At 65.4% G+C, this 66,960-nt stretch overlaps 3 protein-coding genes across 6 annotated transcripts; 2 read left to right on the top strand and 1 right to left on the bottom strand.

The window, feature by feature from the left end:
* Positions 1-26,584: 26,584 nt before the first annotated feature.
* FGF19 (fibroblast growth factor 19) lies at positions 26,585-29,603 on the top strand. The gene is made up of 3 exons (XM_004618580.2): positions 26,585-26,822; positions 27,107-27,210; positions 29,289-29,603. Exons 1-3 carry the CDS (start codon positions 26,585-26,587, stop codon positions 29,601-29,603), a joined length of 657 nt encoding a protein of 218 aa, XP_004618637.1.
* A 7,728-nt stretch (positions 29,604-37,331) lies between these two features.
* LTO1 (LTO1 maturation factor of ABCE1) lies at positions 37,332-41,102 on the top strand. 3 transcript variants are annotated; one of them, XR_008630806.1, is made up of 6 exons: positions 37,332-37,465; positions 38,290-38,395; positions 39,204-39,274; positions 40,328-40,445; positions 40,532-40,701; positions 40,812-41,102. XR_008630806.1 is itself a non-coding variant. In XM_055144127.1 (5 exons), the coding sequence occupies exons 1-5, from the start codon at positions 37,416-37,418 to the stop codon at positions 40,598-40,600; spliced, it is 411 nt and encodes a 136-aa protein (XP_055000102.1). In that variant the 5' UTR covers positions 37,332-37,415; the 3' UTR covers positions 40,601-41,102. The 3 variants fall into 3 exon arrangements, 2 of the variants coding, with proteins under 2 accessions (XP_055000102.1, XP_055000101.1); XM_055144127.1 differs by having other exon boundaries at positions 40,331-40,445; positions 40,532-41,102; XM_055144126.1 differs by having other exon boundaries at positions 40,532-41,102.
* Positions 41,103-42,588: 1,486 nt separating this feature from the next.
* On the bottom strand, positions 42,589-47,826 carry CCND1 (cyclin D1). Of its 2 annotated transcripts, none has more exons than XM_055144122.1 (5): positions 47,455-47,826; positions 46,156-46,371; positions 45,634-45,793; positions 44,791-44,939; positions 42,589-44,520 (listed from the first exon to the last, which is right to left on the bottom strand). In XM_055144122.1, the coding sequence occupies exons 1-5, from the start codon at positions 47,650-47,652 to the stop codon at positions 44,317-44,319; spliced, it is 927 nt and encodes a 308-aa protein (XP_055000097.1). In that variant the 5' UTR covers positions 47,653-47,826; the 3' UTR covers positions 42,589-44,316. The 2 variants fall into 2 exon arrangements, with proteins under 2 accessions (XP_055000097.1, XP_055000098.1); XM_055144123.1 differs by having other exon boundaries at positions 42,589-44,466; positions 47,455-47,821.
* Positions 47,827-66,960: the final 19,134 nt, after the last annotated feature.

The following is a 66,960-nucleotide window of genomic DNA, read 5'->3' as shown; positions in this document are numbered from 1 at the left end:
CTCCTTCTCCTTCTTCTCCTTCTCCTTCTCCTTCTCCTCCTCCTCCTCCTCCTCCTCCTCCTTCTTCTTCTTCTTCTCCTTCTCCTACTCCTTCTCCTCCTCCTCCTCCTCCTCCTCCTCCTCCTCCTCCTCCTCCTCCTCCTCCTCCTCCTTCTTCTTCTTCTTCTTCTTCTTCTTCTTCTTCTTCTTCTTCTTCTTCTTCTTCTTCTTCTTCTTCTCCTCCTCCTCCTCCTCCTCCTCCTCCTCTCCTCCTCCTCCTCCTCCTCCTCTCCTCCTCCTCTCCTCCTTCTCCTCCTCCTCCTCCTTCTCCTCCTCCTCCTCCTCTCCTCCTCCTCCTCCTCCTCCTCTTCTCCTCCTCCTCTCCTCCTCCGATACCTATTACCAAGGATGGAGTATGCTGGATCAGCTGACCTGAGCCTCATCCCCCAACGCTGTCCACTCGCCTCACTCTTCGGGGACCCGGAAGTGTGCGCCTGGCTCTGGGATCGGCCACCCCCTTGCCTCCTTCACCTTCACCCCCACGAGCTCGGCGCAGCCCTCGGTCCTTACCGACCTGGGCACGCTGTGGCGGCCCCTGGCAGTCAGGCCCAGGCTGGCGGGCGCGCGTGGTCCTGGCCCGGTTCCTGGCCCAGCGGCAGCTGTGGCACCTGGAGGGACTGCTGTGGGATCAGGAGGGGCCCCGGCCGCCCGGTGGCCCCTCTGCTCATCAACTACCTCCCTGGCTGCACCAGGGCGACGCACAAGTGGGTGCCTGTGTCTGCAGTGGCGGGAAGGGCAGAACCCCGCTGTGTGCTGATGTTGGCGGCCAGGACAGGAAATCAGAGTAAAGAGCAGCCAGCCGGGCTCTCACGGGCTCTCACGGGCTCTCACGGGGGGTCTGACGCGGAGGCCCTGAGTCCCAGCGTCGGGAGAGACGGTCGCTGCAGTCTGGGCTGGTCCTGCGCCTGAGCCGGCTGGAGCCTGGGTGGAGCCCAGCCGGCTATGCCCCTGCTGGCTCCCCCCCACCCCCGTGCCAGCGCCCCATCCCCCCGCCCTGCCGCCAAGCCCAGGTGCTGCGGGACCAGGGGGCCGGGGGCCTGGCTGTGCCGGCTGCATGTCCCACTCTCGGCCACTCTCAGGAAGCGGCCCAGGACAACTGCTGGGGCTGGAGGGGTCTCACCCTCCCCAGCCTCCTGACACCCCACGCCCCGCCAGGGAGAGGCTCACAGCTTCCGCAGAGGTGTGGGGACTGTGCCGGGGCCCCAGACGCCCTCACACTTCCCAGGGAGCCCCCACACCCTTCCGGGGGCTGCGGACCCAGGAGCGAAGCCCCCAGCCTGACAGCAGAGCCCAGGCGGTGAGGGAGGGAAGGGGGCTGGGCGCCGGGACAGCCCCCGCCAGCCCCCCACCCCCCGTCCCGGGCTGGCCTCACAGAGAGGGACCTGGCAGAAAGTCAAGGGTCAAAACCCGGGTTTGGGGGTGCACCGGGGACTCACCAGCTCTGTGAGCTGCCGGGGACCAGCCAGGAAGGCAAGATAAGAAGGGTCTTTGGGGAGCCTGGGGTGGTAGCACAGTGGGGAGGGTGTTTTTCTTGCATGCCGACCCGGGTTCGATTCCCAGCATCCCATAGGGTCCCCTGAGCACCGCCAGGGGTAATTCCTGAGTGCAGAGCCAGGAGTAACCCCCGAGCATCGCCAGGTGTGACTCAAAAAGCAAAAAAAAAAAAAAAAAAAAGTGTCCGGGTCCCCATGTCCTGCAGGGCTGTGGGAAGTCACTCGTGTGCAGATGTGGGGCTCAGGGCGTCTGAGCTGTGACAGGCCCGGGACCCTGGGGGTCACCAGACCTGCAGCCATGTGTGCTCCGGGGGTCACCAGAACTCGCCACCCCGTCTTCCTGTGCCTCCCAGTTGTGACCTCTGTCTTGGAGAGGTGACAGGCCCTGCCCCAAAGGTCTCATCTCCTCCAGGACCTGACCCCTGACCCCTGACCTCTGACCTCTGGTATTTCCACATAACATCCAGGCCGCGTGGCCCTGCCAGCTCCCACTCATCCTGTGTCCTCGGCCTGCTCCGAGCCCTGCAGCCCCCCGGAGCGTGGCTGGTGCCCCCTCAGCCGGGCGTGTTCCTGCCCCAGATTTCAGTCCCGGATCCTGGAGGGACTCTTGGGGTCCAGCTCAGCCGCCTCAGCGTTCCTGCCCCGACACTTCTGGGTCTGTTAGCACCAAACGCTCAAGTTCACAGCAACTGTCTCCTCCGGCCCTGAGCCCCAGGGCTGCAGGCTCAGCCCCTTGTCCCCGTGCCCCTCCCCGTCCCCCAGCAGGGGGTGGGGACCCGGAAGCTGCACCCCCAGTTGCCGTCCTCTGTGAGACCTCTGGGGGGGGGCTTGAGCGCTGGGGTCCCCCTGGTGCTGCCACAGGCGCTGCCTTTTGGTGAGAAATGTGCATTTTCCGGCCGGGGGGCTCAGGAAACCTCATTCATGTGCAAACGTGGGGTTCAGGGTGCCTGGGGGAGCAGTGTCCCTCGGGGTGAGACACACTGGCCGGAGGTGGGCAGGGCTGGGGGCCTGGGGGCGTCTCCCCTGAGCTCTGTGGGGTGTGACTGAGCCCACCGGGTCCCCTGACCCCATCACGGTCACCAAAGGCTGGGTCTGCCCTGGTGCGGCCGTGGCTGTGGGGTGCAGACCCCCATTCAGCCCCCAGCTCCCTCCTCAGTGAGCGGGGCCCCAGGCTCTGCACGGCCAGCAGGGGACCCCTCCTGCCCCGAGGCCGGACCAGCTGCTCCCCTGAGACCTGAGTGCCCGGGGCAGCTGCCCGCCCTGCTCACGCCACACCCTGACGCTGTCCCTGCCCTGTGGTCAGCTGTGACCTGGGGACTCCCCAGCCGCTGTCCCATCCCGGGGACTCCTGCCACAGCCGGCTCCTGCCACGAGGAGACACAGGCGTCCCCATCTGTCATCCCCAGGCTTCGGGGGCTCACCTGGCTTTGGCGGGGGGGGGGGGGAGAGTTGGGGCTCGAGATTGAGCATTTCAGGCCGGAGCAGAACAGCTGGGAGGGCACTCGCCTTGCACACGCCCGGCCCGGTTCCAGCTCCCATACCCCACATGGTTTCCTGAGCCCCCCAGGAGTGACCCTAAGTGCAGAGCCCTGAGCATCACTGGGTGTGACCCAAAACACTGTCACTGTATCACTGTCATCCCGGTGCTCACCAATGTGCTCGAGCAGGCACCAGTAACGTCTCTATTGAGAGACTTGTTGTTACTGTTTTTGGCATATTGAATACACCACGGGGAGCTTGCCAGGCTCTGCCGTGTGGGCAGGATACTCTCGGTAGCTTGCCGGGCTCTCCGAGGGGGGCGGAGGAATTGAACCCGGTCGACTGCGTGCAAGGCAAACACCCTACCCGCTGTGCTATTGCTCCAGACCCAAAACACTAAAAAAGTTAAATTAAATACAAAGTAGGCGTCTCCTGCTGCTTCTGCTGAACCAGACTCCTTCCCAGGGGGCTGCAGAGTCGGCACCTGGGCTGGAGGACGGGCGCTGAGGCCCCAGAGGAAAAGGGACAGTGCAAGGAAGGGCGGGGGGGTGCTGGTGTCTGTGCAAGGGGGTCTGCACGGGGACAGGGCAGGGAATACAGTGGCCGGGTGGGGTGCAGTGGCCGGGTGGGTGCAGTGGAAGGGGCAGTGACCTGTATGCGGACGGGGTCAGGGGTGGCACATGCACTAGGGGAGGCCGTGGCGTGGGTGATGCTGAGGGCGGGTGAGGAGCCAGGATGACGCCAGGCAAGGGCCCATGCCAGGAGGCTGGGCACGAGCAGGGTTAGACTTTCCCCCCAGTGAGCCCTTTCTGCCCCTCAACCTGTGGCCCATGGCCAGGTCTGTGCCCAGGTCTGTGGCAGGGTGGGGTGCATTTTGCATCGACTGGGGGGCATTGCACTTTCAGAAGCCGCCAGCTGCTGCTGTATCGTCCATGGCATCCCTGTTCAGAGGCGACACACCGTTTAACAAGCGGGAGGCCACAGGAGCAGGCGGGTGGGCTCCATGGCAGGGCCGGTGACGGGCCCGTGGCGGGGGGCACAGTGGGAGTGAGTGGGTCTGTGCCACGCAGGGCCTGAAGGACCACCTGTGACTCCGTCCGCTGAGAACAGGCCCCTGAGGCCCAGGAGGGGGGTGGCCGGGAGGCGTCCCTCCAGGCGGCCCTGAGGGCCCTGCAGGCCTGAGCCAGGCCGTGGCCCTAAGCGAGGACCCCTTTCCGGTTTGGAGAAAGCCCCCACCCTCCTCACCCTGCTAGCTCATGAGGCCACAGACCCAAAGAAGAACGTTAGGAATTTCCCTGCAGGCGGGTCCGACCTCCCTCGCCCCACTGCCTGGCCTCTGCCAGTCCCTCACCCGGCCCGGCCTGGTGCCCAGAGCCCCGAGCCTGCCAGTGGTGTGCGGGGACCCCGACTGCCCTGTGGGGGCAGATTCCAGGCCCTGAGTCCCCCCCACCCACCCCGTGCCTTCAGCCACCCCGTCCAGGAGGCGTCCGCGCCCCTGCCCTGCACCTGGCGCGGGCTGGCAGGAGGTGGGCAGGGCTGCCCCGGGGTGCCAGGCTGAGCCTTGGGACAGGTCCTGCCAGGAGGGAAGCCAGGGATGGAGCCAACGTCCAGCGCGGAGGGCGCTGGCCTCGCGTGCGGCCACCCCGGGTGTGACCCCCGGCGCCCCGCAGAGCGCCCTGAGCACCACCAGGGTTGATCCCTGAGCACAGAGCCGGGAGTCAGCCCCGAGCACTGCTGGGTGTGGCCCCCAATCAAGGTAAGTTCATAATGAAAGGAGAGATGGCAACGGGCAGGGCCGAGCGCCCCGTTGCGCCGAGGGGGCCCGGCTCCCCCGTGCCAGCGAGGACAAATCACTTAATCCCCGTGTTCTCTGCCTCCAGCTGCGAGCCGCGCCGCCCGGAGCCGTAATTACAGCAGAGCAGATGAAAGCGCCATTGAAGAACAAAGCATGTGTCCGGGAGCAGCAGCCGGGGGGGGGGGGGGGGGGGGGTGCGTGGGGGGGGGGGCGTGGAGAGGGAGTGGCGAGGTCACAGGGCCCAGCGCCCACCAGGTGTCCCGAGGCCCCCCAGGCTGCCCGGGGCCGAGTCTCAGCCGCAGCACCCCCTTCTCACCCCTCTGGGCACCCCTGGTCAGCAGGCGGCCCCTGGCCCCAGTCAGGGGGATCCCGTGTCCCCACACGGGGCTTCCCCCTGTCTCTGCCCTTCTCTGCCCCCACCTCGGACGCCCCTCTTGTGGGATCCCTGCTCCTCCTTCAAGTGCTCCTCTGGTGCCCCGTCCCGGCTCCCCGAGGTCCCTGAGTCTACGCCTGTGTCCTCGTGTCCCCCTCGCGGTGCCTAGGTCAGGGTGCCCCAGCCCTCCCCTTTCTGGAGCACCCGGATACGCTCACGCCCCTCCTCAGGGGTAGGCCCGGCTCCTGGCCGTGGGGGAAATGACCCACGTGTCACCCCAGCCCCGCGTGCTCTCAGTGGCCACCCTGAGTGACCGCAAACCCTTCCTGGGTGTCCAGGTCCCCTCCCCTCAGAACGGCAGCCGTGGGGGTCGCCAGGCTTCTGAGGGGCAGAGGCCCCCATCCCCGGGGCCCTGGTAAGTCTGGCCTGTGCCGGACCCCCAGGTCGCCCCCAGAGCTGACCCCAGCCCGGCCAGGCAGCCCAAACTCGTGACGAGCAGCCTGGATGTGCTTGGGGGGCCTGGGGGGGCACCCAGAGAGGTGCCAGCAGGTTCCCAGGCAGCGGGCACAGCCGAGACCCCAGGGCACCGGGACCAACTCCGGCAGAGGACGGGGCGGGGCGGTGGGTCACTGAGAATGTTCTGGAGCTGGAGGCGCTGCTGCCCCCGGGCTCCATCTGTCCGCCCAGGGAGTAGGTACTGGCCGCAGCACCCAGGAGGTGGCCCTGGGGCCGGGATCCGTGCTGGAGCAGACGGGGCAGGCGTGGCCCCCGGGAAGGCCGGGCAGGGCTGGGGCTGTCTCTGGGTGCACAGCACAGCCAGCAGGCATTGCGAGATGGCAGAAGGACCCTTCCCCAAAGCCCCCCACTCCCACGAGCCCCCTCCGCAGTGCCCGCCCGTGAGGCCACTGTCCCTCCTGCCCTGGGCGTGGAAGTAAGGGGGGACGTGGGGCATAGACGGGGGAGCCAGAACTCTCCTCTCGGTGTCCACTCACTCACATGTTCCTCCATGCCTTCACTTGCTCCTTCCCTCTCTCGACCCCTCATTCACGCACTCATTCTTTCCTTCATTCATTCCTTCATTTTCACTCATTCATTTACTCCCCTGTTCACTCCCTCATTCACATGCTCATCCACTTTGAAGGATTTCTTCAATTCATTCACTCTTCTCTATTCATCCTCTCACTTGTTTCTCCATTCCTTCCCTCACTTTATTCACTGACTTGCTCACTGGCTCGTTCAGTCACGCGTGTGCTCGTGCCGTCGCTCACGGCTGTCACCCGTTCTCCCTCCTCAGTCCCTCACTCACCCGCTCACTCCTTTCTTCACTCACTCGCGCATTTCTCACTCACTCGTTCATCAGTTCATTCACTCGCCCACTCATCCCTCACTCATTTGTTCACTCCCATATCATTCATTCATTCATTCATTCACCTGCTCATTCTTTTTTTTTTTTCTTTTCTTTTTGGGTCACACCTGGCGATGCACAGGGGTTACTCCTGGCTCTGCACTCAGGAATTACCCCTGGCCGTGCTCAGGGGACCATATGGGATGCTGGGATTTGAACCCGGGTCGGCCGCGTGCAAAGCAAACGCCCTCCCCGCTGTGCTATCTCTCTAGCCCCTCACCTGTGCATTCTTGTCTCTGCTGGCCCCGATCCATTCACCGCCGGGAAGGGCAGTGGTGGGGTGGGGGGACAGCCGTCCGTCCTGCCCTCGCCCTGGGTACCAGCCCCTCCCTGCCAGCACCCCGATGCCCCCTGCTCTGGGAGTCCAGTCAGGCGTGGCTGTGTGGGCTGTAGAGGCCGGGGGAGGGTCCCCTCAGGCCCAGCCTCCCCTTTGCCCCACAGCACCCGGGGCCACCAGTGCCGCCTCTCTCATAGGACCCATGCCAGGCTTGACCTGGAAGCTGGACACAAGCCAGGCCAGACCCAGTGCTGCTCAGGACCCCCCAGGGACCCCCAGGCCCCCATGACACAAAGCTTCCCAAGGAAGTCACTGGACTTGTCCAGAGATCGCACCTGAGCCGAGGTCACGGCCGCCCAAACACCCGTGGGGCAGATGCCGGCCCAGAGCCTGGGGGTGGCCCGGGCAGTGCCCACCCACTCCCTCTCCCTCTGTCCCCCTGAACCCTGCCCTACAGACAGCTCCTCCCCCTGGCCCGACCCTCGCACAGCGCAGGTGCCTGGGGCGTGGAAGGGCAGGAGGCGCTGGAGTCCCAGGATACTGCCAGACCCCGGAGAGGGGCCGCCCCCCCCGCCCCTGCCCCCGCCCGGCTCAGAAACTGCTTATTTTTCCTAACCGCGGTGCCATGCACACGGGAGAGTGCTAATCCGGAATAAATCAGGCCACACGGTCGCTTTGGTGGTAATAGCCTCTGAAGTCGGGCTGGGTGAAGAAATACAAAGTTCCCCCCACACCCCCCACCCCTGCCCCGCAGCCCTGCACAGCGAGGCCCCTGCGAGCACCCTAGGGTCCGGGCGAAACCAGAGTGGAGAAGCGGAGCAGGGCCGCTCTCGGCCGGCTGCCTTTGAGCCCCAGCTGTGCCGGGTGTTTGTAGTGGGTGCGCAGCCTGCCAGATGTTCCCACTTCAAACGCTCGGGCTCAAGCCCCTCACCTGAGCCGCCTTTGTGCGTTTCAAAGGGGAAGCCAGGCCCACTTTCCCTGTAATCACCGGCCCGGCTGGCCTTTCATGGGCCATTAGGGCCCTCCCGATCATTACCCGCCGCGCAGCGCTCACCTGGAGGGTCCCCAGCAGCCAGCAACAGGTGAGCCCCCCACCCCCAGCCCCTGGCCCGGGAAGCAAGGACCCCCCCCACCCCGCTGCAGCGTGGACACTGGCGCTGCCCGGACACCCCTGCTGGCCGCTGCCCGAGCCAGGCCCAAGGTCTGATGTCGTCGCCACTGAGCCTGGGGGGGGCGGTGTTCAGCTTGGCCAGTGAGTGACAGGACACCCGGCAGTGTCCCCCTGCCCGGCCGTGTCCCCCTGCCCAGCCATGTCCCGCCAGGACCCCATCTGTGCCTTTACTGGCCCGGTTCTAGCGGGGAGAGTGAGGGTAGGCTGACGCAGGGCCAGGCCCCGCTGGGAAGCGGGAGGGGGTGGGGGTTTCGCAGAAATCCAACAAAGAGTGCAGGGGGGAGGCTGGGGGGGTTCGGAGATGGGGGGAGTGCGGCCCCTTCACACCTGCTCTGTCTCCGCTGTCCTGGGAACACTGACAACGCCTTTCTGATCTAGACTGGGTTGGGTATTTTTTCCTTTTTTAATTGAATGGACTGGAGTGATAGCACAACGGGTAGGGCGTTTGCCTTGCACGCGGCTGACCAGGGTTCAATTCCTCCGCCCCTCTCGGAGAGCCCGGCAAGCTACCGAGAGTATCCCCCCCGCACGGCAGAGCCTGGCAAGCTCCCCGTGGCGTATTCGATATGCCAAACACAGTAACAACAAGTCTCGCAATGGAGACGTTACTGGTGCCCGCTGGAGCGAATCCATGAACAAGGAGGACAGTGCTACAGAGCTACAATTGAATGGCTGTGAGATACATAGTTGCAAGTTGTTCCTGATGGGGATACAGTACACAGTCCCGCTACATTCCCGCAGTCCCTTCCCCAGGGCGATGTCCTCGATTCCCCCCTGCCCGCTGCTCCCACCCCCTAGCCTGCCTCAGTGGCAGTAGAAACAAAGGCCAGGACTGATCTCGATTGTTTTTGTTGGGGGGCCACAGCCAGCCGTGCTGGGGGGCCGCCCCAGTGCAGTGCTCAGGGACCTGGTGGTGCCAGCACGCTGGGCTCCCGCCCCTCTGTTCTTCCCCGCCTGTGTCTGCGGCAGTTTAAAACCCCAGACCTGGGGCTGGAGAGATAGCACAGCGGGGAGGGCGTTTGCCTCGCACGTGGCCGACCCGGGTTCGATCCCAGTCATCCCTTATGGTCCCCTGAGCACAGCCAGGAGTGATTCCTGAGTGCAGAGCCAGGAGTAAAAAAAAAAAAAAAAAAAAAAAAGCCAAACAACTTCAGACCTGACTTGATTTTTTTTTTTTTTTTTTTTTTTGCTTTTTGGGTCACACCTGGCTCTGCACAGGGGTTACTCCTGGCTCTGCACTCAGGAATTACCCCTGGCGGTGCTCAGGGGACCATATGGGATGTTGGGAATCGAACCTGGGTTGGCCACGTGCAAGGCAAACGCCCTACCCGCTGTGCTATCGCTCCAGCCCCTCAGACCTGACTTGAGCCTGAGCTGTCTCGCCTCTCGGCAGAGCACTGAGCTTTGAGGCTGGAGAGCACTGAGCTTTGAGGCTCTGAGCTTTGGGGCTGGAGGCAGGCTCAGTGCCCCGCCTGGCCGTGGGGAGCCGCCACCCTCCTCCTCCACTCCTCCCTGGGCCTCCACCTCTTCACCCTGGAACCGGGGTCATTCCTGCCACCTCCAGGTCCTCCGGTTCCTTGTCCGCGGGGTGGCATTGAGCTGTGGGGGTGTCTGTGGCGGGGGCCTGGCATCGCCCGCGGGGGTGGCGCTGGCGCCCGCAGAAGCCCCCCTGGAGCTGCGGAGGCACGTGAGCCCGGGGAGTGTGCGGGTCCTCCGGGGACCTCCTAGCTCCACGGGGGGCCCCGCCGGGCCCTCAGGGTGGCAGCGGCTTCCTGGGTGCAGGACGGGACAGAGAAGGAGGCGGACCAAGGGGTCCCAGCCTCAGCTGAGCAGTCCCCTGCAGAGGCCCCTCGAGCCCCCATCCCTGGTGGGCCTCAGGCGTTTCCTGAGACCACGAGGCTCTTGGAGACCCTGGGGACCCTCCATCAGCCCGCCCAGAGCCCAGACGCAGGGGCCCCTCCTGCTGGCTGCCCGGCACTTCCTGCTGCAGGGAGGTCACCACTGTCCCCCACCCGGACACGGGACCCCAGTCTCCCCCCACCCAGACACGGGACCCCAGAGTCCCCCACCCGGTCACGGGACCGCAGTCTCCCCCCACATGGACGTGGGATCCCACTGTCCCCCCAGTACAGAAGCAGGACCCTACTGTCCCCCCATAAGAACGTGGGACCCCAGTGTCCCCCTCATACAGACAGGGGACCCCAGTCTCTTCCTCATATGGACTCAGGGACCCCAGCCTCCCTTCTCATACGGACATGGGGGCCCCTGTCCCCTCCCAACTGGTGGCATCACCGAGGCCCTGACCGCAGGCCCTGACTCTGCCATGAGAGGTACGTGGGGTTCAGGGGCAGCGCAGGAAGCTCCCGGGGAGGGCAGGGGGGGCGTAGGAGCGCTCAGACTCGGGAACCACCCGTGGGCCCCTGCACAGCCCCAGGCACAACCCTGACATGGGCTGGAACAGCCCCTGAGCACTGCCAAGAGGGGCCTGAAAAAACAAAACTGAAAAAAAAAAAAGTCTAAACCCGAGTGCAGCTGCCGGAACTGTACCTGGCATACGTGGGACGCCGGGGATCGAACTCGTGACCGTGTAAGGAAAGCACTGAGTGGGCTGAGCGCCTCCCGACGCAGAAACAAGCTCTTAGAGTGCTGAGTAGGTGGGAGTTTGCCCTGCCTGCATCTGCTTCCCTGAGCAACACCAGGAGGGACCCTGAGCACTGAGCCAGGAGTCAGCCCTGAGCACTGCCGAGCGAGATCCAACATCCCTAACCCCCCCCCCCAGTGTATCTGTGTCTCTCGCAGTGTGGTCTACAGAGTTTCATCCTCTCCATCACCACTTCCCAGCCCAGGGCGGGTTCTTTGACCTGCCTCAGTTTCCCCATCATTTGTACCAGCAAGGGAGCACAGGTCTTATTCGTTTATTTTTAACACGGATTTCGATAACAATCGCATCCGGTGTAGCTGGGTACTCGGCTGGTGCAATTCAGCGCAGTGTGGATGCTCCTTTCACCGAGGGAGAACACTAGGCGGGGCCCGGGCTGTCAGATGCTGAAGAGGCTGTGACTCGGAATAGGTGGAACGTCTCTCCCTGGGGAACCAGGCTGCCCCTCGCTGGGCCGGGCGCTGGGCCGCCTTCCCCGGCTCCCACGCAGCGCCCGTGCCACGCGGTCACCGCTTCCGGGTTCCTGCGGCCCAGGATCCACGTGGTCACCGCTTCCGGGTTCCTGCGGCCCAGGATCCACGTGGTCACCGCTTCCGGGTTCCTACGGCCCAGGATCCACGTGGTCACCGCTTCCGGTTCCCGCCAGGGCCACGTGACCCCGCTTTGCCCCGTGGGCTGTGGGCAGAGGCCCGTGTCACACGGCACTGGGGGGGGGGTGCTGTCGGCGTGACCTTCCCACGTCGTGGGGTCCACGGCTGAACTGTGACACCGAGGAGGACAGTGTCCAGGGGGCTTGAAGCGAGAAGGACTCGGGCCCCCGTGGGACCGTGGGACCCAGGCTGTGTCCGCCGGGACTGGCCGGGTGGGGTTGCCTCCGCCGTCCCAGTGGGGCCTCCCAGAGCTTCGGGACAGGCCGAGAGAAGCCAGGGCTGACCCCAGTTCCAGCCCAGCACCCCGTGTGTTCCCCCAAGCCCCTCTAGGGGTGATTCCTGAGCACAAAGTCGGGAGTCAGGCCTGGGCTGGGGTCCAGTGCCCGACCCAGCAGAGAGGGGCTGGCCCCTGGGCCTGGCTTCTCCTGGCCTTTGATCCGGGGCAGGAGTGGACAGGTGGGGGCCTCCACTGCCTCAGGCAAGGCCCCCCAGACTCCCCCAGCACTGGGGTGTGCGAGGCAGTGGGGGGGTCCCTGGGGGGTAGGTGGAGTACCTGCCCAGGCTCCAGTCATCACTCCTGCAGGTGGAAGCTTCTGGAAGCTCAGTCCGCACCCACCTGCCGGCATGCTGCCTATTCTGCACCCCTCCCCGGGGACTACACTGCTCTCGACCGCCCCATGGGTGCCCGCGCCCCTCTGGTGTGCAGGTGGCGGGGGCTTCCTCAGACCCACAGGATGGGGGGGTTTCGCCCGAGCCAGCCCCAGGGTCCCTCCAGCCCCCACTGTCTTCTCTGGGCCACAGAGACCTGCCTGGGGGCCCCTCCCGGGACACCCGCCCTGGGCTGGGTGGCTGTGGCTGAGCTGGGGCAGGAGGCACCCAGGGGTGCAGGACCGAGAGCTGCCCCGGGCCCCTGAGCCACACATGCCACCTTGGCACCCTCCGGGCCGAGCGAGGAGGACGTGGGGGCGTGGGGGGCCTGGGCTGGCCTGCTCTGTCACCGTCCCCCGGGAACACCCGGGCACGGCAGGGGCTCAGCCCTGCTGCCTGCTGGCCACCCAGGGGTGCTCGGTGACCTGGTCCCTGGCCCCCCCCAGGACCCCTCCCAGACACCCCTGGAGGGTGGCCACCAGGAGAATATTTGCATCAAAGGGAGCCAGGGGGCCCCCGCGCCCCCAGCCGGGCCAGGCCCGTGGGTCGGGGGCCTGGGCAGCCCGGTCAGCTGGCGGCAAAGGTCAGGCTGTGAAAGGCTCATTCTTCTCCACACACAGGCCAGCAGCCCCGCTTCCTTCCCGCAGGGCCCGCGTCCACGGGCTGGCCAGGCCCCCCGCCCCCCCCCCGCACATCTAAAGACCCCCCCGGCTCCCCACAAAGACTGTGGCGGAAGTGGGGACCCCACCCTGTGGCCCCTCATGGAGTGGCGGGGACCCGCTGCAGGGGCCCTAATCTCCCCAGGGGTCTGCTGTGGGGGGCATGTGTGAACCGGGGCTCCAGCCCTGCTTCCTGGTGCTTCTGGGGGGAGAGACACCCCGTGAGGCTCGGGGGCATCAGATGTGCCCAGGGAACCCAGAGGGGGCGCACGGGCACCTCTGCCCGGGCCAGCTGCGTGCTTGGGGCAGGCCGCTCTGCACAGCCCGCTCCTTTGCTCTGGCTTTCCTCATCTGTGAAATGGGCACATGGGCTTGGCAAGGACGCAGGGCACAGTGCCCACCTGGAGGCTGGTCCTGGGGAGACGTGGGCCCCCACGGGCCTCTCTGGGTGCGGTCAGGTGCGGGGAGGGCTGGGCAGAGCCCTGGGAAACAGGTCTCGGACTAGGAGAGCTGCAGCCAGGCCTGTCTGACACCGCCTTTGTCAATCTCACAACGTTTATTGCAGCCCTTAGGGGCTGGAGGGGCCCCAGGCCCTTTGAAGAAGGCCCTGGTGGTGATTGATGGTAATGGGGAGCCGCCTGGGGGCAGGGAGGAAGCCCCCCAGGAGATAATTGAATTATTCTGGAAAACAAACTACTTTTAGCCCAAACAAATCACTTTCAAACCCAGCAGCAGGTAAGAGTCGGCTCAGCTCAGAGCCACAGGGAAGGGGGAACCCCACAGCCCTCCTGTGGTCACAAGCAGATATGGGGGTGCCAGGTAGGGGGCGGGGTGCCAGCACTGGGCTGTCTCTTTCACCCTGAGACTACCAGTATGGGGGTCTGGGGCACTCACAGTGATAGAGGTGGGGACCCCTGGGATGCTGAGGCTCAAGAATGCAAGTATGGGGGGTAAGAGCGATAGCACAGCGGGAAGGGCGTTTGCCTTACTTGCGGCTGACCTGGGTTCGATTCCCAGCATCCCATATGGTCTCGAAAGCACCGCCAGGAGTAATTCCTGAGTTCAGGGCTAAGAGTAATTCCTGAGCATCGCCGGGTGTGACCCCCAAAAAAAGCAAAAAAAAGAATACAAGTATGCACGCATGTGTACACATGTGCACCTGGGTACTTGTGTGCATGTATACATGTTTGTTCATGTTTGCACATGCATGTCTGTGTGCGCACACATGTGCGTGTGTGTGTGCATGTGTGTTCGAGGCGAGCCTGTGTGTGCAGGTTGGATAACGGGTGTGGTGCTCACGTGGGACACGCAGGTGTGTGTGTCTGAGTGTGTGTTCAGTGCACGGGGCTGGGGGTGAGTGTGTAAGTGCATGCGTGTGTCATGGACGAGCTGCTGCCCCATGGCCCACCAAGTGGGGGTGCCCCTCCCCTGCGTGGCTGCGCTCACGGGGCCTGGCCCGCCTCAGGAGGTGGGATGCGACCAGGAGCACTCCAGGAAAAGGGGACGCGGTCACTGAGGCCAGCGGGGAGAGGAGTCGGGGCCAGGCCCATGGGCACTGAGGAGACTGGGGGGAGCACGTATTCCGCAGGGGCCGCAGGGGCCCGGCTCAGCGTTGAGAGCAGGGGTGGGTGCTGCGGGGCCCGATTCCCAGCACAGTCTTTCCCGCCCGGAGCGCAGCCAACAGACACCCGTATGCATGCAGGGGTCCCTCCTGACGCCTTACACCCTGCGGGGTGTCCTCAGTGTCCCCCGCCCCCAGCACGCGTGTACCAACTCACCCGCCACGGCTGTACATGCTCCACCACACAACACTCCTAACACACACACGAGCACACTACAACACACGACATTCGTGCGTGCACACACACTAACACACATGCTTCACACCCAGCACCCCTGCGCATGCACATACACACTCCACCACACACACACACACACACATACACATATACACACACAGTCTACCACATGGCACCCCTGCACAAACATTCCCCACAGCCCACACATGCCTCCTGTACACACACACTAAGCACATGCTCCTTGTACACATGCTCATATGCATGTTTCACCACACAACACTATACTGTGCACACAAGTGCACACTCCCCACACCATGCGCCCATCCCTGCACACATATGCACACTTCCCCATGACACATGCCATTTGCACACACCATCATGCCGTGTACATGCATAACCACACCAAGGACACACTTCTACACACACACAACTCCAGCTCATACAGAACAATTCATTCTTTCACACGTGTCCTCACACCCAAAAAGCACACACCCACGGTCCCACTCCCACTTGCAGTCCCAGTCCCACTGGGTCCCACACACACTTGCACAGTCACTACTCCACTCCCAGTCCCACTCGCGTCCTGCAGGTGCAGCAGGTTGGCGCCTGCTCTCTGGGGAGCAGGACGGGGCTCCCGACACCCCGGGATTCGTGGTGGCGAGGTCACTCTGTCCTGAGCAGAGGCGAGGTGGCCAGGGGTGCCGCAGTCTGTGCTGGTCCCCTGGGCTCCCCGTCTCCCTGCAAACCCCACCCGCTGCCCCCCCCTCCCCTCGGACACCATCCCCCACCTCTGTCCCCTCTGCCCACCATCTACCTGCCCTCCTGTCCCCTCTGTCCTCACCCCACCCGCTGCCCCTCTGGTCTCTCCTTATGGCCCATTTGGTCCGCACTCGGGGTGACTAGGGTCATCCCCAGAAGCCTTCCAGCGGGCAGCCGGGTCTGAAGTCCTCCAAGTTCCCGTCCTCTGTGCGTGGACACACCGAACCAGGGGCCGAGAGGCCTCCATCATGGACGGCGGAACGAGCCGAAACGATGGGTGGACAAATGTTCGGAGGGATAATAAACCGGTGGGCAGCAGACGGCTGGACAGGTGTCAGTCTGCGCTGGCAGGAGGGGCTGGGCCTGCGCGTGGCCTCACGAGCGGTAATGCTGGCCTGGGGCAGGGGTCCCAGAAAGCTGGGTGCAGTTTGGCCTTGGGAGACGACTGAATGGAGCCCCTACTTGGAGGGGACCCCCCCCCACATGTGCACCAGGGGGTCAGCCAGGGTGGAAGGGTGGGGCCTGGGGTCCTGAGGCTGCAGGCCTAGCCAAAAAAAGGGGGGGAGGGGCTGGAGCAATAGTACAGCGGGGGGATGCTTGCCTTGCATGTGACTGACCTGGGTTCGATTCCCAGCATCCCATATGGTCCCCTGAGCACTGCCAGGAGTAATTCCTGAGTGCAGAGCCAGGAGTAACCCCTGTGCATTGCCAGGTGTGACCCAAAAAGCAAAAAAATAAAAAAGAAAGAAAGAAAGAAAGGCTGCCAGACTCGGTGAACTTCGAGGCTCCCTGAGCCTCAGTTTCCCCAGGCTCTTGAGTGGTGGCCAGTAGGAGAGGCGGTCAGGGCTGGCTATTTCCTGGGCAGCGGCCAGGTTGGCTGTCCCAGATTCAGCGCTAGGTCCCCCGCGGGCCGGGGACGCGGGTGCTTGGGGTGCCCATGTTGGGTGTGCCTTGCGCCCATCCTGAACCCGGGACTGGGGTCCAGCCTGGGGTCGCACCTGCCCAGCTCCCCCGGTGGAATGCGGCACCTCTGCTGAGACACCCCCCCCCAGCTCCAGCTGCCTCCCACCTCGGGCAATTTACGGGGTCACGAACCCCCTCCGGCTCCAGGGCGTGATTCCTGGCTCTGGTGCCAATTGGCCCCCAAAGTGCTTTACAGCCCGGAGCAGGTGGGGGCAGCCTTGAAGCCCCCGGTGACCCCACCATTTGGCCCCCAGGTGGGGGAGCCCCAGCCAGTTCTCTGGCAGTGAGGACAGTGGGTCACCTCGGTCACCTTCCGAGCACAGCCCTGTCCAGGAGAGAGCAGGAACCCCCCGCCCACCCCACTCGCCCGCCCGGGCTCTGAGCCACAGGCAAGGCTGAGCCTCGCAGAACAAAGTAAAGGAATAAACAAGGGCCAGAGCCAGCACAGCGGGGAGGGCGTTTGCCTTGCACGCGGCCGACCCAGGTTTGATCCCCAGCATCCCACATGGTCTCCTGAGCACCGCCAGGAGTAATTCCTGAGTGCATGAGCCAAGAGTGACCCCTGTGCATCACTCGGTGTGACCCAAAAAGAAAAAAAAAGAGACAAAAAGGAAGAAACTCGATGGTTGATGGTTCTGATGAGCCCAGGGCTGATTTTACTCCCCCGAGGGCAGGTACCCTGCAGGCTGCGGAGCTGAGCTGGGCTGCCCAGCGCTGACCCTCGTGTCCACGTGATCCTGACCGTCACATTCAGGGGGCTCTGACCCTCACACCCACCAGCTGAGCCTCACATTCGTGGGACCCTGACCCTCGCGTCCTTGGGGGGGTTTTGTTTGTTTGTTTGGTTTTGGGTCACACCTGCTGCTACTCAGGGCTGACCCTGGCTCTGCACTCGGGGATCACACCTGGTGGTGCTCAGGGGACCCCATGGGATGCCGGGGACCGAACCCAGGTTGACCGCGTGCAAGGCCAGGGCCACCCCCGGTGCTCACTCCGGGCCCCTCTCCACCTGTGAGCCCCTCCCCTCCCCTCCCCTCCCCCTCCCAGGCGGCTGCTGCGCTGGAGATGAATATTAACTTCCTGAGTTTGGGCTGGTCCCTTGGAGGTGATCAGGGGCGACTAATGGCTCCATGATCAGTGCTCACTTGTGGTGGTGCTCAGGGGCACAGACAGTGCCGGGCGGGACCTGAGCATCGTGCTCAGCCAGGTGAACCCCCTCTGGACCCAGGCACACATGTCCACTGGGGGCCACACCTGGCGGTGCTCAGGAGCCAACCCTGGCGCTGCCCCAGGAACCATGCGCGGGGCCAGGATCAGGCCAAGGTCGGCCGTGTGCCAGGCGTGTTCCCGGAGCCCTGTCCTGTCTCTCCAGCCCAGTCTTTATCTGGGGCGTCCTGAGCAGTGCTCAGGAGACCCAGGCCCCCCCGCCCCCCAAGTGTGACCGACGTGCTGGGGTGTCTGAGGTCACCGCAGCTGAGGCGCATTAGGGTGTTGGGGGACCATGAGGGTTAGGCAGGCATAGGACCAGAGTCAGTGGCACATTCAGCCCCCACCCCCCCTGGGGGCAGCAGCACTCTCTGGCTGTGGGGCTCACCACAGTGCCCCCTGGGGACCACACTTCCTGGTCGTGGCAGTGTGGCAATTGCGTATCTTTCCAGTTGTGGGGCTCACCGGGCATCGCACCCCTTCTCCCAGCACGGACACAGACCCGGCTGAGGTACGGCCAGAAACTGCAGGCAGCCACACGCGGGACGCCAGGGATTCAAACTCGGGACCAGACGCTTGCAAGGTGGGTCCTCTGAACTGCCACGCCGTTCCTCGGGCCTCCTGACGAGGAATCTTCAAGCCAAGACCCAGAGCCCTGAGCCAGGTGGAGACAGAATTTCTGAGCCTCCCCACCACTTCTCTCCCCTGCCTCCTCTCACTCCGACACGTGTCGTCTCCCCACTCTGACTAGTATTGCCCTGCTTTCATCCTTCCTTCCCTGTTGCGTTCATAGAACTTGTTCCTGGACTTACCGCTCACTCGATTTATCTTTGTTCTGGAACATTCCATCATGCCTGCAGCCCCCTCATTCACCATGCCTGCAGACGGGAGGCGGGGGGGCTTCCTGTGAAGCCCCGCCCACATTCGGCCCCACCAGTGGTGCCCGCACTGAGGGTGGGCACTGTGTCCCTTGCCAGCCCTGAGGACGGCTGCCAGGACCCCTCAGATGGGCAAGAAGGAAAAGAGCTGGAGTCACAGCTCAGGGGCCATGCGCCGGCCGGTAGGAGGCCCCGGGTTGGGTCCGAGAGATACCCAACAAACAAGAAAAAGTTTCCTGCCCACAGATACCCCCGACCCCTCCCGGGAGCACACGGGCTTCAGAGAAAACTAGGAAAACGAGAAGACAGCCTGGGAAGTCCCTCACCCGGCCGAGCAGAGCCAGGAGCCCCTGGACCCCAGCTCTGAGCTAGGTGCGGCCCCTCCCCCAGGCAGGGAAGATGGGCAGGAGGACTGGCAGGGCCTGGCCCGGAACCCGGCTCACAGCGGCATTTCCCTCTGGTCTCTCCTGCAGACACAGTGCCCGGGCGGGGACCCCCTGCCCCGGGCCTGGCCTCTGAGGAGGCCCCTTCTGGGTCACATGCACATACCGTGGGCCTTGGGCCCCCTTCCCCCAGACCGCACCCCACGCTCCTCCCCCTGCTCTGTGCCCCTCTGTGTCCCGGGCAGTGGCCTGGGGGGGACATCTAGGGCAGCAGGTGCTCAGCCCCTGGGAGCCCCGAAATCATCGTGCTTGTCCTCCTTGTCCCCTGCATCTGGGCTCCCCATGGTGCCACAGGAGTGGGGTGTGGGGGGGAGGGCTGCGGGAATGCACCGGGTGCGGTCAGGTCCCCACCTGCGAGGCCACTGTGGGGACACTGAGGCAGGAGCGCAGGCAAAGAGGACCAGGGGGCCACTTCTGCACCCCTCCTCTCAGGGGAGCCTGCCGCCCCAGCGGGGTCCTGTTGCTGTACCCCTAGAGCTGGGCCACTGTGCGCAGAGCCCCCCAACTGACCCACAAAGGTCCTGCGTCCACCTGCAAGGTGCCCGGACCCAGCCGGAAAGCGGCCACACGCCAGCAGCCTCCAGACCCCGCCCGGCTCTGCAGCGCAGCCTTTCCGCAGACGGGGACACTGAGGCCCGGGGAGCGCCCGGCCCCCCAGGGAGCAGCCTCCCCCAATTTGCTCCCGGCCATTAACAGCCAGGCCTCTGCGCCATACCGGGCGTCAAAGAATTAGCGCGGAGAGCCGCCACCTTTTGGGCGCTGACACCCCCATTCTTATTCAAGGCCGCGCGCAAACAGCTGGGCCGTAAATCAAAGCGCGGGAGGGCGCTCCCGCCCTTGGCGGGTCTCCGAGAATTTCACGGGGCCCGTCGGGAGGCCCCTCGGGGAAACACGTGACCGGGTTGAAAGCCTCGGGCTCAGGTCACGGCCTCGGATGCCGGTGACCCCAGGGCGGCTGCCCGTCCCAGGGGACCAAGGGTCCTGCCCAGCCCCAGGAGGGCTGTGACAAGGGTCACTCGGGGCCGCCCCGCCCACACCACCGCTCAGCCCCGCCCACCAGGCCTCGTCTATTGCTCGGGCCCCGCCCGTCGCCGCGCAGCCCCATCCACCAGGCCCCGCCCACTGCCTGGGCCCCGCCCACCTACCGCCGCCTGGGCGCGCCAGGCTGCTAAGCTCCAAGTACGGGGGTCCAGGGGAAGGGGCAAGGGGAGCTATTAACCAGCCGGAGGGGCTGGGGGCCTTCTGGGTCTAGGCCAGCGGGCCCCCGCAGAGGGCAGCGTCCGGTCTGCAGCCTGCGGTCGCGCGCTGGTGTCGGGGGCGGGGCCTGTCGTCTGGCTGTCGCCGGGCAGGCGGCCGTGGGCGCTGACCCCGCCGTCCACGCAGGGCCCGGCCGGCCAGGGCAGGAACAAGCGCGTTTGTGGGCCTGGGCGAGCCCGCCGGCAGGAGAGCGCTGCCTTTGCGTCCGAGACCCTGAGTTCCACCCCAGCACGGGGCCCCCAAGGACGGGAAGGCGCTCTCATGCTGGCCTGGTCGGGAGGGTGGTGGGGGTCCCCTCGCTAGGTCCAAGTGTCACAGGACCCGGGTGTGGGGCGAGGCGCCAGCGAGGAGGCCTGGCGGGTCCCTGCTCTTCCTCCCTCTGCGGCCAGGGCTTGGAAAGATTTTTGGTTTAAGGCCCCCACTCTGTGCTCGGGGCTGACTCCCAGCTCTGTGCTCAGGGCTGACTTCCTGCTCCCTGCTCGGGGCTCCTGGTGGTGCTCAAGAGATTTTATGCCAGGCTGGAACCCGGGTATGCCATGGGCAAAACCTTCCCTGCTGTACTATGGCTCTGGCCTTGTTCAGGCTGTTTTGGGGCCCCCTCCCCAGAGAGCTGTGCTGTTCCCCCAGACCTGGGCTCAGTGATGCTGGCCTGGCTCCTGCCCGGGGCCCCTGCGTGGGCTTGCTCCAGCTCCCTTTCCCTCACCCTCCTGACAGATGAGGGCGCACATTGGAACTGGGGGTCCGAGATGATCCGTGCCCCACCCCCCCCTCAGTGTGCTTGTGGCCAGGGATTCAGCCAGAGGGGATCAGACTATCCCCACGTGGCCGGCGGGGCCACTGGGGGGCGCTGCACTGCACTGAAGCAGGAGGACAGCAGGGGCCTCGGCCAGGCGGGACGGTCCATTCTCCTCACAGCAGAGGGGTGCTGGGGTCCGAGCAGCCCAGGGTGTCTCTCTCACACCCTCCATGTAGCCGCTCGGTCTGGCTCCTGGGTCCAGGGCTTGACCGGGGGCCATGGGGAAGCCTCGGGGAGATTCTCCGGGCGGGGGCTCTGCAGCACGGACAGTGAGAAACCCGCGCTGGACACAGCAGAGCGTCTGGCAAACGCCTCCTCTGCCGGGCAGGCCTCCCGCCGCGCCCTGTGGACGCCCACGGGCTTCTGCTGCCATGGGCCCAGGCAGTGCCAGCGCTGTGGACACTCAGGTCCAGACCAAGCTTCAGGGGCTTTTGGGGGGACGTGGCACCCTCAGAGCAGCAGCTGTGACAGCCAGAGCCGGTGGCTCACACAGCCTCACTCACACACACACACACACACACACACGCAGTCTCACACTCACAGTCTCACAGTCACACACAGTCTCACAGTCACACACACAGGCAGACACTCACACACAGTCTCACAGTCACACACAGGCAAACACTCACACACAGGTGTCACTCAGACACAGTCTCACACACACAGCCAGGGGTCACTCAGTCTCACACTCACAGGCGAACACGCACACACACAGGCGTCACTCAGACACACAATCTCACACTCACACACACACCCAGGTGTCAGACACACAGTCTCACACTCACACATACACAGAGACATCACCCAGACATACACAGTCTCTCACACACACCCAGGCATCGCTCAACACAGTGTCACACTCACACATACACGCAGGCGTTAGTCAGACACACAGTCTCACACTCACACATACCCAGGCATGCACTCAGGCACACACCCGGTCTGTCACGAACACACACACACACACACACACACACACACACACACAGGCATGCATGGACGCTCTCAGCTGCCCACACCCTGGCATGCACACAGGCTTGTGGTCACATTGACACAAACATGCACACACGTGCCCAGACACACACTTGGGTGTAGGAGTCCCGGGCCACTGGGGGTCTCCTGGGGGCTGCGCCCTCCGGGCAGTGGGGTGCCTGCTGCGGGCTGCGGATCCCACCCCACGGGAGCCCAGTCCAGCCTGTTTTCCTGCAGGTCACAGTCGCTCCTTCCTTCCTTCCTTCCTTCCTTCCTTCCTTCCTTCCTTCCTTCCTTCCTTCCTTCCTTCCTTCCTTCCTTCCTTCCTTCTTCCCTTCTTCCTTCCTCCTTCCTTCCTTCCTTCCTTCCTTCCTTCCTTCCTTCCTTCCTTTCTTCCTTTCTTCCTTCCTTCCTTCCTTCCTTCCTTCCTTCCTTCCTTCCTTCCTTCCTTCCTTCCTTCCTTCCTTCCTTCCTTCCTTCCTTCCTTCCTTCCTTCCTTCCTCCCACACAGGTGCCGCAGTGCGGGGCCGGGTGCAGCCCCGAGAGCCCGCCCTGCTGGGGTCCTGGAGACTCGAGCTGGACAACTCCCCGTGCTCCAGAGTCTGCAGCTGCACCTGCCAGTGCTCGGGGCTGACTCCTGGCTCTGTGCTCAGAGACCACGCCTGGCAGGGCTGGGGGACCCTATGGGGGACCAGGGAGCAAACCCAGACCCGCAGCTCGTGCCTGCTGGATGTCAGCTGCTCTCCACCCTCCGCCCTCCCCTCCCCCTCTCCCTTCCTCCTTCCTTACCTTCCTGCCCGCCTCCCACCCTCCCTCCCTTCCCACTCCCATCCCACTCTCCTTTCCTCCCTCCCTCCCTCCCTCCCCCTTCCTTCCGCCCCCCCTTCCCCTCTTCCTCCTAGCCCTGCTGTCGGTAGCTCTGGCAGTGCTCAGGGGACCCGTGACTGCTGGGGCCGGGGCCCAGGCGTCCTGCGTGAGAACCAGCCCCCCTGTGCTTTCTTTTACCCTGAGTTTTTCAGGGTGAAGTCCCAGCCCCCAGAGGCAGCGCGACTCGCAGCCCGATGTGGTTGTCCTGTGTGCACCCGCCACCCCGATCAACTTCCTGACCATTCTCCGCCCGGGCCTCCCTCGGGGCTCCCGTGGGTGATTCCTGGTCTGGGGCTGGGGGGGGCGGGCAGAGGGGAGGGGGCGCGGCTGGGGGTGCTGGGAGCGCAGTTGGGGTCCTGGCCCCCTGAGGAAGAGAGGTGCTGGGCCTCCCCGGCTCCTCCCCTCAGTCCTCCCTGTCCTTTGTCTTTCTTTTCTCACTCTGGGTGCAGCTGGCACTCAGGACTCACTCCTGGCTGGCCCTGGGGACACGGGGCACCTGGGGACCAAGCCCCGTCAGAGCCCTGCCACTGTGCTGTCCCTCCGGCCCCTTCCTGCCTTCCCTCCCCTCCTTCCCTTTCCTTTCTTCCTGCCTTACCTCTTTTCTTCCTCCCTTCTTTCCTTCCTTTCTTCCCTTCCTTCCCCCTTTCCCCTTTCTTCCTTCCTTCTTTCTTCCCTCCCTCCCTCCCTCCCTCCTTCTTTCTTCCCTCCTTCCCTCCCTCCCTTTCTTCCTTCCCTTTTCCTTCCTTCTTCCCTCCCTCCATCCTTCTTTCTTTCCTTCCTTCCTTCTTTCTTCCCTCCCTCCTTCCCTCTTTTTTTCTTTCCTTCCCTCCTTCCTCTCCCTTCCTTCCTCTCTTCCTTCCTTCCTTCCTTCCTTCCTTCCTTCCTTCCTTCCTTCCTTCCTTCCTTCCTCCCTCCCTCCCTCCCTCCCTCCCTTCCTTCCTTCCTTCCTCCCTTCCTTCCTTCCTTGCCCTCGTTTGGGGGCACGGCCAGTGGCACTCAGGCCTTCCTCCAGCCCCTGTGGGGGACAGCGGACACAGCACTGACCCCTCCATGAGCTGCCTCTGCCTGGCCAGTCTTTTCAATGACCCTGTTTCTCAAACTGCCATCACTAGAGTTGGGGGGGGCACATATGGCAGTGCTCAGGGCTGACTCCTAGCTCTGTGCTCAGGAGTAGCTCCTGATGGTGCTTGGGGGACCAGTGGGGTGTTGGGAATTGAACTCAGGCGGGTCAAGCCCAAGGCAAGTGCCCCCCCTCGCGCCCTGGAGTTGTGCCATATTTAAAACAAAGGAGGGGCCGGCTGGGGCAAGGCTCCCACTGGGCGTCTCTCAGTTTGCTGACTCTGGGGGTTCAACTGGGGGCACCTATGGGCCCCGCAGGACCCCTGGGGTGAGGCTGGATGTCCCCAAAGCCATCAGGTCTGGCTTTCGGATGCCCAGGAGGTGGCCGGGCGAGCCTGCAGGTAGGAAATGCTAACGTGGGGGTGTCTGCAGGCTTCCATGCAAAAAGGGAAACTGAGGCTCCAGAGTGCCCCCCCTCGACGGGGTCCTCCTAATTTCTGGGCTGTGGCGGTGGTCTCTGTGGAGTAGGGGTCCAGGGGGCAGTGGGGTTCAGATGGATATCAGAAGAGGCCTCAGCACCCCGCACGCACCCTGAGGTGGGGCCCCCAGAAGCTCCAGGCTGATGGCGGCTTTTGTCCAGGGCCCTGCAGGAGGCGGAAGCTCAGCCCTGACCGCCATTTGTCATGCAAATCTCTGGCCCCAGACAGAAAAAATGCCAAAACCGGGGCTGGAGAGGGGGGTGCCCACCTAGCCCGACTCCCGGCACCTGGATCCAGCAGAGACAGGTCAGCCAGGGGACGGCCGTGTGGCCCCAACTCAGGCTAAACAAGACAAAGGAAAACCCACCCAAATGGGGGGCTTTCCCTGTGAAAGACTCGGTGGGGGGCTGCTCGAGGGATTGGGAGGGAGGGAGGAGGAGGAAGAGAGGGGGAGGACAGAGGAGGGGGAGAGAGGGAGAGAGGAGGGGGGAGGGAGGGGAGAGGAGAGAGGAGTGAGAGGAAGAGGGGCGAGAGGGAGGGAGAGAGAGAGGGGAGAGGGGAGCAGGAGCAGAGAGGGGCAGAGAGGGTCGGAGGATGCTGCGAGGCCTCCTGGGGCCAGGATGGGGCCCCATGAAGCTCACCTGGAGGCCGCTGGCCGCGCCCCGCTGCCGTCCTCGGCTGCCCCGGGTCCTCCAGGCGCTCCCGGGCTCAGGGCAGGGCTGAGCCCTGGGTCCACAGGGCGGGCGTCCGTCTCCCACTGCCCGGCCCCACCAACCTGGCTCCAAACTCAGGGCCCATGGCCCTGGGGGGCTCTTAAGTGGAGAGCAGAGGCCGCTGTCCCTGGGGACAGGGCTGGCCGCCCCTTCCCGGTCCGCAGCGCCCCGCAGCGGGGAACTACTGAGGCGTCACCGCCGCCAGGCTGGAAGGCAGACACGGCGTGGGGGTCCCGCGGGGGCCGGGGCTGACGCCCTCCGATGCGACGGCCCCGGACACTCACCGCCCCCCGCCGGCCGGGCCGAGACCCGCAAGGCCCGGAGCACTCGGGATGCCCCGGCCCCGCCCCGCCCTCATTGTCTGGAGTGTGTGGTGGGGGGGACGGATAATGAGGATGGCCCGAGCCGGCCCCCCGGGAGCGCCCCCGCCCCTCCCCGCCAGCTTCCTTCCTCACTGCTCCGCGGGACCCCAATATCCTCCGCAGGTAAGGGGGTCCCCGCCCGGGGCTCGCACCCAGAGCGCCCCGAGCGCGCGAGACCGCAAAGGCGCCCCGAAACCCCCAGGACCCGGCGTGCGGCGCGAGGAAACGGGGCGGCCCCCGAGCTGAGGAGCGCGGGGGGCCGGGGTTCGCGGGGAGCACAGGGAAAGGGGGTCCGAGAGACGCGGGAACCCTGGGGGCGCAGCGAGTCGGGGGAGCGCGGGGAAAGTGGGGAACCCGGGAGCCGCGGGGCGCTGGGACCGCAGGATTCTCGGGGAGCGCGGGGAGCCCTGGAAGCCGGGGGGCGCGGGGAGCCCTGGAAGTGGGGGGCGCGGGGAGCCCTGGAAACGGGGGGCGCAGGGAGCCCTGGAAGCGGGAGGCGGGGAGCCCTGGAAACGGGGGGCGCGGGGAGCTCTGGAAACGGGGGGCGCGGGGAGCCCCGGAAGCCGGGGGGCGCGGGGAGTCCTGGAAGCCCGGGGACGCGGGGATCCCTGGAAGCGGGGGGCGCGGGGAGCCGGGAGCGCGGGCCGCACCCCGAGGCCGCCGCCGGGACTGGCGCGCCATCTAGCGGCCGCCGCGCACGCCCGCATTGTTCCTGCGAGGGTGCGGGGGGCGCGCGCTCGCCGCCCCCCGTCGGGGCACGGTTTACCCGAATGAAAGGCGGGTGTGGGGAGCCGATCTCGTCGTCAGGGAGGGCGAGTGAGTCGGAGCCGAATGGACGGCTGCGTCGTCCGCAGAGGAGAGGGGTGCGGCGGTCGGGGAGGGGCACGTTTAGGGGGAGAGGGGCGCAAAGCGCGGGAGCCCCCCGCTCCGATCCCGGGCTCCCCGCCCTCCGCCCCTGCCAGGCGATCTGGGGAGCCCGGGACGGGCCGGCCGCGACCGGCTGCCCGTCGCTCGCAGGAGCCAAGGTGCCCCTGCAGGAATGCCCGGGCCTCCGGCCGCGAACCCTCCCGGCCCAGGGGCCTCCTCCCCCGCAGGTCTGGGCGGCCAGGGCGGGGTCACCCGGGCGGGGCCCGAGGAGGGGGCTGGGGCGGAGGCGGGGTGTAAGTGGGTGTGTGCGGGGGGCGGAGGGCTGATGCAATCCCGATAAGAATAGCCCCGCTGCGGCGGGCACCCACCGCCCCGCGGGGAGACGCTTTATAAGGCGGCGGGCGGGCAGCAGGCGCCGTCGGAGCGGGAGAGCCGCGCGCGCCCAGCGCCCAGCAGGCCCGTCGCAGCCCGCCGGAGCCCGCCGCCCGGACAGCGCCCGCGTCCCCTGGAAGTGCCATGCGGCGCGCTTCGAGCCCGGGCGCCGTGGCGCGCGCCCTGCTGCTGGCCGGCCTCTGGCTGGCGGCCGCCGGGCGTCCCCTGTCCTCGGACGCCGGCCCGCACGTGCACTACGGCTGGGGCGAGCCGGTCCGCCTGCGGCACCTGTACACGGCCGGCCCGCACGGCCTCGCCAGCTGCTTCCTGCGCATCCGAGCCGAGGGCGCGGTGGACTGCGCGCGGGGCCAGAGCGCGCACAGTGAGTGCCCGCCGGGCGCCCCTTCCCCCTCCTCCCCCGCCTCTCCCACCCACCCCCGGGCACCCCCGGCTTCCCGCACCTCCGCGTTCCCGCGGCTCCCACCCCGCCGCCCCCACCTCGAGGGCGGGAGCCACCCCTGCTCGGCGACCCACGCGCGGTTCCCGCGGACCCTTCCCTCCCCCACCTCCTCCCGAAACTGGGCGTCTCGGGGCTTGGCCATCGAGGGGCCACCCGGGAGCCGTGGGGCGGGGGCGCCTGAGACTGTCTCCCGTGCCCGCTCGCAGGTCTGCTGGAGATCCGGGCCGTGGCGCTGCGCACCGTGGCCATCCGCGGCCTGCACGCGGCCCGCTACCTCTGCATGGGCGCCGAGGGCAGGATGCTGGCGCTGGTAGGTGCCTCCCGCGCCGGCTGGGGCGCGCGGGAGCGGACGCCTGTCCGACCATCTTTCTCTTTTCTATAAAAGTTTATGGTCCTGCCTGAGTGCGCGCTGGGGGTGGCGGGGAGCGGGGGCGCCGAGCGCCGCTTTTGCTTTGCCCATTGAACCGAGAGCCGGCCCAGTGGGACGCAGGAAACGCCTCGCTGGGCCCTTTGATATTAAACAGGAAAAGCCGCCTTGGGCCTTTCAGCCTCCGCGCGCCTGTGTGGTCCGCCCCGCCGGGACCCTCCCCGCCGCCGCAGAGGGGAGAGAAAAGAAAAGGCAAGGGGGTGGCGGCCGGGTTTAGAAAGTCCCTCATCCGTGCGCGCCCGGCCCTCCGCAGCGGCGTTTGGGGCTGGACAGCCGTCCGTTTCACCCTGGACCCCAGGTGCCTTTACGCGTGCTCCCGTGTGTGTGTGTGTGTCCCGCGGCTCACCTGTACTGCACGTGTTGGGGGGTCGGAGGGGGGGTGCAGGTGGCCTTAGGGCAGGAAGTGTGGGGCTCGGCTGGGTGGCCAGGAACAAAGGCTGCGAGTTCAAAGGAGGGAGCCCGCGCCCCTCTGAGCCCCCTGAAAAGCTGTGTGAGGTCCCCGGGGTCGTGGCCCCCCGCCCCCCAGGAAAGATGCTAATGGGGTGGCCGCCCGAGCTGTTCTTAAGGCTGCAGGGCCCTTTTATCCCAGGGCGGTTTTATGGCCCGTCCCCCCTTCCAAAGGACAAAAAAGAAGCAAAAGAAGGAGGTGGCCGCTGCCCCTCCTCGACCAAAGCCCCCCCTGTGGCTCCAGCTTGCTCAATATTAAGGGGGGGTGTGAGGGGCTATTGGCAGGATGGCCAGCCCCCCCTCCCCCGCGGAGATCTCTGCGGAATATGGAGGGGCGGGGGCGGGTCCTTCTGTTCTCTCAATCCCCGGAGAGAACTGCAGAGATGCTCATTTCTTCTCCCAGGAAACTGCACCCGCTCCCGTGGCCTCCCGTCCGTGGCGGCAGGGGCTCCGCCCAGGCGTGGGGTCTGGTGGCTGCAGCGCCTTATCGGGCTCTTATCAGCTCAGCCACACCCACCGGAGTTCAGTGACCTGCAGGCAGGGGCCACCTGGCAGCGCTCTGGCCCCCTGGCTCCCTGCCTGGCCGCCAGTCCCGGCCACTCTTGCACTGGCCTCTGGGACTCTGGGGGAGGGTGGGCTTTCTGCGACACCCCTCCCCCCGCCCCCAGTGGGCTGCCCGGCCCTTATCCATTCGGGAGCTACTTTGATCATGGCACCAGACTAGCAGAAGCTTTAACCTGGTCGCTGCCAGCTGCACCGCCAGCTCAGCCTGCTCGAGTTCCCTCTGGCCGAGCCCCAGACTCCCCGCGGGCGCTGCATGACCCCCTGAGACCACCAGGGGGCACTCCTGAGCCACCGCCGGATGCGGGTGCAGATTGCCAGCCCCGGGGCCAGCTCTGCACTTGCTTTTTTTTTTTTTTTTTGCTTTTTGGATCACACCCGGCAATGCACAGGGGTCATTCCTGGCTTATGCACTCGGGAATTACCCCTGGCGGTGCTCAGGGGACCATATGGGATGCTGGGATTCGAACCTGGGTCGGCCGCGTGCAAGGCAAACGCCCTCCCCGCTGTGCTCTCGCTCCAGCCCCTCTGCACTTGCAATTCTGTAGTTGGCCGGAAGTGTGCTCAGTATCTCTGATGATTGTCCCATGTAGACTGAGGCGTGCGTTATTCCTGTGTATGTCCATCATGCAAACGTGTGCTTTGTATATACTTTTCATGACTGTTTTGGTTGGGGGGGGTGCTGGGGCACACGTGGCAGTGCTCTGGGCTCACTCCTGACTCTGGGTGGGCATGGGGGCCAGGCACGCGCCCCCCTGCTGCCTCTCTCCAGCCCCACACTGTGTGTGGGGGGGGAGGGGCGGGAGGAGGGGGCCTGGCAGTGCCCGGGGCACAGTTCTGTGCTGGCGTAGGGAACCCCTGGTGAGTGTGTGGGGTCCACGGCGGCCAAAGCCGGGGCCCCCCTCTGGACCCTCTCGCTGAAGTGGCCGCGCTGCGGACCCCTCTCCCTGCAGACCCAGTACCTGGCGGAGGACTGCGCCTTCGAGGAGGAGGTCCGCCCCGACGGCTACAACGTGTACCGCTCCCGCAAGTACCGGCTGCCCGTGTCCCTGAGCAGCGCCCGGCAGCGCCAGCTCTACAAGGGCCGCGGCTTCCTGCCCCTGTCCCACTTCCTGCCGCTGCTGCCCGGCAGCGCCGCACAGCCCCGCGACGCCCAGGCGCCCCCGGAGCCGGATTTGTTGGCCTCGCCCCTGGAGCTCGACAGCATGGACCCCTTCGGGCTGGCCTCGCGCCTGGGGCCGGTGAGAAGCCCCAGCTTCCAGCAGTGACCGGCCGGCCACGCGGGCCCAGGAAGTGTGTATAGAGCTTGTGCGTGTACAGAGTCTCACAGTGGCGGTGCCCGCCGCTAGCCCGCGGACGCGTGTGAGCTGTGTGTGGTCCCTCTGCCTCGCCTCGCCCGCCTGTGCCAGGGCCCGCCCCTGAGGGGGAGGAGGATTCGCCCCCTCCGGCCAGGTGGGCTGTGCTCCCTTCTCCCCAGCAGGGGGCGCCAGAGGAAAAGGAGTCTTGGAACCTCGGTGGTGGTGGTTCTTCCGTCCTGCTGCAGGATTGAGGTCGCCTCTCAGCTGCAGGGACCTCTCAGCTGCAAGGACCTCCCAGTTGCAGGGACCCCTCAGCTGCAAGGACCTCTCAGCTGTAAGGACCTCCCAGCTGCAGGAACCTCCCAGCTGCAAGGACCTCTCAGCTGCAAGGACCCCTCAGCTGCAAGGACCTCCCAGTTACAGGGACCCCTCAGCTGCAGGGACCTCTCAGCTGCAAGGACCTCCCTGCTCTAAGGACCTCTCAGCTGCAGGGACCTCTCAGCTGCAAGGACCCCTCAGCTGCAAGGACTGTGGGCTCAGCTCAGCACAGCCCCCATCAGACCGTTGGCGGGGAAGCTCGCCCTGGAGCCAGGGGCCATCCTGAAGTGACTCACCCACTGTCACACCCGCCGCCTGCCCCACACCTTTTTTGTTTGTTCTGCTTTGGGGCCTTACCTGGCGGTACTCAGGATCACTCCCGGTGGGCTCAGGGGACCCAGTGCAGTGCCGGGAATCGAACCCGGGTCAGCCACATGCAAGGCAAGCGCGCTCCCTGTCGCCCAGGAGGCTCCTATTCCTCGAGAGCCAGATCTGGGGTGCATGCGAGTCCCCCCAGCCCCCCTGGAGACGAATCCCCCCAGATCTTCTGCCTGATGTTGAGTGGGGCGTGGTGTCCCCCTTTCCTAGGGGCTGGGGGCACTGCCTGGGTGACTCCAGTCTGGAACGTGGGACCTGGCCACTGGCTGGGCGCGCAGGGACACGGCCCTGCCCGGCACTTAGCGTCCAGCCTGGTATTTATGCGTAATTTATTTTCTTCGATTTGTACATCTCTTTTATTTTCTTACTTTATTTATACCCCCAACTTGTATTTATGTCCGGACATGACTTTTGTTTTTTACATTAAAGCGGATTTTGTACCAAAGGTGGCATCCCCCGCCCTGGGCACCTTCTGTGGCAGGGAGGGCACCTGGGTGCTGTGCCCTCCGCCAGCCAGTGCCCTCGGGTGGGCGGAGGCCGGGCTCGGCGGGGCCCCCACACAGACTGGCCCCAGCAGCCAGTATCCCTGGAGACCCCCGTGGGCTCAGCCTGGACTCGGCAATGCGCATCCCTGGGGAGAGGGGAGGGGTCAGGGTGGTGGGCACCCTCAGCTTGCACCCGTCTTACCTAGAAAGCGGCCCCTTGAGGCAGGTGGGACACTTCAGCCCCCAGCCCTGGACTCCGGCATGCAGTGAGCACCCTGGTGGATGGGTGTGAGAGCGTGGGGTGCATGAGCATGTGTGTGTGTGCGTGTGTGAGCATGTGTGTGTGCACGTGTGAGCGTGTGTGTGTGCACGTGTGAGCGTGTGTGTGCACGTGTGTGTGTGAGCATGTGGGGAAACAGGTGAGAAGGGCCCCCTCTGGCTGCAGACCTGTCCCCTCCTCCCCAGCCCCCTCCCCTCTGCAGCCCGGCCCTGGTGGCTGTGAGGGGCGGGGTCAGATCTTAGTCCTGGGGTGTCCTTGTAGACCGGGGGCCCTTCATGGCGCTGACCAGGACTGTCCGCTCCCGGGAGCAAACTGGCAAAGGTGCCGGGAGGGCCCCCCGCACTGCCCCTGCTCAGGGCGACCGGGACCTGCTCCAGCACGGCTGCCCCGACCTCAGTGTCCCCTCCCACCTCATCACCTCCCGACTTCTCACTCCCCACCTGACCGTCCCTGCAGCCTCACGGTCACCCCCTCCGATTCCACCTCTAGCCTCAGTATCGCTCACTCCATCCCCTCCAGCCTCCCTCCCTCCATCCTTATTCTCACCAGCACCTCCGGCTGACCCTCACCGCTGCTGCCCTGTCCCCTGCCCTGTCCCCGCTGCCCCTGGGCCCTGTGTGCAGGCCCTTCCCTCTGCCCCCTGCTCTCCCGCCCTCAGCACACCCCGGTGCCTGTCCCCTTGAGCATCTCCGCAGGACCCAGGGCTTCACACAGGCGCCTCAGGGGCTCTGGGCCAGTCCTGCCCAGCAGGGGGCCCCCCTCCTCCTCCTCCTGAGCTCCGGGACCCTCTCCTCTCCCTTCCTCCTCTTCCTCCTTCTGGGCCTCCACCTTCTCCCCATTTTTTTCTCCTCACCTCCCCCCTGTTTCTTTGTTTCTGTGATTTTTTTTTGCCACACTCAGCCATGCTCCGGGTTCCAGGGTCCAAATGTGAGCACTGAACTCGAGTCGGTGTGTGCAAGGCAAACTTCCTCCCCTTTGCTCTTTCTCCAGCCCCAGGGAAGGGGTTTTGGGTTGGGGGGGCAGCTGGCCGAGACCCAGGGGGTGGGCCTGGCAGGGCCAGCAGAGCCCTGGTGAGATCTCCTCAGGAAGCTTTTCCCACGGGGGGCCCCGCATGGACTCTGATGGGGGCTGGGTAGAGATGGGCGCTAAGGGAGGCCGGTACTGGGCGGGCACTCACGGGCCCCTCAGAGCCCGCCCAGCCCTTACACAGGCTGTCACCACTGCGACGGCCTGAGTCTGCACCTGCAGGTGCAGCAGGTTCTAGCAGTAGGGTTGATGGCTGAGCCAGATGAGCGACCAGTGCCCGGCCAAAGAGCAAGGGCGCCCCCTGGTGGCGGCAGCGCGCAAGCTCTGCTTGGTACCCCCACCCTTGGTCAGGGATTCCTCCACCCGTGGCATCTGCCTTATTTCCTGTATGGGGGCTACCTGGCCTCGCCCCAGTCCACCACTCACCCCAGCTCCTCCCACTTCTCAGACGGGCAGACTGAGGCTGGGAGCAGTGTCCCCCTGATTCCCTAAAGCCGGGCACGGAGAGCCTGGAATTCAGATCCTGAGAGGCTGGTTCCGGTGTGGGGCGTCCTGCTCGCTCTTGGCTTCGGGGAGCCTGGGTGTCCGGGGTCCGCGGAGTGTGGGGCGCCCTGCTCGCCATCAGTGGAGGGCTGGAGAGAGGGCCAGGCTGAAGGGGGCCCCGGGGAGGAGGGCGCAGGGACCTCAGGACATGCGTCTCCCGGGACCCAGGAGGGGCCTCCCTGTGGGTCCTGGGCCGGGGTCGGCACGGGCTTCGCCTGGAGCTCTGGGGTGCTGCTGTGTGGGTGACACCGGGCAGGAAGCCGTGGCTGGTCACCTCTCGCACAGGTCACAGCCGAGGTCAAGCAGGAACAGCTGTGTGTGGCTGTCCCCGGGGCGTGGGGGGGCTGCCCCCGGCACCCTGCATCCTTTGTTTGATTGGGGGGGCGCACACATGGCTGGGCTCAGGGCTAAGTCCAGGCTCAGTGCTCCGGGGGGCTCCTGCGGGTGGTCAGGGGACCCTGCGTGCTCCGGATGGAGCCCGGCCTCCTGCAACAATCCCTGTGCTAATCCTTGAACCACCCCTGCACTGTTGCATATTTGGGGGGGCAGGGGTCACATCCGGCAGTGCTCAGGGCCTGCTCCCCTCTCTGTGCTCAGGGCTGACTCCCAGCTCTGTGCTCAGGGCTCACTCCTGGCTCAATGCTCAGGCTGACTCCTGGTTCTGAGCTCAGGGCTGACTCCCAGCTCAGTGCTCAGGGCTGACTCCCTGCTCAGTGCTCAGGGATGACTCCCTGCTCTGTGCTCAGGGCCTACTCCCGGCTCTGTGCTCAGGGTGGACTCCCAGCTCTGTGCTCAGGGCTGACTCCTGGCTCTGTGCTCAGGGCTGACTCCTGGCTCTGTGCTCAGGGATCACTCCTGGCTCTGTGCTCAGGGATCACTCCTGGCTCTGTGATGAGGGCTTACCTGAGCAGGGATCAAAGCTGGCTTGGCCACATGCAACACAAGTGCTTTCCCCGGCTTCTGATCTCTCCAACCCCTAATTTAATTTTTTTATTTTTCTGTTTTATTTTGGGGGGCTGCACCCAGGGTTGCTCAGGGTCTTGTGGGCATTAACCTCTGAGCTGTCTCCCCGGCCCTGTGTGTTTCATTCCCTAGTAAGATGGATTTTGGGGTTTGACCTCCTTTATAACTTTGTATAAATACTTTATCACAGTAAACCCTTTTAACTTCATTGTAAAGTAAATGCTTTATAACGGCATTTTGAAGCCACGACATAAATATTAAGTCCTCATTCAGAGAAATCAAAGTTGAAGCTGAGGAAACCAGAGTTCGATTCCTGACATCCCCTATGGTTCACCCGAGCAATACCAGGAATAATTCCTGAGTGCAGAGCCAGGAATAGCTCCTGAGCTCATCGGGTGTGACCCAAAAAACAAAACAAAAAACATTCATGGGGGCTGGAGTGATAGGACAGCCGGGAAGGCGTTTGCCTTGCATGGGACTGACCCAGGTTCGATCTCCGGCATCCCCTTGGGTCCCCTGACCACCACCTGGAGTAATTCCTGAGTGCAGGGCCAGGAGGAAGCCCCGAGCATTGGCGTGTGTGATCCAAAAAAGCAAAAGCAAAGAAAGAAAAGAAATCTGGGGCTGGAGCAATAGCACAGCGGGTAGGGCGTTTGCCTTGCACGCAGCCGACCCGGGTTCGATTCCCAGCATCCCATATGGTCCCCCGAGCCCCGCCAGGAGTAATTCCTGAGTGCATGAGCCAGGAGTAACCCCTGTGCATCGCTGGGTGTGACCCAAAAACCAAAAAAAAAAAAAAAGAAATCTGCTGCCCTTTTTGTTTTGGGGTTCACACCTGGCAGTGCTCAGGGGCACTCCAGGCTCAGTGTTTGGGGGTTCAGGGACCCACAAAGTGCAAGGACTGTACTTGGGGCTCTTGTAAACACTCCAGTTTGTTGGGCAAACCTTGACCCAACACGAACAGCACTTCCCTCTTTATTTCTCTACTTAGATTCTGGGCTACGTGTGATGGCGCCTAGGGATTCCTGGCTCGGTACTCAGGGTTCACTCCTGGCAGTGCTGGGGCGACCCGCTTGGGGGGGGGGTAGGGCTCAATGCAAGACCAGCGCCCTGGCCCTGAGCTAACTCCGGCCTCCTCGGAGCGGTTTTCCAGGTACCGGGCTGTTTCTTGTCACCTGCTTCCCTTTCAGCAGTTCCCGGGGGCGCTGTGAGCTTCAGGCCGAGTTTTGAGCCTGTGATGTTCTGAAATCTCACGCCTGGGAAGGTGCCGCCGTCCTTCCACCCGCTCCCGCCCCACACCCGGAGCTCAACTCTGACCAACCGAACCTCCCAGCGCAGAACAGCCCTAGTCTTGGGCTCCGGGGTAACATTTCCAGCTCTTTCCTTCGAGAAATTTGGTTGCATCCATTTGTTGCTGCTGTTTTGGGGCTGGAGCGATAGCACAGCGGGGAGGGCGTTTGCCTTGCACGCGGCCGACCCAGGTTCAATTCCCAGCATCCCATATGGTCCCCTGAGCACCGCCAGGAGTAATTCCTGAGTGTAAAGCCATGAGCAACCCCTGTGCATTTCCAGGTGTGACCCAAAAAGAAAAAAAAAATCAACATTTGTTGCTGCTGCTTTGAGGAAACATGGGGAAGGGCAGCCTGGATGCAGCCGGCCCCAGTGTCAGTCCGCAGCACACGAGTTCTCCCGAGCACTGCCAGGCATCACTCCCAAGCACAGAGCCAGGAATAACCCTTGAGCAACGCTGGGTACAGCCTCCGCCCCGCGGGAAAGCAAAGCATGGGTCCGAGAGGTGGTTCTTGCGGTGCGGTAGGTAGAGCACACGCCAGGTGCCAACCATGCGAGGGGCGACAAGGTTTTGATCCCTGGCACTGGGTGGTCCCCAGCCCTGCAGGGTGCGGCTCTGGGGATAAAGCTCTGTCTTGCCCTCATGCCCAACATCACCAGGGGGGCCCCTACAGCACCCGCGGATGGTGCCCCTGCTGGCAACATGAAAGAACAGTTTCTACCCCCAAAAGATGAAGTCATATTTACTCCCACGACCACTGGCATATTATTACACTAGTAAAGAGATGGAGAAAACGGAATTGCCCACTGGCGGATAATTGGATAAAGATGCTGTTTACACACACACACACACACACACGCGCGCACACACACAGGATTACTATGTAGCTATTAAACAGTTAAAATTTCCATTCACAGCAAAATGGAAGCCAATTGAGGGGATTGTGCCAAGTGGAGTAAGTCAGAAGTAGGACAACCAACGTGGTTAATTTTTTTTTTCTTTTTGGGTCACACCTAGCGATGCTCAGGGGTTACTCCTCGCTCATGCACTCAGGAATTACTCCTGGCGGTGCTCGGGGGACCAAATGGGATGCTGGGAATCGAACTCAGGTTGGCTGTGTGCAAGGCCAACGCCCTCCCCGCTGTGCTATGGCTCCAGCCCCCAACAACGTGATTAATTTCACCCCATGTGAAATATAAGGAAATCAAATTGATGAATGAACAAAAGAAAAGAAAAATAAGCCAGTGAACTCTGGCAAGTGGACTGCGGTTCTCAAAGGAAACAGAGTGGGACTGCGGACAAGGTGGGGTGTGTGAGGAAGAGGCGGGAAGCGGGCACAATCCTTAGGATCAGGGATCCGTCCTGGGGGGCCGCAGGGAGGCCATATCTTTGTTGCAGGGACTTGAACCCAGGACTCACACAGACAAGGTACATGCCCTAAGCCCTCAATCTCTTTTTTTTTTTTTCTTTTTGGGTCACACCTGACTATGCACAGGGGTTACTCCTGGCTCTGCGCTCAGGAATTACTCCTGGCGGTGCTCAGGGGACCATATGGGATGCTGGGAATCGAACCCGGGTCGGCCGCGTGCAAGGCAAACGCCCTACCCGCTGTGCTATCGCTCCAGCCCCTCTTTTTCTTTTTTAAGTTTACTTATTTATGCTTTGCTTTTTGGGTCACACCCGGCAATGCCCAGGGCTTATCCCTGGCTGTGCACTCAGGGGTCACTGCTCAGGGCACTCGGGGGATGGCAGGGCTCGAAGGCAAACACCTTCCCCGAACTATGGCTCCAGCCCATAAATAAATATTTATTTTTCTCTCTGAGGCCATACCCGTTAATGCTCAGGAGTTACTCCCATTGCTCAGGGGACCATATGAGGTGCTGGGGATTGAACCCGGTGTGCAAGGCAAATGCCCGCCTGGCTGCACTGTTGCTCCTGCCCACCTCGGTCACTCTTTTTTTTTTTTTTTTTTTTTTTTTTGCTTTTTTGGGACACACCCGGCGATGCACAGGAGTTACTCCTGGCTCTGCACTCAGGAATTACCCCTGGCCGTGCTCAGGGGACCATATGGGATGCTGGGATTTGAACCCGGGTCGGCCGCGTGCAAGGCAAACGCCCTGCCCGCTGTGCTATCACTCCAGCCGCCACTCTTTTTTTTTTTAAAGACAAATCAAGTGAATGAAGTGAAGACTCCACCTGCTCCGGGCCGAGGCTGCTCAGCCGTCCTGAGACCAGGCAGGTAACTGGGCGAGGCGGGGCTTCGCGCCACGGGGCGGAGCTTCGGCCTCACCCGACCACGCCCTCCCGCGCGCGCCCGACCGGGTCCTCTCGCGCGCGCCCGATCGCCTCTCCCCGGCGCGCGCCGCCGACCGTGCCCCCGCGCGCGCCGCCGACTGGGCCCTCGCGCGCGCCGTCCGTACCCAGCGTGCCCCGCGCGGCGCTCCCGGAAGTGGGTGCGGGGCGCGCAGGGCCGCGCGGGTGCGGGCGGCGCCGCGGGCATGGCGGGCGGGCAGGACATGTTCGATGCCATCGTGATGGCGGATGAGCGGTAGGAGGCGGGGCCGCGGGGCCGGGGGCGCCGCGGGGGCGGGCCGGGGGCGGGCCGGGGGCGGGGACGCGGGCGTGGAGGGGCTCCCCGGGGGCCGGCGTGCGGGGCCCGGCGCTGGGCGCTCCCCGCGACCCCGCGCCCCCGGGCCGGCCGCCACGTGCCCAGCTGCTGGCGGGCCCGCCCCCCGGGCCGGGCATCTGCCGGGCGCCGCCGCCCAGGCCATCTGGGCGCTGCCCCTTTCGCTTGTCGCCGGCCGCGCGCCAGACGGCGGCTTTCACGGCCCCGCGGACACAGGCGCCGCGCGCGTCCCCGGGGAGCCGCTCGGGGCAGGCGCGCGCGCCGGGCACCAGTTGGGGGGCTTTACTCCCGCCCGGCCTGAATGGCAGCCGCCTGGTTATCTGTTTGCCCTCTTCTGGCCCCGGGGATCTGATTGTGCTCCCATTGTTCCCGCAGGGGCGGGGCGAGACCCCGCTGTCCCCGGGGCCTCATCTCCGACGCCCCCTCATCACTCCCCTGCCGCCCACCGCCCACCGCCGGGGGTGGCCCTGCCGGCGCTCGCCGGGACGGGCGTTTAGGTTGGGGTTGGTACTTGGGTTCGTTTGGGAGTTTTGGGGTCGTAATTTGTTGATTTGGGGGCCACGCGCAGGGGTGCTCGGGGCTTACCCGGCTCTGTGCTCAGGGATCACTCCCGGTGGGCTTGGCGAGGGGCCACATGGGGTCCTGGGGAGCGAGCCCGCTTCAGCAGGAGAGGGGGCAGCGGCTGGAGCCCCAGGGGCAGAGACCCCTGCTGGGGAGTGTGACTGTGCTGTCGCCCGTTTCTCCAGGTTCCACGGGGATGGCTACCGGGAAGGCTTCGAGGACGGCAGCAGCCTGGGCCTCACCGAGGGGAGGCGGCACGGCGCCATGCAGGGCGCCAGGATCGGCTCCGAGGTCAGTGGCCGCCCCTGGCTTCTGGCCATCCGGCGGCTGAGCCCGCAAGCCGGGGCCAGAGCGACAGGACAGCGGGAGGGCGTTTGCCTTTGCAGGGTGTGACTCCCAGCATCCCGGAGGGTCCCCCGAGTACCGTCAGGGGCGATCCCTGAGTGCAGAGCCAGGAGTAACCCCTGAGCGTCGCCAGGTGTGACCTAAAAACCAAAAATAAAATTCCTTAAAAGGTGCGGGAATTCCACGGAGCGTGGGCGGCTGTGGCCGGGAGAGTGCTCCCTGTGGCCGGGAGAGTGCTCCCTCCACTCCTGGCTGCCCGGGCGGGTCCTGGTGCCTCCTGGGGACTCCAGGGCCAGGGACTCCTCCCCGCAGAGGGGGGTGTCAGAAGCGCCCACCCGTTCTTCCTCCGGGGCTGAGAGTCGGTCTCCCTTCCTGCTCCAAACCTGCCGGCCACCACAGTTGGGGTTGCAGTGTGAAGTGGGGGGTCCCCCCTGCTGGGCTGCAGACACAAGAGCTGCTGCCTCGTGCGGGGGCTGTAGGGCAGGGAGCAGGAGCGTGGGGTTGAGCACTGAGCTCTGAGAGCCAAGCTGAGCACTGAGCCCTGAGCTCTGAGCTGAGCATCACCCGAGCTGCCTGGCCCGGGTCTGGGGGGCTGGAAGCCGCACGTGCCCTGCAGGTGCGTCTCACGTGTGTGTGTGTGTGTGGGGGGGGGGTCCTTGGGACCCTCCCCTCCAGGGTGGGCGCTCAGGGGCGCTCCCTGAAGCCCGAGGATTCCAGCCCTCACTGACGCCTTCTCCCGCCTCTGCACCCCCAGATCGGGTGCTACCGGGGCTTTGCCTGTGCGTGGCGGCATCTCCTGGACAGCGGCAGCCCCGAGAAGGACAGGTACAGTGACTGCAGCGGGGCGGGGGGCTGGGGTCGTGCTTCCGTTCCCCCGGGCCCCCAGCTCGTGCATCTCTCCCCTCCCCCCGGGCGTGTGACTGGGTCCGAGCGGTCATGTCCCCCGGGTTTGGGGAGCGTTCAGACGTCTGGAAAGTGTGCTGTGTGTTCGGGATTTTTGGGTTTGTTTTTGGGTCACGCCGGGGATGCTCAGGGGCCACTCCCGACTCTGCACTCAGGAGTTACTCCTGGTGGTGCCCGGGGCAACATATGGGATGCTGGGAATCGAACCCGGGTCGGCAAGGCAAACACCCTCCCCGCTGTGCTGTCGCTCCAGCCCCTGACCCGGGTGTTTTGTGAGCATCTGGACGTTTGGTGAAACACTTTTCTTTGGGGGAGGGGCTCCCCAGTGATGCTCAGGAACCCGAGGCCCCAGCCGGTGAATCTTGGCCGACCAGGGGCTTCACAGCTGGGCCTGAAGTGCGGGGCTTCGGGGGCTTCTCCGAGGACTGTGGGTGCAGGCTGGGCCGGGGCTCCAGCTCCGAGCGCCCCGAGTGTGCCGGCGTCGGGGGCGGGCACAGGGCCGGCCTGACCAGAGCCCGGAGACCGGAGCGCGTTGTAGAGTAGGGGCCGTGGGGGGCGCCGGGGCCGAGGGGGCACTGGTGCATGCGCTGACCCCGGCCTGCCTGCAGCCCCTCTCGGTAACCCCGGCCCGTGCTGCCGGGCACATGAGAGTGGGTGTGGGGCGGTGAGGGGCGTTGGGGGGAATGAGAGGACATTAGGGGGACCGAGGGGGCGTGAGGGGCTGTCTGAGGGGCGCCCCAGAGTGCAGTGCGAGGCGGCTATGGTGCAGGCCCTCGCCCGGCCCGGGAGCAGCCCTGCCCGCCGAGGGCTCAGCGCCATGCTCCACCCCAGCCCGTGGGCCCGGTCCGTGGCCTGGGCGGGGCTGGTGGCCGTCCCCGCGCTGGCACGGTGCTCGGGGCCGAGGCTGTGGGCGCTCCGTGCAGCAGGGCCAGACTCGGCACCTTCCCCGCCGCCCACCCCGGCCGTGTCTCGCAGCAGGAAGAGGAAGGCCCTGGAGGCGCTCGTGGCCCTGACCCAGAGCTTCCCCTGTGGGGACCCCACGCACGAGTCGCTGCAGGAAGACCTGGACAGAATCCGGGGGAAGTTCAGACAGGTGCGGGCCGGGCGGCGGGGCCGTGGGGTGGTGGGGCGGGGACGGTGCGACGGGGTGCCAGAGGCCTCTCCCCTCTGTCCCCGCAGCTCTGTTCCCTGCTCAACGTGCAGCCGGACTTCAGCGTCGCCACAGAAGGTTCCGGACTGTCCTTCTGAGGAGGCCCGAGAAAGGCCCATGGGGACAGACGCCGCGTGGGGACACGCTGTGTGGCCATGGTGGCCCAGGACCGCGGGCGGGCGGGCCGGGCTCATGGCGGGTGACGGGGCTCCGTGCCCATGCCCGCCTGGCCCTTGGAAGGGTGTGGGCCGCCGCCTGCCCCTGCCCCGCCCACCGACCCCTGGGTGCCCTCGGGGCCTGCCGTGGCAGGAAGACGGACCCCAGGAAGCCGCCGGTCCCGGCCGCCGGCTGGAAGGGTGTGTTTCCTCGGCGTGCCTGCAGGTGTCGCCCTGCCACCTTGTGAAGGGACCTGGGCCCCCGCCCGGCCTCTTGGTGGGGGGGCCGGGGCCTTGCCCCTCCCTGGGCTTTCTCCTGGGCTGGGCGCTGCGTGGCTGCCCCACCGTGGACGGCGCCTCTGTGCGTCCCTGCGCGTCCGTGGCCGCAGGGGAATAAACCAGAGCCTGGCTCAGCTCTGATGCCCCGGGCTCGTCGTTGGTCTGAGAGCAGCTTCCTGGTTTTCTCCGTGTGTAGACAGACACTCGCCGTGTAGACACTGGCGGGGAGGCGGTGCCCGGGCACTGGGAAGGACGCCCCGAGCAGTGCCCGCAGCCGCCGCCCCCTGTGCAGACCCCCGTGACGGGGAGGACTGGGCCCCCCGTGTGGAGGTGACCCCCTGGGACGGCATCAGGCCACCTGTGTCCCCGGGCAAGGACAAGCCCCCACCCCTGCTTCCCCAGGAGCCCCTGCCTGGCTTCGGCCCCCCACGGCCTTCCTGGAGGAAGTGGCCTTCTGTGCTGCGTCTTGTGTCCACCCCTCAGACCCTCCCAAGCGTGGCCCCAGCCCACACTGTCCTGGAGCTCGGGGCCGGGTGCGCGGCCCTGCGGGTTGGAGGTGGGCTCTTCGGAGCGGGGGTCCCCGGCGTGTGGGCGTCAGGGGTGCCGCCTCTCACACCGCCTCCGGGGGTCTGTTCGGGGCTGATGGGGGGCGTCCCAGGGGCGCCCAGGACTCAGTGGGCATCTCTGCTGGATGCTTCTGGGGGGTGCTCCCCCCTCCCCGCCGCCCCCACACACTGGGGCACCCCCAAGCCCCCAGAGGAAGCCACTGCACCCCGACCCGACTCCGGCCCCGGCCCAGCTGTGGTCCTGCCACTGGCCGGGGGCTGGGAAGGGCCTGGCGAGAGCTGTTCTGTGCGTCTGTCCAGCGGTAGCCCCTGGACGGCCACTGTCCTGCTCCAGTCCCAGGAGACCCTGCCCGGGATCCCGTCCTAAGGGAGGCCCTGCCCCAGGGCACTGGGAGCGCCCGGTCCCCAGATGCACAGGTTGAACTGCAAGGCAGGGGGCAGCGGTGACGTTGGCTTCAGGAGCCGCAGCATCCAGCAGCCGGTTGGTGGTGGTGGGGGAGGACCCCACCTTCTTCAGAGCCCCGATGCCCTCGAGCCTCGACTAGGTTTGTGCCGTTCTCTCATGGGGCCGGAGCCCATGAGCCTGTCCGTGCCCACAGGACCAGCGGTGTCCACGCAGAGCCCGAGGCCAGCTGCCCTGCCACCTCTGGGTGCCGTCCCCCGAGGCGGGCCGGGCCTGTCTCCCCGCAAGAACCCCTGGACGTGGGGTCTCCTCCCAGACCCAGCGCCCGCTCCTGCCACAGCTCAGGGGCCCTTCCCCGGGCCAGGCTGGCGGTGACGCGGCTGGGGTCACCCAGGGCAGCCTGACCCTCAGCCTGGCCTCCGGGGCTCCCGGGCAGTCGGGCCTGTGGGGAGGGTCCCGGCGAGCCCCTCGGACACCGGCTTTGTTTGAACCGAGACAGACCCCACTCGATGGCGTCTGAGGGGCCCCCCCAGAGCAGACATCCCGCCTCTGCCACCCCAGGGCACACAGAGGCCAGCTGAGGCAGGGGCGTGCCGGGTCCCCCCACACCCCTCCCCTGCAACGCCCAGGGGGGACTCTCACCCGCACCCAGGGCCCTGGAAGCAGTGACCGCATGTGGGATTTCACCAACTTTATTTCTAGACTTTCCATCTTTGTCTTTTGCTTTTGGCTACAGGGGGGTGAGGGGTGCAGCCAGAGGGTGAGGTAGGCGGGCCTTGGCCTACCGGGGCCTTGGCAGAACTCCGGGAGGGCGCCCACATAACCGCCCAGCCCCTCCAACACGCCCCAACAATTCCGGAAGTTACTCAGTCACCCCCCCCATGGCCCGGCCCGACGCAGCGGGTCACAATAATAACAACAATAATCAGCTTTCTGGAGCTAGGGCCGAGAGCAGCACGGCCGAGGGGCTCCTGCAGTGGACAGTGGTCGGTCCTGGGTGGGAGTGAGTCCAGCGTGGGGGCGGGGGCCGCCGGCCTGCACGTGGCTGAGAAGCCCGAGGTACTGTGGGTCGGGAATGTTTTTGGAATAGAGCAGACGGCAGAGTCACACACATGACTGGGGGTCCGGGTTCCGGGCCTCGGGGAGGATAGCAGCAACGTGGGAGAGAGAAGGGCCGGCGGGGGCGGCCGGCGAGAGGACGGGCCCCTCCAGGGTACAGAAATGGTTCGGGCGAGAAGTGCAAATCGGCTAGTGGCTGACCTGGTCTCTAGGGGCGGGAGATGTGGGGGGGCCCCCCCGAGGGCCTAAGCGCCATCTGTGTCGCTCTGACCACCCCAAAGCAGCTCAAGTTCACAGGCTGGGCCGGCCCGGCATGAGCGAGCGGGCGGACCCCAGACCACCCCAGCCTGGAGCGCTCCAGGCCCCTCCGCGGCCACGCCCCGCACCCCCTACCTACTTGTCCTCTGGGCCACCCTCTGCGGCCACTGCCCGCAGACACCAGCTGGCTCGGGGGCCGGGGGCCCCCGAAGGGTCCATGTGGGCAGCAAGGGCCGCCCCCCGCGCCCCTCCCCGGCCAGCTCTCGCTCTCTGCGCCAGGCTCTCGACATGCCCCAACCTTCCCGCGGGGCCCGCTCGCTCCCTCGCCGCCGGGCTGGCTGCTGGCCCAGGGGCCCGGGGTGGGATGGTTTCGGAATTGAAGAAACACGACACAAACCAACCGTGTACGCAGCTGAGGGTGCTGGGCGCTTGGCACCGTGGGGGTGGGGGGGTCCTGGGGGGCAGTGGGGAGAGAACCCAGCATGGGCAAACAGGCAAAAACAAAACCAAAACAGAACCCAAACCAACAACGACAACAACAACAGGCAGATTACAAAAATAGACTCTAGGGTGTCCCCGGCGGCTCTGCGGTGGGGGGGCCGGCACGACCTCCCCCCCCTGCCCCCGTGAGGTCACCCAGGCACAAGGCTGATAAAGTGACTATGGCCAGGGCAGCCGGCAGGGGGCCTGGCCGTGCCTTAAAGCTGAGCTCCCCGGGCGGATGGGGAAGCTGCCAGAACCTTCTAGCAAAAGCCTTCAAAGTTTTCCTACTTGGGAAAAAAAAAAAAAGGTTTTAAGCTTTTTGTTTGTTTTTTGCTCGCAACACAGAACTGGGCCCGGGCCGGCAGTGTCTTGACCTTAGTGACCAGTCTGAGGGCCGCCGCGGGGACCAGAAACCAGCGGATTCCCAGGCCGCGGGCCAGCGGAATGCTAGCCCCTCTCTTTCGCTCCTTTTTTTTTTTTTAAGACAGTTTTTGGGGGAACTTTGTGTCTTTTGCTGCAGTCAGAAGGGAGAAAGAGGCCGAGGGGTGGGGCGGCGCGGAGGGGTGGGGCAGCGCGGGGACCACCCACCCCTTCCCTGCCCCCGCGGTCGCTCAGAGGCTGACGTCGCGCACGTCGGTGGGGGTGCAGGACAAGTCCTCCTCCGCCTCCTCGGCGGCCTTGGGGTTCGGGCTCTGCTGGGCCTGGCGCAGGCTGGACTCCAGCAGGGCTTCGATCTGCTCCTGGCAGGCCCGGAGGCAGTCCTGGGGGGCGGGAGGGGACAGGGCCTCAGAGGGGGCGCCTCTGCTGGATGCCACCTGTCCCATGAACGGCCGCAATTAATTCTCCCCTGAACCTGCGCCGCGCCTTTCCCAGGGGCCCCGCCCCGCCCACCAGAGGGCGCCGCTGAGCCGCGGCCGGAGAGGGCGGGGCAGGGGCCGCCCAGAACCCCCCAACCCGGGGCTCTTTATGGGTCCTGCAGAAGGGGACCCCTGCCTCAGCGCCCCCTCCCCCCACCAGCTAACCAGCGCGGAATCCCAGCCTTGGGCCCTCCTAGCAGGGGTGTGGGGGTCCCCGCGGCCACTTACTGGGTCACACTTGATGACAGTGGAGAGGAAGCGCGAGAGGCGGTGGGGGGCCAGGAAGCCGCTGGAGGCCCCCAGGTGCAGGCCCTGCACGGCCGCTGCCACGCTGCCCGCGGCCACCATGGAGGGCGGGTTGGAGATGAACTTGGCGTCTGCGGAGGGGGAGGGGCCGTGAGGGTTTGGAAGCTTCCCTCGCCAGGGGGAGGTCAGAGGCAGCGTCCTGCCCCGGGAACGCGGGGGGGGGGGGGCGGGTGGCATGGACATGGCCCCCCACAGTATCTCCAGGAAAAGCTGGGGGCCCTCCTGCACCCTCTCTGCACGGCCAGTCCCGGGAAGCGACGGTCACCGTTTGCCTTAGCCCGAAAGGACCCGGACTGACCCCGGGCGTGCGTGTTTGTACGGGGTGGGGGTTTCATTGGCAGAACCTCTAACTCTGCCCCCCAGACCCCAGCCGCCGAGCTCCAGGCCGCAGAGGGCAGTGGTGCGAGGGGCTCGCTCGTCCCCTCTGGGGAGCGGGTGGCACGTGCCCACCTGGCCTTGCCGGTGTGGCCTCGAGCCATCCCCCATCAGCTGCAATAGCCGAGGGGAAGGGGCACCAGTCCCCTTCCCCTTCTCTCCAGGCCTGGCTAGGAAGGGGTCACGAGGTCACAGGGCAGGGCTGGGGATGTGGGAGACGTCACTATGCATGCACACATGTATGCACGCATGCCTGCGCGTGCACGGGCACGTGTCCGTCAGGGTGAGGTCGGAGGCTGGGGGCTTCTGGGTCAGAGAATGAGGTCCAGGCTCCCCGAGGGTCCACTGCCGGGTCCACCCCGGGGTAGGGGGCAGCGGGACTTGGCCTACCCGTGGCGCACAGGGCGACGAAGGTCTGCGCGTGCTTGCGGATGATGCGTTTGCTCTCGGGGGCCACGGGCATCTTGGAGAGGAAGTGCTCCACGAAGTCGTGAGGGGTCATCGCCGCCAGGTTCCACTTGAGCTTGTTCACCAGCAGCAGCTCCATGTGCTGCGGAGAGGGGAAGGGGGCACTCGATCCCGGCCCAAACCCGGGCAGGGGGTGCGGGGGTGGGGGGGGTGGGCAAAGGTCCCCTCTGCCCTCCCAACTGGGACGCGCGGCTGGCTCGGGCGCACGCCGCCGCCGCCGCTAGAGGGCGCGCGCCGCTCGTGTTTTCCGGCTTCTGGGGGGGACCTTCGGCGGGGTGGCTCCCGGGAAAGGGGGCCCGCGTGGGGTCCTGGCCGCCTCAGGACAGAGGGTCGGGAGGCGGCCGCCGCTGGGGGCCCTCCCCTGCAGCCCCGCCCCTCCCGGGTGCCGCGGGGGGCGGGGGAGGTTCGGTTCGGGGTTCGGGGTTGGTGCCCGGGGCGGCGCACCAGCAGCTCGTCGGGCCGCACGGAGTGGTCAGTGTAGATGCACAGCTTCTCGGCGGTCAGCGGGATGGTCTCCTTCATCTTGGAGGCCACGAACATGCAGGTGGCGCCGAGCAGCTGCAGGCGGCTCTTGGGCAGGGGCTCGAGCGACAGGAAGCGGTCCAGGTAGTTCATGGCCAGCGGGAAGACCTCCTCCTCGCACCTCTGCTCCTCGCACACCTGCGCGGACCCGCGTCAGCGCCGCGAAAGCGAAAGGGAAAGTCCCGCGCGCGGCCCACGTGGCCGCCCCGCCGCCCCCCGGGCCGGCGGCCGGCCGGGTGGGCGGCAGGGGGCGGCGGGCCCGAGACACAAAGGTGGCGGCGCCGCGTTTCCCAGACGTCATCTTTTCAAGAATTATTTAAAAATATATTTTTAAAAAGACTTAGGGACCCTAAAAGACCCCGAAAATAACCCCCGAGCGGTCCTTGACCCCGGCCGGGCGGTCTGGAGCGCGCAGCAAGGCTTTGGGGAGAATCCCCCGGAATTCGAACCCGAGGGTCCCCCCCCTTTTTCCCCTGGGCGCCGGCGCCGGTCTTGCACCAGGGCACCGCGCGGCGCTTATCTTAAAATTACTGAAAAATACTCGCGGTCCCCCCAGACCCCCGCCGACGGCCTGGAAATGTGGCCCCGGACCCCCCAGCTCGCGGCGGGCAGACTCCCGAGCCGAGACCCTCCCCCCCGCCCCAAGACGCGGGGCGACCCCCGGCGACGCGGGGCCGCGCGACCCTGCAGTCGGGGTGCGCTCTGGGCGCCCCGGGCCGCGCAGCCCGAACAAAGGGGCCCCCACCTCCCCGCGGGCGCCCCCGCGGACCCCCGCGCCTCGCCGCGCGCTCCCCGCCCCCACCCGGCCCCCACTATTAATCGACACTTCGGCTTCGCAATAAAAGAACAAAGATGGCGCATAATACTGGCACGGCGGCCTTGCATACGTGTCCCTGGATATTAATTTAAAAATCAAATCTATGCGCCCCTTGGCCTGGAGCCGCCGGCGCAGGCGGGGACGGCCGGGCCGGGGCCACTGACCGGCGCCGGGGCTGCCGGCCGGCGCGCTCGAGCCAACCCGGTGCCCCTGGCACTGGCCTCTCCCAGAGGGACCTCCTCCCGGGGGCCCCCTTCGCCCCTTGGGGAGTTTTTCCAGGGCCCCCAACCCCCGTACGTAGGGACCAGCCGCGTCGCGGGCAGTTCCCCGCACGCTCGCAAGTTGGGTGGGCAGGAAGGAGCGCGGCGGGCGGCGGAGAAGCGCGGGCCGGGGGCGACGCGCACCTCCAGCATCCAGGTGGCCACGATCTTGCGCATGGACGGCGCGATCTCCTTCTGCACGCACTTGAAGTAGGACACGGACGGCGCGCAGGTCTCCTCCGCCTTGAGCATGGCGCGCAGCACCCGGTCGTTGAGGAGGTTGGCATCGGGGTAGCCGCGGCGGATGGTGTCCACCTCGCAGCACAGGAGCTGGTGTGCCATGGCCGGCGGGGCGCGCGGGGTGCGGGGGGCTGGGGGCCGGAGCGCGCCGCCGCCGTGCTCGCTGCTGGAGCGCCGACAGCCCTCTGCGGGCTCCGGGACTTTGCAACTTCCAACAAAACTCGCCCGCGGCCCGCGTGACGTTGCTGTTGTTAAGCGGAGATCAAAGCCGGGCAGAGAATGAGCGCGGGGAGGGGGCGGGAGGGGGCGGGGGCGCGGGCGGGCGCGCGGCGCGGGGAGCCCGGAGCCGGCCGGGGCGCCACGCCTGCCCCGCGGCGCAGCGCGCGGCCCCCCCCCCCCCCGCCCCGTTTTCATAGAAATGCAAATCTCCCCGCGGCGGCCTTGTTCCCCGCCCGGGGAGCGGGGTGCGGGGGGCGGCGGGCTGCCCTCCCCGCGCCCCCCCCCCGCCGGAGCGGGGCCCGCAGCCGGGCGGCCGGGCCACCCGCAGTCGGAGGCCGGGGTTCGCGGCGGGCGCGTCTCCGAGGACGCGGCCCGCGCGGCCGGCCTTTCATTTTCATTAACACGTGCAGACCGCAGGGGCCGTTTGGCCTTCGGGGGCGCGGGGCGGCGCCCCCAGCCCCCCGCCGAGGCTCCCCCTCCAGCGCGCGGGGCGCTGGGCGGGTGCAAAGCAGCCCTAACCATTGAAGGGGGTCTCAGCCCTGCATATGCTGGTGCCTCTCCCCCCCAAAAAAAAAAAAAGAAAATAATTGCCCGAAAATTCCAGCCGCAGCCCAAGATGGTGGCCAGCACTTCCTCCGTCCCGGCCCCCCTCGTGGGGAGTTTCGGGGACCGTCTGACCTGCCCCAGCTCGCGGGGGGCCCGGGCCCACGCCCAGCCCCCCGCCGGGGCGATCTCACGGCCCCGGAGGCCCCCCATATGGAAGGCTGCGAGCGGGCGCTCTCGGTTCCGCCTCATTTAAAATTCAAAAATAAGTTAAACCGTTGGACACATCGAGTCGCCCCCAGACCCCCGGGCGACTCCCGACTGGTTTTGTCGGAGGGTGGGGGTGGGCGTCCCTTTATCCCGCCCGCAGGCGGGAGCCCCGGGGTGGCCGGGGGGCAGCTGGAACTCCCCGGAGAGGGTGTGCGGATCTGACGTTTTGTCGCGAGGGTCGGCAGAGTGGTCGCGCTACGGGGAGAGCTTTTCAGAAATTATTCCCCTTCTCGAGTAAGACGGCGTCCTACCCCGTCCCAACTCCGTCTTTCACGTTACCTGCCCCCCACCCCCAGAAAACTGGCCACCCCCTCCCGAAATACAGGGGCATCAAGCCGACCCCCACCAGTAAAAGCGCAAAGGAAACATTAAAAAAAAAAAAAAACTAGCAGCCCAAAAACCCCAAACCCTCCCCCTGAGCGGGCCGAGACCCCCACCCCCACCTCGCTGCTTTTCAGGGGGGGCGGGTGCTTCCCGCAGCCCCTTCCCCGCGGGGCCCTGGGGGTGCGGGAGGGCGTCGCCCCCGGGCGCGGGGTGGCCGTGCGCCTCCCGGCCCGCTGCTGCCCGGCGGGGCTCGGCCACTGGCCCCGCCGAGCCTCGCAGCATCCGCCCGCGCACGAGGCCGCCGGCGGCTTTTTCATTCATAAAATCCCGACCCGGGGATTGATGGGGCCGCGCGCCCGCCCGGGGGCGGCTCCCACTCCCAGGGGCCGGGGACGGGGGGTGGGGGGTGGCGAGCCCCGCGCGCGCCCCGGCCCCGTCCGCGGCGGGCGGGCCGTCGGGGGCCTCTCCCCCTCGGGCCAGCGGGGGTCCCGGGCGCGCGGGGCGCCCCGCCACCCCGGGCCGGCGAGAGGAAATGGGAATTAGCGGGAGCCAATGGGGGCGCGGCGCTGTTACTAGGCGGCGCGGGCAGATCTCGCCCGGGAGCCGCCGCTCCCCGCCTAGGGACGGGCGCAAAAGTGCCAGCCCGCCAGGCAAGCGTGCAGCGCCGGGCGCCCGCGGGGGAGGCGCTGGAATTTGGGGCCCGGCGGGGAGCGGCCGCCGCCCAGCCCCCACCGCGGGGAGCCCCACCCCCACCCCCGGATCTCGGGGTGCGGGCGGGCGAGGAGCGCAGACGCCGCGTTTTCCCTCCCTTCGCCGGCTTATGGGGGCCGGGAGCTCGGAAGCGCTTTCCAGCCACAGTGGAAAGTTCGCGTTTTCTCTTAAAAAAAAAAAAATACAACTCCCCGCGAGCGACCCCGGCGGTCCCGAGAGCCCTGGGCTCTCTATAAAGTGCTCTGCGCGTCTTGCACGGGGACCATCGAAAACAAAGGCTCGGCGGCCGAGTTGGGAAGGGAAGTGGCATTGCACGGAAAACACCCCCCGCCCCGCAGTAACCCCAGCCGCCCCCCTCGCTCTGCCGGGTTCCCGCGGCCCCGAGGCGGGTGGCCGCCCCGGAGGGCGAATTCCGCAGAGCGCGCCTTCGCCACCGTCCCTGGCTGTGGGAACCGGCCCGGAGGGGGAGGGGGCGCGTTCATTCAGGAACCCGCGCGCCGGGGGACGCCCCGCCCAGCGCCGGCTCCGGGCAGGGCCGGCCTGGCCAGGGGCAGCCTCGCCCTCCCCTGGGAGGCCGCGGGCGGGGGCGCGCAGGTGGGGGTCACCTGCAGCCGCATACCTGGCGGTGACTTGAAAGGACTTGGCCCGAGCCCCGCGCGCTTTCCATTGTTAAAGCCCAGAAGTGAGCCCGGAAAAAACGCTTCCGAAGGCGGGCTGCGGGGTTCCAGGAGCAGGGAGGCTGGGGGGGGTCTCCGGGCTCCCCTCCCCCTCGCCGCAGGCTCTGGACGCCTGATCGCCGCTGCACGGGCTGCGGGGTCCCCATGCCCACCTCGCCAGAGACACTTTTGGGGGTCAGGGGCAGTCGCACCTCCCACCGCTGGCCATTCCCCCCACCCTCGAACTGCAGCCACACACAGGGACCCCGCGGCCCAGCCAGGCGCGGGTGCACGCGGCGCCCCTTCCCCGATCCCTGGCACCGCGCCCCGCCGTGCCTTGGGGACCCGAGGAAGACAAAGTGCACTTTGGGGGTGAAAAGAGGTTCTAAAACACCCCCCCCTTCGCACTGGCTGTCCCGTGCACGGAGTCGGACTCCCCCAAATCCACCCGCCTTTTGCCCCGGCCTGGGCGCCCTCTGCCCAGGTGGGAGACGATGCCCACATCCCGCGGAGGCAAGGATGTCGGCAGGAAGGTGGGAGCTACCGCGGAGGGCACCGTGTCCTGCCCGCGGCGCCCCCCGCCCAGGTGGACCCCGCAGCGGGCAGGACGGGGCGGGAGCAGCGGCCGGGCCACGTGGACACGCACGTGGCTCGCGTGGCACCCCCGCCCCGGCCGGACAAGGCACGACATTCCGCGCTGGCCCCCCCCCCCCCACTGGCCACTCTCTCACCCCACCCCCCATCCCCAAGGCCTTTCCCTGCACCCCGCACCCCTGCGGCCAGTTCCCTTTGGGCTCCAGCCCTTTGCGTCTTTCAATAGGCCCAGGGAGCGGGTCGGGGGACAAGCGCGGTCCTTATTCGGGGGAGCTTTCCAGTTCCGGGGCGCCGGACCCTGGCCAGGTGCGGGGACAGGGGTTATGGACTTAACGCCTTGGACCCCCCCCCTTTGGGTCCCTTGGCGCCTGGGGCACGGGGCGGGCCGCGGCTTTGGAAGCCCGGGAGGTTCTGGGCGCGCGGGCCACGCTGCGTCCCCAGGCCCTGCCGGGTGCTCGCGAGGGGCTAGCGGGGAGGCGGGGGCGCGCGGCGCGGCCCCGGGGCCTCGGCGGGAGCAGCGCGGGGGCGCACCGCGCATTCCGCGCATTCCCGCCCGGCCCGGGCCGCCGCCACGTGGTGGCTTCTCGCGCCGCGCTACCGTAAGGCTTGGAGAAGGCGCGCACAGGGCGCCTGAGCGCGTGCGGACCGAGGGTAGGGGAGGGGGCGCCAGGAGGGCGCGGACGCAGGCCCTGCCCAGCGCCTTGAGAGGAGCTCCTCTGTAACGTGATCTGGACACTTGTATCGCTCTGCCAGGAGGAAGGGGGCTCGGTCGTCCCCCACCCCTGCGAACCACCACCTCTGGTGTCCATGACCCGGTGCCTGTCCACCCTTGGAAGCGGATCAGGGCCCTTTTGGCCTTCCCGGGAGGGACCCAGCGAAGTTGGGGCCGGCGCTTTTTTTCTTCCCTTATTAGGTGGCTCAGGCCTGGGAACCCTGGCTGGGAGGGGCTGGCCGCGGTGGGGGGTTACTGACCCCGTGGCCAGGTGGGCTGTAGCAGGCTGCTGGCTCCTCCGGGCCCTTTTCCTGAGTCAGGTCAAGGTCAAGGACTCAGCACCTCGCTCTGCTGGCCTCCAGGGACCCCTGTCCTAAGCCCCCTTCACTGTAGGGGCACAGCAGGGATGGGGGGGAGGGACTGAGGGGTGCTCTGGCCCCTCAAACCTGCCCTCCCCAGCTCCTGAAGGAAGCTGACTCCCCACTTGAGGAGGGAGGGAAGCACCCCCGTTTCTGCGAGGGGTCCTCCTGCAAGGCTGTGTTCCCCGCCCCGCCCACTGTGATGAGGGCAGGCACGGGGGCATGCCCAGCCCCGTGGGCAGTGAGCCGGGCACCCGCTGGCCCAGGGAGCCACGAGCTGAGCCAGAGGATGTTGGAGACTCCCAGATCTGCTCAGCGTCCAGCGGGTCAGCGGGTCAGCGCGCCCCACAAAGCCCAGCGCCCGCTGTGCTCAGGGCCACTGCAGTTTCCGGAAGGTCCACCTGGGCCACACGGACCCTGGGCCAGCAGCGGTGTCCGGGCTGTGAAGGTGCAGGATGCGGGTGCTGGGTGCTGGGACGGCAGGTTAGAGCTGGCCACGGCCACTGCTCTCCGGGGACCTCGCTCTGGAGCAGATGGGCCAATGGCCGGACCTTTCTGCGTCTCTTCAGAGAGAGGATTTTGTCCAGCGACCTGCTCCACGCCCCTCCCCCTTCCGTTGGCTGACTTTCCCCAAGTTCTTCTGGGACATGGGACTGAAATCCTAGGGCTGGGACACAGGACAGCGGTGAGGATGCTTGTCTTGCACGCGGCCAACTAGGGGTCAGTTCCCTACTTAGGGTCCCTGGAACCTGCTAGGAGTAATGCCTGAGCACAGAGCTAGGAGTCGGCCCCGAGCACAGAGCCAGGAGTGAGCCCTGAGCACAGAGCCAGGAGTCACCCTGAGCACTGAGTCTGGAGTCATCCCTGAGCACAGAACCGGGATTCTCCCTGAGCACTGAGCCTGGAGTCAGCCCTGAGCCCAGGGCCGGGAGTGGCCCCCTAAACCAAAAAGGACCAAATTCTTAGAAGTTCCTGAGCGAGGGAAACAAGAGCAAGGTGAGCCCCGCTGCTTCTCTCTTCCTGCTCGGCCTGCAGGGGTGCAGGGGTGCTCGGCCAGGGAGCACAGTGCTCCAGACGGGCCAGCACCGAGGGCCAGTCTCAGAACCCGGCTCCGGAAGGGCCACAGCGAGGCCTCCGTGCGGGCCGGGGGCTGGGCTGTGCCAGGGGGCGCCCCAGCCCGGGGAGTTGGCCAGAGGTGGGGGTCCGCCTGCGAGCGGGGCCCAGGCTGCCCTCACAGCGCCTGCCCTGCGGCTCAGCCCGAAGGGGGGTCTCTGGGGAGAAATGGCTCCTGGTGGCCCGGGGCCACGTGCGCTCCTGCCCCTGGGACTTTGTGTCCGAGACAAAGCCGGAGCCTCCTGCGGGGTGGCTGCAGCTGAGGTGCAGCGCGGGGACCCCAAGACACGCGGGGGTGCCCCAGGCTCCTCGGCGGGCGGCAGTGCCCGCCCCTGACCTCAGGCCCACGCCAGCTTGGCGAAACTCCAGCAAGTCACCTTGTGAGGACGGACCCGGTGATTCTGAAACCTAGAGAGCGCACAGTAGGGCCGCGAGGGAGAACGACGGGGTGAGAACCGCCCCCCTCGGGGCTCCCTGGGCCCCCCAAGTCCCCGAAGAGCTTCTAAGGTCACTCGCCTGGTGTCCCGAGGCCCTCGCTGCCCGTCAGTTTCTCCTTCGTTATCCCCCCACACACACACCCCTCAAGACTCCCGCTGCACCGCGCCCCGCCCCCCTGGCCACCTGGGCCTCCCCCTGCCCTCCTCTCCCCTGCCCTTCGCAGTGGGGTCTCCCCTGCCTCCAGGCTCAAGGGCCAGAGCCAGCTGCCCTGCGGCCCCCCGCAGACCCACTCTGCACCCGGCCTTTGTGAGAGGGCCGGTCCCTGGCCGCGGTCAGCTCGGCCCCCCGAGAGCACCCTCAGCCGCCCGGGCACGCAGGGAGGAGCCGCCCACGTCCGGCCTTCTAGGGAGTCTCTCTGGGGACCGCTGGGTCCGGGAAACTCGCTGAGACGGGGGACGCGGGGACACCGGGCAAGGGCAGCTCCTTGACCATCCGAGCCACCGAGGCCCGGCCTGCAGGGGTGCAGGGGTGCAGCTGGCCCGTCTCCCGCACTCGAAGCTCGGGGCTGTGCCGCGGCTCCGGCTGGCGATGCGTGAAACCGCCTCAAAGGCGCAGGAACGGGAAATTAGAGGGAGCAGTGGAGGAGCGCGTCCCCCTCCCCGCGCTCTGATTAGGGGGACCGGTGTTTGTGGGGTGCTCAGCAAGAGGCCTCTGATTGGGAGACAATTTGTGGCTTTGGCCTGTAATTTGGACTCAGGGGACCAGGCCTCGTTAATCTGATCCACTGGGGGCCGGACACACAGGACGGGCCCCCCCCGCAGCGAGGAGCAGGCTGGCTTGCGGGGGGGGGGGTCCCCATTGCGTCTGCTTTGGGGCTTGCGGCGAGGGGGCTCCACTCCTGCTAGACGCGGGCAGGACGCCTGCCCTCCGTCACACGCTGTGGGGACGAGGCATTCAGGTCCGGTGGGAAAGGAGATGGGGGGCGGGGAGGGCTGTTCCCGGACGGGTGCAGGTCCTCGGGGACGGCCTTTCCCAGCCCGCTGCTCGCCCCGAGGGAGCTTCCTCGGGCCCTTGTCTCCAGGAGCCTGTGGGCTTCTGCGTCTGCAGATTACGTAGGGATGATTCGGGCTGGAGCAATAGAACACACACACACACACACACACACACACACACACACGCACGCGCGCGCAGGCGCTGAAGTGATAGCACAGCAGGTAGGGTGTTTGCCTTGCACACGGCCGACCCAGGTTCAAATACCAGCATCCCATATGGTCCCCTGAGCACTGCCAGGGGTGGTTCCTGAGTGCATGAGCCAGGAGTGACCCCTGTGCATTGCCGGGTGTGACCCAAAAAGCAAAAAAAAAAAAAAAGATTTTTTTAAAAAAAGAACACACACACACACGCACACACAGGCATACACACACACACGCAGGCACACACACACACACACACACACACACACACGGCGCTTCAACTTTCCAGAACATTCACCAAACACCTGGAACAGAGGCGAGAGGGACAGAATAGCAGGGAGGACGCTTGTCTTGCACACGGCTGACCCGGGTTCGATCCCTGGCGACCCATATGGTCCCCTGAGCATGGCCAGGAGTGGTCCTGAGTGCAGAGCCAGGGGTAATGTCCGAGAACTGTCAAAAAAACGAAACAAAGGGGCTGGAGTAACAGCACAGCGGGGAAGGCGTTTGCCTTGCACGCTGTCGACCCGGGTTTGATTCCCAGCATTCCATATAGTCCCCTGAGCACCACCAGGGGTGATTCCTGAGTGCAGAGCCAGGAGTAACCCCTGAGCATCGCCGGGTGAGACCCAAAAAGCAAAAAATAAATAAATAAAAATTAAAAAAAAGAAAGAAAGACGGTGGGACATTTCTCAGGCTCTGAAGTCATCCATCCAGCCCGGAGCCCCGTCGGGTGCTATGGGGGCGGGGGGGACGGAGCAGAGAGGGCTGGCAGGTGGGCGGGCGGAGGGGTGGGCGTGAGCGAGGGCCGGAGACGGCACTGGCTTGGGATCGGGGTCCCCAGCCTCTCTGTCTCGTGGGGCCCCCCGGGCCTGTGTCCACCCCCTCGCTGTGTGACCGAGTGTTCTCTGTCTTTGGTTTCGGGGCCACATCTGGTGGTGCTCAGTATGCTGACTCCCAGATCAGTGCTCAGGGATCACTCCTAGGGGTGCTCCGGGGACCCTCTGGGATCAACTGACTCAGCACTGGGATCCCCCAAGTTCCCCCCCTTTACCAGGACCCCCGGGGGCGCCCTCTGAGCCACTCTCCAACAGGGCTGCTTGCTGGGAGCCAGAAGGCGAACAGGCCCGAGCCTGAGACCACGGCCCGTCTCTCGGGCGAGCTGCGCGCCAGACGTCCCCGGGGAGCAGCGCGGCTCCCCTCCCCCTTAAGGGTTCCCAGAGACGGCCCCGCCGGGCCCCGCACACTCCCGGGCCCTCCTCAGCCTCTCGCTCCTGATTGCATCTTCGGCCCCTGTGGCAATGGGGTCTGCTTGGCTTTTCCAGGTGGGGACCCCTGGACCAAGGGACCGGGGAGCCGGCCGGCCCTGCCCCCTCTTCACTCAGACTCTCCTCTGGGGTGAAAAGTCTGTTTTTTGTGGGTGTTTTATTTTTTCCACTTCCGGCAGTGCTCAGGGCTCACTCCCGACTCTGTGCTCAGGGGTCTCTCCTGGTGGACACTGGGGGGACCACTGGTGGTGCTGGGGATTGAGTCTGGGCCGGCCGCGTGCAAGGCCAGCACCTTCCCTGCGGTGCTGCGTGTCCGACCCTGCACAGGAGCCAGGAGGCCTGCTGGCCCGTGAGAGGCGAGCCCCCCAGCCCCCCCAGCCCCCCAGTACCACTGAACTGGACGCATGTCCCTGGCTGGCGGGTGGGCGTGCGTGGTGAGGGCGTGCAGACCCCGGCAGACCCCCTCCAGCCCCGGGTGCACCCCGCCGCCCCTCGCAGCTGTGCTGCATCATTTACTAAGTTTTTCAGGGGCCCAGATGGGGCTCCCTCGCTGTCACTGTCATCATCGATTTGCCCGAGCGGGCACCAGTACCCTCTCTCACTGAGAGACTTGTTGTGACTGTGTTTGGCATATCCAATACGCACGGGGAGCTTGCCAGGCTCTGCCGCGCGGGCTCCATACTCTCGGTAGCTTGCCGGGCTCTCTGAGAGGAGCGGAGGAATCGAACTCGGGTCGGCCGCGTGAAAGGCGAACGCCCTACCGCTGTGCTATCGCTCCAGCCCGGCGCCCCCTCAGGGGAGCTAAACTCTCCTCATCAAGGTTTCCCCCTGAGGGAAATAATCCCCACTGGGTTTCCCACCAGCAACATAGCCCCGTCGGTAAAGTGATAGTGACACGATACTCCCACCAGGAAGAGCCTCCCCCCAGGACGTCCCCCTGCCAGTGCCCGCGCCTGAGCTGCCATCAGAGGCTCCCACAGACGGCTCTTGGCCTGACCCTGGAGGTGGAGGCCGGGGTCCCGGGTCCTGGGTGCAGGCGATGTTTTTACATGTTTGTGCTGATTTTCTTTTCTTTTGGGTCACACCCAGCGATGCTCAGGGGTTACTCCTGGCTCTGCACTCAGGAATTACTCCTGGCAGTGCTCAGGGGACCATATGGGATGCTGGGAATTGAACCCGGGTCAGCCACATGCAAGGCAAACACCCTACCCGCTGTGCTATTGCTCCAGTCTCTGTGCTGATTTTTCTCATTGGATTTCTGATTTTTCTGAATCATCTACTTATGTCATTTCGACTTTTGCCCAGTGACTTGGTCCTCTCTCCCCTTCTTGGTTTTTTCCCCCCTTCCTTCCTTCCTTCCTTCCTTCCTTCCTTCCTTCCTTCCTTCCTTCCTTCCTTCCTTCCTTCCTTCCTTCCATCCTTCCTGTGTATATGTGAGGGGGCAAATGCAGTGATGCTCAGGATTTACTCCTGGCTCTGCACTCAAGAATTTCTCCTGGCAGTGTTCAGGGGACCATATGAGATGTCAGGATCGATCTCAGGTTGGCCACATGCAAGGCAAACACCCTCCCTGCTGTCTTATGGCTCTGGGCCCACCCTTGTTGATTTTCAAGGACTCTTTATATATTAAGGCTTGAGCCTGCACCCCCCACCCCCAGGGGGCCCATGCTCCCAGGCCAGGCAGGACCCTCTCCGGGAGTGGCTCCGACTCTGAGCATTGTGCCGTGATGGATGTTCCGGTCTCCGGCTCCCTCTGGGCAGTGGCCAGAGTGTGTGTGACTCAGCGATGGGTCATGCAGAGAGCTGGCACTGGCCAGTGGGACCTCAGGGCTCCCTTTAGAAGCGTGACTCAACTCTTCCGTGCCCAGTTCCAACAAGCTGACAGAACACGGAAAACGAGTGCAGAGGCCAGAGCACTGCCATGGGTGGGAGCGACCGGGGAGGGATCCAGGGCTCCGGGACCCCGTCCCGGGCAGATCAGAGGAAGCAGCTTTGTCCCTGCTGTGCTGGGGCCGGAAGGAGCTTCTGCAGAGTTGAAAAATCAGAAGGGTCGGGCTCTCCACCAAGCCGAGGCACCGGGTCGGGAGGGGGGGGCAGGGAGTGGACCTTCAGAAGGAAGGGAGCTGGCGGGAGTGACAGGCCACCTGGCTGCAACCCCCTACAGCCTACAGGGTCCCCTAAGGAGGGCTGAGCACAGAGCCAGGAGCAGCTTCCAGCACAGTGGGGCGAAATTTTTTTTTTTTTTTTTTTGCTTTTTGGGTCACACCCCGCAATGCTCAGGGATTCCTCCTGGCTCTGCACTCAGGAATTACTCCTGGCAGTGCTTGGGGGACCCTATGGGATGCTGGGAATCGAACCCGGGTCGGCCGTGTGCAAGGCAAACGCCCTCCCCGCTGTGCTACCGCTCCAGCCCCTAAAATGATCATTTCAAACGTAAATTTTCTGAATTCAAATTTGATTTTTAAATGGAGAGTTTTTTTTTGGTTTTTGGGTCACACCCGGCGATGCACAGGGGTTACTCCTGGCTCTGCACTCAGGAATTACCCCGGCGGTGCTCTGGGGACCATATGGGATGCTGGGATTAGAACCCGGGTCGGCCGCGTGCAAGGCAAACACCCTACCCGCTGTGCTATCGCTCCAGCCCCTTTCTTTCTTTCTTTTTTGTAAATGGAGAGTTTTTTAAAAATGAAAAGGAGGTGTCCATCGCCGAGAAGGGATGAGGGCAGGACTCGGTTCCTTGGGCTGAGCGCAGGCTTTGTGTGCAGGAGGCGGGCACCTTCCGGGCGGGCAGTGGGCTCCATCCTGGCACGGCCCCGCTCCCAGGAGATGGGCGTGGCCAGCAGCGCGCCCCCGACCCCCAGGGCTTTCTGGACTCCTCGGCTCTTGACCCGATTCCGGGCCGGACACCCGCCCGTCCTCGGGTCAGCCCGTAGCTGGGCGAGGACAGTGTCCCCAGAAGGCTCTGGGGGGTGGGGGTGGGCTGGGCAGACCCCGGGCGACGGGTGGCGGGGGGAGCCTGGACGTGTCCTCGCCCACGGCGGCCGTCACGGCTCCACGGGCCACCTCCTCGAGTTCGCTCGTGCTCACAGTGCTCAGGGGCCACTCCTGGAAGGGCAGGGGACTGTCCGCGCCGCGCTCCGTGCCGGGTCTCCACACCTGGTCGCGCCCAGCATCACCCCCGGGCCCGCTGCCAGGCTGCCCTGGAGGTCTGCGAAGGACCCCACCAGGGAGCAAGGGGCGGGGTCCAGCGGGGTGTTGTCCTGGTCCTGTGGGCGGGGCCCGGCACTCAGGCCCGCCCTGGGGGCGGTCCTCAGGCTGGCTTGGGCGTGGCCAGGCCGCCTCCTGGGTAACCTTGGGACCACCTTGCTTAGGTATTGGTGGGCGCCGGGGGCCGGAGCCTGACCTCAGCCCCCAGGAGCTCCCCGGGTCCGGGACCACCAACACCTGCTGGGAGGCCCTGAAGACCCTCCCTTCTGGGGGGGGGCGGCACATCCCACCCTGGCTGGGCCCTCCCTGACCGTCCGGGGGAGGAAGAAGATGCTGGGGAGAGTAGCGTGGCCTGAGGCCACGCCCCAGGATCTGGAGATATTTGGGGGTGGGCAGGAGGCCGCCTGGGCCCCCCACATCTCAGACCCCCTGCCTTCACCCCAAGAAGTAGGGAGAATCCTCCTCCCTCGGATCCAGGGAGCCGGCGGCAGGCTGAGGTTCCCCCCGGGGCCCCCGCGTCCAGCCCTGGGCGCAGTGACCCCACTCTCGGTCAGTCTTCACTGCATCTCCTCCAGGGCCAGCCGCGGCGCTGCCTCCTTGGCTCGCCGGCTCCGTACAGCTTCTTGGGCAAGCGTCCGTGTCTTCGCACAGTTTATTTGGGGTTTAAGTGTTCTTGCTTTAGAGTTTAGAAATATTCTTTAAAAAATATATGGGGCTGGAGCGATAGCACAGCGGGTAGGGCGTTTGCCTTGCACGCGGCCAACCCGGGTTCGATTCCCAGCATCCCATATGGTCCCCTGAGCACGGCCAGGAGTGATTCCTGAGTGCAAAGCCAGGAGTAACCCCTGTGCATCGCCAGGTGTGACCCAAAAAGAAAAATAAATAAATAAATAAATAAATAAAAAATATATATTCTGTGTCACTTAATTGACACCTAGTGTCACTTCCATATCTGAGCTATTGTATCAAGTGCGGACGTGAGCATGGTGTGTGCATCATCTTTTGGATTGTTGTTGGGAGGGGGTACATGCCAGGAAGTGGTATGGTTCGTCGGGTGGGAATTCTAGCCTTAGTGTCCTGCTACAGATAATTGGACCAAGTTGTTGTGGTATGTATACACCCTGAAATATTACGCGGCTGTGAAGAAGGTGAGATCATGCCATCTGCCAGTACATGGATGGGACTGGCGGGTGTCACGGTGGGGAGCAAGGTGGGCGGGTGGGCAGCCCAGGCGGCACCTGTGTCTACTGAGTCTTCTTGAACTTATCCTTATTGGGGAAGGAGGGAGAAGGGGTGTGACTGGTGTACCCCAGGCCCTCAGGCCCACAGGGAGGGCACCCGAGCTTAGCACTGAGAACGGGGGTTGGTTATCTTTCTCCTACACCCTCAGCCGGGGGGGCCACCTGGTCCAGCCGTAGCAGTAGTGTCTGCGGCCCAGCTGGCCAGTGGGCCCCAGTCTCCAGGGCCTCCCCACTTCTTGCCCCGGAGCTGCTCTGGGAATGACATTAACCAGACCTCAGGGGCTGGGGAGGGGTCCCCAGCCCGTGTCTGTGGGAGAGACACGAGCTCCCAGACCTGTGAGTGACAGGTGGGGCTCACGTCTCACTGTGCTCTGCTGAGCACAGGGGCCCCTCCCCGAGTTTCCCTGTGGAAGGATCAGGGTGGCAGCGAGACCCCCCACCCCCAGCTGAACCCCAAGCCCCTGCACTCTGCAAACCTGCTGCCAGCTCCATGCCAGCTGCCCTGCCACCGGCTGAACGCAGTCTGGGTGTGGGTCTTTTTTTTTTTTTTTGCTTTTTGGGTCACACCCGGCAATGCACAGGGGTTACTCCTGGCTCTGCACTCAGGAATTACTCCTGGCGGTGCTCAGGGGACCATATGGGATGCTGGGAATCAAACCCGGGTCAGCCGCGTGCAAGGCAAACGCCCTACCCGCTGTGCTATTGCTCCAGCCCCTGGGTGTGGGTCTTACTGCTGCTCTGAGCTGCCCACTCTGGCCAGAAGTTGCCCTGTTGGTCAGAAGTTGCCCCGTTGGTCAGAAGTCGCCCCGTTGGTCAGAAGTCGCCCCGTTGGTCAGAAGTTGCCCCGTTGGTCAGAAGTCCCCCCGTTGGTCAGAAGTCGCCCCGTTGGTCAGAAGTCGCCCCGTTTGTTGCAAGTCAATCACTTTGGTTGCAAGTCAGCCACTTTGAAGTACTTTGTTATGTAGTCACGGAAAACAGACTCACTGATATACAAATCTTGGATGGATGGATGAATAATGGATGTATGGGAGGGTGGATGGGTGGATGGATGGGTAGATGGGTGGGTGGATAGGTGGGTGGGTGGACAGATGAATAAATGGATTAGCGAGTGGGTTGGTGTATAGGTAGGTGGGTGGGCGCATGGTTGGGTGGATGGACAGGTGGGTGGGTGGGTAGGTGTGTGAGTGAGGTGAATTGATGGCTGGATGGATACAGACGGGTGGGTGGCTGGAGATGAACAGATGGGTGGATAGTGGGAGGATGAATGGATGGATGGAGAAATGCACCCATTTATCCAGCTGGGTGGGTGGGCGAGTGGCTAGATGGATGGATGGATGGATGGATAGATGGATGTATGTATGTATGGATGGGTGGGGATGGACGGGTGGATACATGGGCAGGTGGGTGGACAGAGGGGTGGGTAAATCAATGGATAGATGAATGGTGGGTGGATGGATCTATGGTAGGAAGGTGGGGGATGGGTGGGTGGGTGGATGGGCGGGGGCACATGGAGAGATGAGGGGCTGAGATAGTACAGACGAACCAACCCGTGTTCCATCCCTGGCATCCATTAGTCCTCTGCACACCACACCGCCAGGAGTGATTCCTGGTCGCAGAGGCCGAGTGACCTGAAGAGTAGAGCAGGAAGAGAACATCACTGGGTGTGGCCCCCAAGCCAATCAGTCCATCAATAGATGGACTGGTTGATGGGTGGGTGGGCACATGGATGGACGGATGGACGCACCCGGGCATGATCCCTCTCACAGTGACTCGTCGTGACCCACTGGGTTTGTCCCGCCCACGTGAGTCGCTCGAGAAGCAGGCTTGTCCATTGGTCTCTGACCTCCTCTAGGCCACGACCACCTTCTGGTGGACGCCTGGGGGGGCATCTGGGTGTGTGGTGCGGTGACTGGGCTCACCAAGACCGGACTTACCAGAGGTGGCAGAACGCACCCGAGCTCAGAGGGTGGCAGGAAAGCTCCTGGGACGGGCACAGGCCCACGCGGGCCAACTGCAGGGAGCGGGAGAGCAGAGCCCCGGCAGGGGGGCGCAGGGCAGCAGACAGGGGGCGTGACCACAGGCAGAGGGGGAGCCAAGGCCTCAGACAGGGGCATGGCTGCAAAAGGGGCGTGGTCACATATAAGGGCGCGGTCGAATGAGGGGCGTGGTCATGGTAGGGGCGTGGCTGCGGAAGGAGTGTCATGGGCAAGGGGCGTGGCCATATAAGAGGAATGGTCACATGCAAGGGGCGTGGCCGTGGAGAGGCGTGATCACATGCAAGGGGCGTGGTCGCATAAGAGGCGTGGTCACTAACAAGGGGCGTGGCCACGTGCAGGGCAGGGGCGCGTGGTGAGCCCATCTCCGGAGTCGCCTTTGCCCCAGAAGCAGGACAGGGTGGAGGTTGGCAGGCAGCTTCCAGGAAGTGTCTTGAGATTTCCCACTGTGCCCTGGGCCTTCTTGGAAACCTCCAGAAGGGGCTGCCGGCTCTGCCGCTGATCCGGCTCAGCCACACTCTGGGCTCGGGAGCCGCGGGAGGGCCCAGAGGTCCCTGGCGAGATCTCACCTGGGTGGTCAGCTCCCGCCGGGTACGGCCAGCGTGCCGGACCTGCGGGACGAGGCAGTCAGTCCCCGAGGGGCCAGCTGGGAGGGCAGGGGGCCCTTCGGGCTCGGCGGGCGCGACCCTAGTGACCTCACGGCGCCCAGTGCCCTCTCCAAGGTGTGGGCCTCACCGGGGATCCGTCACCCCACCCCTCACATGTTTGGGGCTCAGCAAAAGCCCACCCCTACCTGCAGAGCCACTTTGCGATTTGCGCCCCAGCCCGGGGGTCCCCTGCGGGAGATCCCCCCTCCCCTCCCCGGGTGCCCCTCTCCAGGGGCCAGGACACCGCGCGGGAACTCAGCAGAACGGAGCCCAGCTCTGCCCCTCGGAACCCTGCGTTCCCGGCGCCGGGCAGCCTGCTTGGGGGAGCAATCAGCAGGGCTGGCGGCAGGACGGCCTGCACGGTGGTTAGCGCCGGCTCCGGGGCCGAGGGGCCTGTCCAGGGCCAGTCTCGCTTAGTCCCGGCTTAGCTCTCGGGACCCAGGCACTGCCTTGGGGGCGGACTTCCGGCTGGAGGTGTGGCAGAGGTGGGGGCGCACCTCAGTCCTCACGGCTGGGGGTCGGGTCCTGACTCGCAGGTGGGCTCCGTGCGGCCCGAGTTCCAGTTCATTCTGTGCTGGCAGAGCACAGCTTCCCTTGCACTTTGCGGGTGGGGGGCCGGGAGAGGGTCAGGGAGGGGAGAAGGGGGACAGTGGGGGGAGGGAGAGTGGGGGCAGGGAGAGGGGGCCTCAAGGAGAAGGTGGGGGGCCAGGGGGGCGGTGGGGGCGATGGGGGGGGGGACGGGGCAGGGGGAGGGGGCAGGGACGGTGGGGCCCGCCTCTCCCCCACCCCCTCTGCCTTCCCCCGGGCAGCCGGCTGGGTGAGCCCGGGCCCGGCCGTCCGTGGGAACTGGCTGCAGCTTCCTGTGCGCCTCCTGCCAGGGGCGATTCCCACGGCGCTGCCCGGCTGTGGCCTCCCTGCCAGGCCCCGCTGCCCGCGGGCGTCTCTCCCAGGGCCTTTGTGCTCCGGAGCCGGTTCCCAGAAGGGGAGCTGGGTCCCGGGAGGGGGGCTGGCACGGGGCAGACAGGTGCCGCCCTCTGTGGCGGGTGCCCGCAGGTGGCAGCGTGGCAGAGGCTCTTCCTGGCAGTGCCCTGCAGGTCCTCAGGGACGCAGCCCCAGCTGGGTGCCCCTCCACGCCACACACATGGGGAATCGGGGGCCGCGGGGGATCTGCTCCTGCCCCAGCTCCGGGGACCGAGCTGCAGGCCCACTGTGAGCACTTGTGGGGGCCGCTGGGATGTCCCCACCCGCTGGACGGCTTTCCCACGGAATGAAGGTTGCTGCCCTCATGCCGTGTCTGCACCGTCACGGCCCATTGCTGGCATTCGTCATTCCTGGGAGGTGCCAAGATGTTGTGGGAGGTTTTAGGGGAGCCAGGGGCAGGCGGGGGGCTCAGAGAGAGCAGTCGGGGGCAGATCGTCATGAGGAAGGACTACCTCATGACAACAAAACTGCTGCAGGAATTCCAGGCATTGCATCTGCATCCCTCAAGTGCCAGAGCAAGAGGAAGGGCCTAGTGAACAAAAGTTCTGAGTCTTGCTTTGGCTGAGCCAGTGTGGGCCGTGGGCTATTAGAGGAAGAGTCTGGGTGGATGGGGGACCCCTGAGACTCATCTCTCATCTCCAAATCAAACAGCTGGTGGGGTCAGGCTGGTGCAGGCAGCACTCAGGGCTCTGACCTCCGGATGTTATAGACGGCACCGGTGAGTGGTGGCTGGGCTGGGCAGGTGCCAGGCGGGCCCCAGGGTGGAGGGCGTGGGCACCTGCTGGGTGTCGCCATCTGGGCACCAGGGTTCCTGGGGGTGAGAACCCTGCCTGGGGCGATGAGACCCAGGTTCTGAGCATCTCCTCTAAGGCTGCGTGTCTGTGGGGAGCAAGATCAGCATCTCTGAGCCCCGCTTCTCCCCTCTGCTCGGGGGGCCTGTGGCTAGTTGCCCCCAGAGGGCTCTGGCACCCTCGGGGGTTCGGCCCCAACTGGGACCCTCTACCCTGACCGCAGAGAGCGCCCGGGACAGAACGAGTTGAAGCGGCCAAAGTTATTTTCCCTTCTGGTGGTGAAAGGGATAGTGCGTGCCGGAAAAGGCAGGAAATCGTCATGAATGTGACGTCAGGTGCCCGAGAGCGGCATGTCACGGGGCGGCGGCCCCGGGAAGGGGGCGGCCCAGACGGGGTCGTGGCAGGGTGCTGCAGCGCGGGAACTTCTCCAGCCACATGGACATGGTGGCATTCTCTCTCCTTGGAAAATAAAATCCGCTCCAGAAAAATCCCCCAGATTCTGGTGCTTTCCACGCTGAGAAGGGGTTTCAAAGTGCCTGGAGCAGGGGCGGCGGGGGGTGGTGTCTCTGTGTGCCCCTCCCCACTGGGGGCTCTGCAGCCCAGGGAGCTTGGGGAGGGGTGGGTAGAGACGATTCAGCTCATTATTCTTTTATTTTCTTGAAAAAATATCTGCTGTTGCTTGGGGCCACACCGGCTCTGCTCAGGGGCCACTCCTGGCGGGGCTCACTGGACTGTGCAAAGTGCCAGGGCTGGAACCCGGGTCAGCTGTGTGTGAGGCAAACGCCCTCCCCGCCTCCCCACCCTCCCTGCAGCCTGACCACTCGTGACTAAAGAACAACTTAGCTTTCATGGAGACAGACATATCCTGAGAGAAGACCAGAGATTCCACCCCACTCTCCTGAGCCCAGCCTGCTGATCTGTCCACCCATTCACCTGTCCGTCAGTCCGTCCGTCCTTTCATCACCTGTCCACCCATCCACCCACCCACCCACCCACCCATCCATCCATCCACCCATGCATCCATCCATCCACCCACCCATCCACCCACCCACCCATCCACCCACCCATCCATGCATCCATCCACCCACCCATGCATCCATCCATCCACCCACTCATCCACCCATCCACCCATCCATCCATCCATCCATCCATCCATCCATCCATCCATCCATCCATCCATCCACCTACCCATGCCTCCATCCATCTCCATCTCTTCCTCCTCTGCCCTCCTTCCTTCCGCCCACACTTCTCTCTAACAAACAGCGTCACTGTGTAGCGACTCTGCCAAATCCCAGGGAAACTGGTCAGGCAAACCCCAGCCCTTGCCCTCGACTTGCTCACGATCTAGGAGAGAAGGGGGGGTTCCCCTTGGCAGGATGAGGGTTGGGTGCCATAGAGCCCAGCATGGAGGTTGAATTTGGGTGGAGAGGGCATGGCTGCACTGGGGAGGGCAGGATGGAGGGGGAGCTGCAGAGGGACGGGGAGAAAGGATAAGTAGGAGCTGCAGGGGTGAGGAGGGAAGGATGAAGAGGAGCTCAGGGGTAGGGGGAGGGGAGGAAGAGCTGCAGCGAGGAGGGGGAGGATGAGCAGGAACTGTAGAGGTGAGGGGGAGAAAGGATGAGCAGGAACTGTAGAGGTGAGGGGGAGGAAGGATGAGCAGAAGCTGTAGAGGTGAGGGGGAGGATGAGGAGGAGTTGCAGGGGTGAGGAGTGAAGGATGAGGTGGAATTGCAGGGCTTAGGGGGAGGATGAGGAAGAGCTGCAGGGGTGAGGGGGAGGATAAGGAAGAGCTGCAGGGAGGAGGGGAAGGATGAGGAGGAGCTGCAGGGGAGGGGGAGGATGAACAGGAACTGTAGAGGTGAGGGGGAGGAAGGATGAGCAGAAGCTGTAGAGGTGAGGGGGAGGATGAGGAAGAGCTGGAGGGGTGAGGGGGAGGATAAGGAAGAGCTGCAGGGAGGAGGGGAGGATGAGGAGGAGCTGCAGGGGGAGGGGGAGGAAGGATGAGCAGGAGCTGCAAGGGTGAGGGGGAGGATGAAGAGGAGCTGCAGGGGAGGGGGAGGATGAGCAGGAGCTGTAGGGGGAGGGGAGGAAGGATGAACAGGAGCTGCAGGGGCGAGGAGGGAGGATGAGGAGCTGCAGGAGTGGGGGAG

This window comes from Sorex araneus, chromosome 6, assembly GCF_027595985.1.
Source record: "Sorex araneus isolate mSorAra2 chromosome 6, mSorAra2.pri, whole genome shotgun sequence".
Lineage (NCBI taxonomy): Eukaryota > Metazoa > Chordata > Mammalia > Eulipotyphla > Soricidae > Sorex > Sorex araneus.
This window is presented reverse-complemented; position numbering and strand designations above follow the sequence as displayed.

Excerpts from the sequence above, each read along its gene's own strand:
- FGF19 (XM_004618580.2), top strand. The coding sequence starts at position 26,585 with ATGCGGCGCGCTTCGAGCCCGGGCGCCGTGGCGCGCGCCCTGCTGCTG. Across the intron at positions 26,823-27,106 it reads GCGGGGCCAGAGCGCGCACA|GTCTGCTGGAGATCCGGGCC; the intron begins GTGAGTGCCCGC and ends GCCCGCTCGCAG. Across the intron at positions 27,211-29,288 it reads AGGGCAGGATGCTGGCGCTG|ACCCAGTACCTGGCGGAGGA; the intron begins GTAGGTGCCTCC and ends CTCTCCCTGCAG.
- LTO1 (XM_055144126.1), top strand. The coding sequence starts at position 37,416 with ATGGCGGGCGGGCAGGACATGTTCGATGCCATCGTGATGGCGGATGAG. Across the intron at positions 38,396-39,203 it reads GCGCCAGGATCGGCTCCGAG|ATCGGGTGCTACCGGGGCTT; the intron begins GTCAGTGGCCGC and ends CTGCACCCCCAG. Across the intron at positions 39,275-40,327 it reads GGCAGCCCCGAGAAGGACAG|CAGGAAGAGGAAGGCCCTGG; the intron begins GTACAGTGACTG and ends CGTGTCTCGCAG.
- CCND1 (XM_055144122.1), bottom strand. The coding sequence starts at position 47,652 with ATGGCACACCAGCTCCTGTGCTGCGAGGTGGACACCATCCGCCGCGGC. Across the intron at positions 46,372-47,454 it reads TGGCCACCTGGATGCTGGAG|GTGTGCGAGGAGCAGAGGTG; the intron begins GTGCGCGTCGCC and ends GGGTCCGCGCAG. Across the intron at positions 44,521-44,790 it reads CTGTCATCAAGTGTGACCCA|GTGGCATCCAGCAGAGGCGC; the intron begins GTAAGTGGCCGC and ends TTCATGGGACAG.